Source organism: Elaeis guineensis, chromosome 16 (assembly GCF_000442705.2).
Source record: "Elaeis guineensis isolate ETL-2024a chromosome 16, EG11, whole genome shotgun sequence".
Lineage (NCBI taxonomy): Eukaryota > Viridiplantae > Streptophyta > Magnoliopsida > Arecales > Arecaceae > Elaeis > Elaeis guineensis.
The window spans coordinates 27,165,394-27,237,482 of record NC_026008.2 but is presented as its reverse complement, the minus strand read 5'-3'; the positions used below and the strand labels follow the sequence as shown (position 1 = coordinate 27,237,482).

General features: G+C 36.2%; 1 protein-coding gene across 5 annotated transcripts; it reads left to right on the top strand.

Annotated features, from left to right (window-relative positions):
• The first annotated feature begins 27,260 nt into the window (after nt 1–27,260).
• LOC105059292 (serine/arginine-rich splicing factor SR34A) lies at nt 27,261–60,819 on the top strand. Of its 5 annotated transcripts, XM_073249853.1 has the most exons (15): nt 27,285–27,438; nt 32,418–32,459; nt 32,524–32,749; nt 32,903–33,013; nt 37,937–38,002; nt 38,078–38,152; nt 38,234–38,345; nt 38,505–38,551; nt 38,629–38,686; nt 40,914–40,963; nt 41,046–41,102; nt 55,984–56,069; nt 56,153–56,239; nt 56,346–56,382; nt 60,552–60,819. In XM_073249853.1, exons 3-14 carry the CDS (start codon nt 32,717–32,719, stop codon nt 56,371–56,373), a joined length of 810 nt encoding a protein of 269 aa, XP_073105954.1. In that variant the 5' UTR covers nt 27,285–27,438; nt 32,418–32,459; nt 32,524–32,716; the 3' UTR covers nt 56,374–56,382; nt 60,552–60,819. The 5 variants fall into 5 exon arrangements, with proteins under 5 accessions (XP_010940841.1, XP_073105955.1, XP_073105953.1 ...); XM_073249854.1 differs by lacking the exon at nt 32,418–32,459 and having other exon boundaries at nt 27,267–27,438; nt 60,452–60,819; XM_073249852.1 differs by lacking the exon at nt 32,418–32,459 and having other exon boundaries at nt 27,268–27,438.
• Nucleotides 60,820–72,089: the final 11,270 nt, after the last annotated feature.

Genomic DNA, 72,089 nt, shown 5'->3' with positions numbered 1-72,089 from the left:
ATTCAGGTAGTCCAGTGCCTAAGTGCAGTGAGTTGCTTGCAAGTCACCATGGCGGTCTCAGGTCGGAGGGACATTTATACCCATATCCCATCGGAGCAAATCTTGACAGCAGAAATAGCTCTGAAGTTGGTCACGTTCAGTGCAAATGTACCATTACATCTCACCTGTATGCCATACCAATGTCTCCACACTCTTTGGTTATGAGGACAACCAACCCATATGGCACACAACGACCTATGCTCGATAAACGTTGTCGTCCTTGGTAACAACGTATCATTTGGTCGCGAACATGTTTAAGGACTAAGCGACAAATCCTCCTTTGTCGAGTCTAAATAGTCCTAAGGACTTCACCACAACACAGAAGTTCAATAGAAGATGAAACATTTATGATGAAAAAATATCAAAATAATTTTTATTTATTTATAATTCATGTACTAATACAAAAAGAGCACAACCGTCAACAGGCTGACGATTAGCTTTGGGACACTATTCCCAACAATCTCCCACTTGGCCTAAAGCCTATCGGTGCAGTATCTAATACCCATCTTCGACTTGTAGTCGTTGAACTCCTTCACCGCAATGGCTTTAGTGAATGGGTCGGCCAGGTTCTCCTTCCCGTTGATCTTCTGAAGGTCGACGTCACCTCGATCCACAATCTCCCGGATGAGATGGTAGCGGTGCAGAATATGCTTCGTCCGCTGGTGTGCCTTTGGTTCCTTCGCTTGAGCAATGGCTCCAGAGCTGTCGCAGTAGAGCAGAACTGGACCAACAAGGGAGGGTGCTACTCCGAGCTCGGTGATGAATTTTCTCAGTCACATCGCTTCTTTGGCAGCATCTGATGCAGCAATATACTCAGCCTCGCATACTGAATCAGCCACAGTGTGCTACTTGAAACTCTTCCAGCAGACAGTCCCACCATTAAGGGTAAAAATAAATCCTGACACACTCTTGCTATCATCGCGATCAGACTAGAAACTAGAGTCTGTAAACCCTATAAGTCTCAAGTCCGATTCACCATATATAAGCCACTGGTCCTTAGTATTTCTTAAATACTTCTGGATGGTTTTAACAACCTTCCAGTCATTCTCTCCTGGATCAGATTGGTATCTACTCACTACCCCTAGTGAGTATGCCACATCTGGTCGTGTACATGTCATGGCGTACATGATAGATCTCACTGTCGAAGCATATGGAATCCTACCCATACGCTCTCTCTCTTGAGGTGTTGTTGGACAATCCCTCTTCGAGAGAGAAATTCCATGGCCAATCGGTAGATAGCCTTTCTTGAAATTTTTCATGCTGAACATTTTCAGCATAGTATCAATGTACGTGGACTGGGATAAGCCAAGCAACTTTTTGGATCTATCCCTATAGATCCTCATCCCTAGGATGTAGGAAGCTTCTCCCAGATCCTTCATGGAGAACTGTGACGATAGCCAAATCTTTATTCCCTGTAATGCAGGGACATCATTTCCGATTAAGAGAATGTCATCCACATACAATGCAAGAAATACTACTACTGGACCATTAGCTCACTTATAAATGCAGGGCTCTTCTCCATTTTTAACGAAGCCATACATTTTGATCGTCCTATCAAAACGTATGTTCCAACTCCGAGATGCCCGCTTAAGTCCATAAATGGACCTCTGTAGCTTGCACACCTTAGACTCATCTGTGGATGTGAATCCTTCAGGTTGTATCATATACACCTCTTCGTCCAGCTCTCTGTTTAGGAAAGCTGTCTTCACATTCATCTGCCAGATTTCATAGTCCAGATGGGCAGCTATCGCAAGCATAATCCGAATGGATTTGAGAATTACCACAGGAGAAAATATCTCGTCATAGTCTATACCATAACGTTGACGATATCCCTTGACAACCAGACAGGCTTTATAGGTCTCCACCTTTCCGTCTGCGTCCCTCTTCCTTTTGAAGATCCACTTACACCCTATGGATTTTGCTCCTTCGGGTGGGTCAACCAATGTCCACACATCATTGACCTTCATGGACTCCATTTCGAATTTCATGGCCTCTAGCCATCTCTCAGAGTCAGGTCTCTGCATTGCATCCATGTAGGTGATCGGATCCTCATTATTTTCATCAAGTTCGACAGGATCACCATCCCGGATCAAGAAACCATAGTATCTGTCCGGTTGATGTGGTACTCTACCAGACCGCCTTAGGGGTGCATAATCAATGGGCTCCGGATCTGATCTAATCAAATCCGGTTCAGGTTCAGTAACATGTGTCAGTTTTTTCACCTATCAAACTTCGTCAATTTCGACCTTAGAGGCAACAGTTTTTTCACTAAGGAACTCCTTTTCTAAAAAAATTGCCTTAAGGCTGACAAACACCTTGTGCTCATCAGCAAGGTAGAAATAATACTCTTTGGTCTCTTTTGGGTATCCTATAAAATTATACTTGTTAGACCTAGGTCCAAGTTTGTCTGTAATTAAACGTTTAACATAAGCCGAACACCCCCAAACCCTAAGGTGCGAGAGTACTGGCTTACGTCCTATCCATATCTCATATGGCGTTTTAGCTACAAACTTACTCGAAACTCTATTTAGAAGGTAACAAGTCGATTCGAGCGCATATCCCCAGAGGAAGATCGGCAGACCAGCAAACTCCATCATGGATCGATCTATGTCTAATAGGGTCCGATTCCTCCTTTCAGACACACCATTATGCTGTGGTGTTCCAGGAGGAGTCCACTGAGAGAGAATCTCATTCTCCCTTAGATACGTCAGAAACTCATTGAAAAGGTATTCACCTCCTCGATCAGATTGAAGAGTTTTAATACACTTTCCAGTTTATTTTTCTACCTCATTTCGGAATAGTTTGAACATTTTAAATGATTCCGACTTATGCTTCATTAAATAGACATACCCATACCTAGATAGGTCGTCTGTGAAGGTTATGAAGTAGAAAAATCTACCTTTTGCACTTGAGCTCATGGGTCCACATACATCAGAATGTACCAGACCTAAGAGTTCACTGGCTCGCTCACCTTTTCTAGTAAAAGATGACTTGGTCATCTTCCCAAGAAGACAGGACTCACAGGTTGGAAGTGATTCACAATCACTAACTTCAAAAATTCCTTCTTGAGCCAACCTGTTTATCCTGTTCTTATTGATATGACCTAGCCTACAGTGCCAAAGGTAGACTTCTGACATATTATCTATTCTAGAGCGTTTACCAAAGTTTAGAACCACATTAACAGACTGTGATAGTAAGTAAATTTTATTATTTAATTATCCAACAAATATTGTAACACCATTCAAAATGATATTGTAAATATTTTTTTTTATTAAAAAATCATAACCGTACATGGCTAAAAGGCCTACAGAAATAATATTTAATAAAAAACTTGGACAATAGTGACATTCACTCAGAATTACATTACGAGAATTGATTACAAGACTCATGATTCCTAAAGCTAGAACTAGAACTTTGCTTCCATCTCCAACGTTCAGGAACCTCTCGCCTTCATCAAATCTCCTACTGACCTGCAGACCCTGCATCGAATTACAAATATGATAAGGGCTTCTGGTATCCAATACCCAGGCAGTAGTATCACAAATCGAAAAGTTGCAAGGAGTTATCATATAATTACCTTGCTTCTTCTTTGGCCTGTTCGGGTCCAGGGAGGCAATGTATTGAGGACAGTTCCTCTTCTAATGCCCATGCTTCTTGCAAAAGAAGCACTCCACCTGGCTCTGGTCGTGCTTGCGCTTCTTGGTCTGACCCTGTGCTACTGTCCCAGCATGAGATTGCACCTTCTTGTTTTTCTTCTTCTTGTTCTTCTTCCCCTTCCCAAAGGGTTGACGACGAGAAGAAGACCCTCCCACTACATTCACCGACTCCTTATGGAGTTGGTGATCCTTCTCAAAGTTCTGCAGTAACCCCAACAATCTATGGTAGTTTACTGCAGGCTTTGTCATTCGAAAATGAGTAAGGAATGGGAGGAAGGACTTGGGCAAGGAATTAAGGATCGCATCCTTACCGAGCTACTCGTGCAGAGGAAAGCTCAATTTGCTTAGGCGCTCAATCATCTTGATCATGTACAGTACATGATCAGTGACTGAGGCCCCATCCCTCATCCGAGCATTGAAAATGGTACAACTAGTTTTGTGCCTTTCAACATCGTCAGGCGTGCCAAAGGAGTCGTTCAACATTTGAAGCATCTCCTGTGGCTGGGCGTTCTCAAACCTTCGGCTGAACTCGTCATTCATTGCTGCCAGCATAATACATCGAACGGTAGTGCGGTCATTGAGCCACTTCAAGTAAGTATCTCGGATCGCCTTACTAGCGTTCGGAGCTGGCTCCTCAGGTGCTGGATCCGTTACTACATAAAGGATCCGCTCATGCTCAAGGACGATTTTCAATTTTCGATACCAGCTATCGAAATTGGGTCCCATGAGCTTGTCATTATCTAATAATGATCGGGGCGACAGGATAGTGGCCATAGCTGCATAAAGAAAAATGAGACCTCTATTAGTACATAAATTAATACTAAAGACTTAGACTTTAGTCAAAAGTTTTTTCCAATATTTTTACGAACAGGTAGCCTCATCCTCCAATTCGAGAAATTACTTTAATTCCTTAATGGGTACTAGAATCCACACAGACTACACACGAGCTCAACTTTGGTTGGTCAACCCATGTGCATCTATGGGTAGGTTCTTAACCAGTTGTTTCTCTAAACAACTTCTAGTAATTGATTTTGCCCCAGAACCTAATCAGTAGGCTTTGGCCTCCATTGAAAAGATCTGGTTAGGTCCAACTATTAACATGACTTAATTTAGTGAATCGGACCAATAAATGATCAGGCCCGACTTTAGCCGACCAACCTAACCACCATCAGAAAGACTCAATCAAATTATCATATTATGAATAATAATTCCATTAGCCAATGAGCACCAGGCCTTTGGGCCTCCAATGATCATTGAACTAATGGACTCATTATCACTCACTTAATGGGAGGCTATGACTTAGTTATCATTATAACTTAATCATTTTAGGGACCTAATAATTTTGAAGATTTTATTAAAGAATAGTAGAGAAGAAATCATCCAACCAATTTCAATCCTCCCACTGACTTCACCAAGTCAGATTAAAAAAAGATTTAATTAAAGCTGGCATTAGGAGCACCTAAATCAGTCACACTGATTTACCTAATGACATGGGTGAGCTCTAATCACCAAGTGATCTAATCAAAATCTAACTTACCAGATTAGCCAGGTAAGTGAGATTAGTGGTGGGGATTTGCCATTAACTCGTCAATGATCGAATCAATGCGAGTAGCTCCCGCTTAAGAACCACTGGTCAAAACTGCCGAACTTACCTTAGACACCAACCGGTTCATTAGTTTTAATTTTGATCAACTTAGTAAATAGGGATCCACCGCGTAGCCATGAATTAAGTCTATCTTGGTCTAGTTAAAGACATGGACCCATTCAACTACAACTATTGAAGTTGAGTCTAGAGTATCCTTGACCTCATCTAATTCAACTTTTGATTAGATTTGACCAATTACTCTATTTAGTCCATTTTTTAAGCTAACCTTAGGTCTAACCCAATTATGGATCTAATTCATCTAACCCATTGACCCACAAGTTTATGCAATTGTCTTAGGTCTTAATTCATAATTCTAGACCTACTAGACAACACTTAATTCTTTTAATTAAGTACTTGGGCTGATGGGTCAGAGTTTGGCATTTCGAAAATAATTTTCAAATTTTGAAAGATTTTATTTTTTGTTCACCAATTGTGTTGACTCATTTCACAAACGGGTCAGCACAATTCATAAACAGCAATCCTATTGCTCATTTCATAATAGAAAATAACTCACAATAAATCATAAATTTTTTTTTAGATCTAATCTAACACATTCATGATAAATTTTATAATTAAGTCCTTTCGCTGCTTCATCGGCATGGGATATAATTGCATCGACACCCCTACCGCCATAGGAGACCCCATCGAATGGGAAGAGAGGACCTTTAAACCCTACTTTTCTCCTATGACCGGACGGCCATGGCAACCAACCCAATTAGATTACTTGCTACTTGGATCAAGTATATCTAAATATACCAATTTCAAAATTTAAATTTTGAATTTTAAATTTCAAATTTTAAATTTTAAATTTTAAATTTCAAATTTGAGATTTCAGTCAAATTTTAAATTTCAAATTTTCAATCTTTGAATTTTAAATTTTGAATTTTAAATTTCAAATTTCAAATTTCAAATTTGAGATTTCAACCAAATTTTAAATTTCAAAATTTGAATTTCAAATTTGAAACTTCTAACAAATTTCAAATTTTTTTGAATTTTAAATTTTAAATTTTGAATTTTAAATTTAAACTTATAGATTACACCTTAATCTACGCATGCATATGTATATCATATTCTAGAACCATGCTCTGATACCATTTGTAGCGAAAATTTAGTGCAGGGGCAAAATGATAATTTTAAATTTTTTTCAAAATTATTATTTTACAGTGAAATTATTAATTAATCTCATTAATTAATACTAATTAACCCTACACTAGGATCTAAATATGATACAACAGCATGCATTTAAATTTGAAATTCAAATTTGAATCAGTAAATCTTTTACAGTACTGTGTTCAGAACACATCACCTTTTGCGGGTAGTCGATCATCGCAATATGATCACCGTCGGGGGCTCTGATCATCATGTCGCAGCCACACAAATGTCTGACCTCTGTGGATCATCCACACGAAGCTCCCGTCTGATCAGCTCCTCACAAATGCTAGTTCGTGATTTCATCCTTTTGATGGTAGATGTTGATCGAACTCCTTCGATCAATGTGTGCCGACTCTTCGGATGCTCTGGATTATTTGCACGGTTGCTTGAGAGGCTGATAGATCTCTCTCTAAAATTTGGTGGACTCACAACACTCGTGGCACACCAATCTCACTTCCCAAACCCTAGGTAGAACCCTAGGGTACACACTAGAAACCCTGCGCTCAATTTTCTTTCTTTTCTTTCTTTTTCTCTCGGAAGGTTTTGGACCTTCACCTTGTGCACAAACTTTCCTCACGCCTCAAAGTTTCTCTCCTAAAAATTTTTATGCATGTCCCACCTTTCTCCTCTTTTTAAAACAACGTCGAACGTGTCTTATCCGCGTGAGAGGATAAAGATAAGTGGTTGCACATTTGAATTCAAATCAAATTTGAATTCAGATGCAAAACCAACTCATCCCTATCCACTTGTGCATGAGAAGAGAAGAGGCGTGAGTTGATTTGTGCATGGAGAGTTTATACGAGAAATATTTTTTCGTGTAAAATATGGGGCGCACAAGATAAGACCATGGCGCATGGATTAGTTGGTTGCTCATTCAAATTCAAACTTTTTTTTGAATTTGAATGGCCAACCAACTTATTTTTATCCAGATATTTGGCACACAAGGGTGGGCATGGGATGGCTTCTGCATGGGGAAAATTCATGAGAAGTTGCTTCTCGTGAATTTAAAAATACACAGAAGAAGTGAGGTGGCGCAGGGAGAAAAGTGAAGGTGGTTTGAACCTAATTGAGCCAACCTAATCTAAATAGGTTAAGCACAATTAGAATAAATTAAATCTAACTTAATTAGGTTTAATTAGGCTCAATAAAATCCTAATCAAATCAGAAATTAACTAAATCTAACCCCTGATCAAATCAGGGACCAAACCACCTTAACAATTAGGTCAATATTTAACCTAATCGGGTCAATCCATACTGAATCCAATTCAATTGGACTTGATCCAAAAAATAATTACTCAATCAAATTGAGTTAATTAGTGATCAAATCACTAATTAAACTTCTCATAAATATTGAGTCCAAATCCGATGGGCAATCAGGCATCAGAGACCATCGATATGAAACCCTGATCAAAGAGTTCAAATTTCAAATTCAAAATTTAAAATTCAAAATTTTGATCCCGGTACCCAAAATGTGTGGAACTCATGATCAGAGAATCCTAATTCTCAATCATAGAGTCCCAGACACATAAGACTCATAATCAGCCATCTGATCAGAAAGGAACCACTAATGTGTGTGACCCCGCCGGTTCGAACCTAAGCCGGTAGCACAGGAACCAATTTCTGTACTAATCGAAGTGACCATCTAGCAATGGTACCCGACGATCGGATAGATCGAATAATCGCAATCGCAACATTCAGAACTTACGTGAATATGGTTACCATATAATTCATCCCTTTTGACCCCTGTGTTTAGGACGACTCAGGGTTAAATTGTCAACCCTGATGATATCATCCGAATCGTGCTCAACTCAATTAGTCCTGTGACTCCTCACTAGGACTACCCTGGCCAAGATTTTGCTAAATTGAAATACGACTGTACATAGCTCCTAAACTGGAGTAGTCAATCCCATCTTGACACACGCACCGACAAGTCAAGTACTTGACTACACCCAGCAGCTTTCCGTCATTGAATTAAAAATTCAGGTAGTCCAGTGCCTAAGTGCAGTGAGTTGCTTGCAAGTCACCGTGGCAGTCTCAGGTCGGAGGGACATTTATACCCATATCCCATCGAAGCAAATTTTGACAGCAGAAATAGCTCCGAAGTTGGTCACGTTCAGTGCAGATGTACCATTACATCTCACCTGTATGCCATACCAGTGTCTCCACACTCTTTGATTATGAGAACAACCAACCCATATGGCACACAATGACCTATGCTCGATAAACATTGTCGTCCTTGGTAACAACGTATCATTTGGTCGCGAACATGTTTAAGGACTAAGCGACAAATCCTCCTTTGTCGAGTCTAAATAGTCCTAAGGACTTCACTACAACACAGGAGTTCATTAGAAGATGAAACATTTGTGATGAAAAAATACCAAAATAATTTTTATTTATTTATAATTCATGTACTAATACAAAAGGAGCACAACCGTCAACAGGCTGACGATTGACTTTGGGACACTCTTCCCAACACTAATTAGAAAAATTTATTAAATCTAACCAAAAATTAAATTAGATTAAATCAAAATTTTTCTAGACTTAATATAATAGTTGTAGTTGGTCAAATCCATGTCTTTAATTAGATCAGATAACCTTTGATTATGGCTCAGTGATCAAGCCTGAGTCATTAGGCTAATCAAATTGAAATTAATTAATCAATTGGTATCTAAGATAAGTTTGGCAGTCTTGATCGATGGTCATTAATTGAAAGCTGCTCTTCTAGATTGAGTCTATGGTGAGTTTATGACATATCCCTTCCATCGATCTCACTTATCTGGCCAACGTGGTAAATTATATTTTGATTAGATCGCTAAGTGATTTGAGTTAACCCATATCATTAAGAAAATCAGTATGACTGATTTAGATGTCCTTTGATCGGCTTATATCTACTCTTCTTTGATTTGACTTGGTGAAGTCAGTGGGAGGATTATAATTAGCTAGTCAGTCTCTTCTCTTTTCTTAAATTATGTTAACCAAATTTTTTAAATTATTAGGATCATAAAATAAAATATTTATGGAGATCACTAGATCATAGCCTCCCATTAAGTTGGGTATGAAGAAAAAATTCATTCGATCGCATCGAATGCCAGAAAGATAGAATAGATTAGCAATTAAAATTTTCATAAAGTTTATGAGATTTCACCTTGATTCATAGTGAAAAAGGATCAAGATTGAAGAAGCTCCTTTATTTGCTTTGTGAGATCCAGATGTGTGGATTCTCTACTTCGCGTGCATGCCAAACTCTGTAAAAGAGAGGGATGAAGATCTTCTTCGGAGAGGAGAGAAAGAAAACTTTGAGATTTGATCTTCAAGCTCTTGGAACAATCCACATGCCACCATAAGAGAGGGAGGATGGCTTGGTAGAGAGAGATGCCCAAGGGAAGCCACCAAAGATGAGGGACGCCCAAGGGAAGAGTTCTCCACGCCTAGCTCACCACTTGATTCCTTAATTCTCTTCTCCACACCCCTTCTTAAATAGGTAAGAGATCTTAAATCAAATCAAACTTCTTTAGGTGCTAAGAATAGGCTCTCCATATTTGAATCAAGTCCAAACTCCCTAAAGCACAAACAATCCCAATCCAAATAGGAGAGGCACCAACTTGCGCCTCCCTTCATTCTGTCGCACACCCAAGGGGAGGATGCTGTTTCCAGCCCCTTTCCAACTACCTTGATTGGCCCACATGGTGAGAGAATAGCTAAAAAAAATGGTTAAATACATTAAATCAGATTTGGATCAATTTAAATTCAATTCGAATCCGATTCGAACTAATTTCGAAAAGATTGCTGATCCTAATCCAATTAGGATTGTTGTCTAAATCCAACTTGATAAATTAATCCAATCAAGTATTAATAAAATTAAATCTAATTAAATTAGATCTGATCTAAAGTAATTAGGACTCAAATCAAATCTCTCATAATTATTTGGATCATTGATTTGATTTAATTCATCTCTAAAATCAAATCCGCACCTTATGCGTAGTGCTAGCTGAACATAGTCAGTGGTTAATTCTATATGATCTATAACTTAATTCTTAATTAAGTTAATCTATATATTCAATCAAGTCACGTACTTTCAAATTGAATACATAAATATTTGTCAATTTTTTTACATTGTTTGACTTTTGTACGCGACTCCATAGGTTTGAACACTAGGTCGGTAGCATAGAAACTCCTTTCTATACTAATCATAGTGACATCTAGCAATGATATCCGATGTCTGGATAGATCAAATATTTATAAAGTAATATTCAAGAACTTCGACTTATGGTTACCATATAATTCATCCCTTTGATCCTAATGCTCAAGGTGATCTAGGGTTTAACTGTCAACTCTGAAACAGTCATCCATATCATATTTCAACCTTTCAAATCCATCACATGAATTATCCTAATCAAGATTTTACTCAATGAAAATACAGTGATGCATTAACTCACATAATTTGAAGGGGTCAATCCTAGCTTGATCCATACATAGACTTCGCAAGTACTTGACTGTATCCAGTAGCCTTCCGTTACTGCATTAGAAATGCAGATAGTCTGGTATCAAAGCATAATGAGTTGCTTTCAAGTCACTATGATGATTTCAGATCCGAGAGACACTTATGCCCATATGCTTCACGAGCTGCTCTTGATAGTAGAGTGCTCAGTAGGTGAGTCACTTATTCAGTAATGATGTGGTCCTATATCTCATCTGTATGCTATACTAATATCTCCACACTCTTTGGTTATGAGGAAAACCAACCTATATGACACATAACGACCTACACTCGATAAATATCATCATTCTATTAATGATGTATTATTTGATCACGAACATGTTTAAGAACTATTCGATAAATCCTTCTTTATCAATTATAATATATTTCTAAGGACTTCATTACAATACAAGAGTTCTAATAATGAAGATGTACAATTTGTGATGAAAAAGTCAAAATTATTTTTATTCATTGATCAATAATTCATATATAAAATTTAATTATTTACAATAAGTCAATTGACTTTAGGACATAATTCTCAATAACTCCCATTTGGACTAAAGCCAATCAGGATAGTATGTTATACCCATCTTCCATTTATGATCATCGAACTCTTTGATCTCGAGAGCTTTAGTAAAGAGATCGATCATATTTTCTTTTTCGTCAATCTTTTATAGCTCAACGTCACCTCGATCCATAATTTCACGGATAAAATGATAGCATTGTAGAATGTGTTTGGTTCTATGATGGGTCTTGGGCTCCTTTGCTTGTGCTATGGCTCCAGTACTATCATAATATAGTAAAATTAGACCATCAATAGAAAAAAACCACTTCAAAGTTAGTGATGAACTTTTTCAACCAAACAGCTTCCTTTGTAGCATCAGATGCGGCAAATTACTCCTCTATCCATGGTGAACACATAGCCCGACATGCTTTTACTGTCATCATAATTTGACTGAGAATTAAAATCAATATATCCCATAAGTTTCAAGTTAGTATCTTCATAGATATGCCATTGATCCTTAGTATTTCTCAAATACTTAAGGATTATCTTTACAATCTTCCAATAATTCTCTCGGATCAGATTGGTACCTACTCACTACTCCTAATGAATAGACTACATTCGATCTCATACATGTCATGATGAATATGATAGATCCCACTACCGAAGTATATAGATTCTACTCATATGCTTTCTCTCCTGAGGGGTTGTCGGACAATCTTTTTTGGAGAGAGAAGCCTATTAGTAGATAATTCTTTTTGAAATTTTTCTTGCTGAACCATTTCAACATGGTATTGATGTATATGGATTGAGACAACCCAAGTAACCATCTAGATCTATCTTTATAAATCTTTATCCCTAGGATGTAGGATGCTTCTCCCAAATCTTTTATAGAGAACTGCGATGATAGCCACAGCTTTACACTTTGCAAAGCTGGGATGTCATTTCCTATTAATAGTATGTTATCTACATACAGTACAAGAAAGATGACTATAGAATTATTAGCCCACTTATAGATGCAAGGCTCTTCTCCATTTTTAATGAAGCTATACATTTTGATCATCTTATCAAAATGCATGTTCCAACTCCTAGATGCTTGCTTCAGTTCATAGATGGACCTATTTAGCTTGTATACTTTAGATTCATCTAAAAATGTGAACCTTTTAGGTTGTATCATATACACCTCTTCTTCCAGCTCTCCATTAAGAAAGGTAGTTTTAACATCTATTTGTCAAATTTTGAAATCTAAGTGTGCCGCTATCGCAAGCATGATCCGGATGAACTTGAGCATTGCCACAATAAAAAATATCTCGTCACAGTCAATACCATAATGCTGATGATATTCTTTGGCAACTAGATGAGCTTTATAGGTCTTCACCTTCCCATCCGCTTCTCTTTTCTTCTTGAAAATTTATTTACACCCTATGGGTTTAATCCCTTCGGATAAATCAATTACTGTCCATACACAATTGATCTCCATGGACTCCAACTCGGATTTCATAGCACCAAGCTATTTTTGAGAGTCGGACCTTTGCATGGCATCTATATAGGTGATCGGATCCTTGTCATTCTCATCTAGTTCGATAGGATCACCATCCCAAATCAAAAAATTATAGTATCTATCCGTTTGATATGGTATTCTACCGAATCTCCTTAATAGCACCTCTACAGGCTCTGGATTTGATTCTAATCAAATTTGATTCTGTATGTGTCAGTATTTTTACCTCACAAACTTCACTAAGTTCAATTTTAGTGACATTAGTTCTTTTTCTAAGAATTTTTTTTTCTAAAAAGACTGCTCTGTTGCTGACGAACACCTTTTATTCTTCAGCGAGATAGAAGTAGTATCTTTTAATTTTCTTTAGGTACCCTACGAATAAGTATTTATCGAATCTAGATCCAAGCTTGTCTATTTTTAAATACTTGACATAAGCCAAACATTTCCAAACCCTAAGGTGTGAGAGCACCAACTTATGCCCTGACCATATATCATATGGTATTTTATTTACAAACTTGCTTGAGATTTTACTAAATACGTAGCAGGTTGTTTCAAGAGCATATCTCCAAAAGAAGATTGGTAGAGTCGGAAAGTCCATCATGGACCGAATCATGTCTAACAGTGTTCGATTCCTCCTTTCTGATACCCCATTGTATTGTGGTATCTCAGGAGGGATCTATTATAAGAGAATCTCATTCTCTTCTACATATGTCAGAAAATCACTGGTAAGGTATTCACCTCCTTAATCTGATCGAAGATTTTTAATACTCTTTTCAGTCTATTTTTCTACTTCACTACGAAAGCATTTGAATATTTCAAATGATTTGGATTTATGCTTCATAAGGTAGACATACCCATATCTGGGTAGGTCGTCAGTAAATATAATGAAGTAATAATATTCTCCTCTGGCACTTATGTTCATAGGTCCACATACATCAGTATGTACTAGACCTAGAACATTACTGGCTCGCTCCCCTTTTTCTTTAAAAGGTGACTTGATCATCTTACTAAGAAGACATGATTCACAGGTCGGTAATGATTCACAATCATTAATTTCAAAGACACCCTCCTTGATTAACCTGTCTATCCTATTCTTGTTCATATGACCCAGCCTACAATACCTAAGGTATAAATCGCTGACAATATCTATCCTAGGATGTTTGTTCAATATGTACATTACACCAACAGGCTGTGATAATAAGTATATACTATGTTTCAATTATCCTCATATGATTTTAGTATCATTCATAATGATATTACAAAAATTATTCTTTATTAAAAATTTAAAATCGAGTTCGACCAAAAGGCCTACAAAGATGATATTCATTATAAAAGAAGGACAATAATGATACTTATTTAATATGATACTACTAGACTCAAAAATAAGCTGTATAGTTTCTAAGACTAGAACTGGAACAAGACTTTCATCTTTAACGTTCAGGAACCGCTCATTTTCTCTAAACTTCCTACTAAGCTGTAGTCCCTGCAATAAATTATAAATATTAATTGAACTTCTGATATCCAATACTCAGATAGTAGTATCACAGACAGAAAAGTTATAAGGAGTTATCATATAAGTACCTTGTGAAGCAACAGATTGCTTGCTTCTCTTATTCTTTGGTCTGTTTGGATCAAGAGAAGTTATATATGCAGGACAGTTTCTCTTCCAATGATCTAACTTCTTACAGAAGAAGTATTCTGTCTGACTCTTATCGACTTTCGACTTCTTGCTCTGCTTTGACTTTGGATCGACGGTATAAACCTTTTGCACCTTCTTCTTCTTTCCTATCTTGAAGGAATGATGACCTGCAGATGATCCTCCCATGATATGCATCGACTCCTTCTGGAGCTGATGGTCCTTCTTGAATATCTGCATCAATCCTAGCAAACTATGGTAGTTTACTACAGACTTCGTCATTCTATAATGACTTAAAAATGATAGGTAGAATTTTGGTAGTGAGTTAATGATAGCATCTTTATCCAACTATTCATGTAATGAAAAGTCAAGTTTGTTCAGACATTCAATCTGCTCAATCATGTATAATATATGATCGATGATCGATACTCCTTGCGTATGGGTATCGAACACAATACAGGAGGTTTTATATCTTTCAACATCCTCAAAGGTGTCGAAGGACTCATTCAACAATTGAATCATGTCTTCAGATTGCACATCCTCGAATTTATGGCTAAGTTTATCGTTTATGACTGCCTTCATGATGTAATGTACTATCATACGGTCATTAAACCACTTCAAATAAGTATCTCTCATAGTACGAGGTATATTGGCAGTAGATTCTTCAGATGCAGGATCCGTAAGCACGTATTATTGGATTTATGCCCTAGAAGTCAATTGTTGACTGACACATTATGTAATTCTAGGGCCTAAACTTGTACTTGTTATCTTTTTATTATCAATAAAGAGCTTTTTCATTCCAATCATGTTTATATCCATCATTTGTCTTAAAAATTAATAAAGATAATTTTTTATATATTCTTACAGAGTTAAGAATTTGAGATATACATTAATTAGTGGATAATTTCTAAATACTTTCGATCAAAAGATCATCATGGAGGATAATGATAAATAAATTTGAGATTGATGCACGGTTCATCTCCTTTATGGATAGATGAGTCTCAAGTCTGTGGTGTAGAGACACTGGAGTGAAGATGCAGGTGGTTGATAGAAAATAACTTTTACTAAGCATGACCAACACGAGAACCATATGGATGTCTACTCACTCGTCAGTGATCTTCTCGATGCTGCAGTAGTGTGAGTGGTCTTTTGACCTATAGTGCCATTGGCTATTCGCAGTGAAGCTACTAGGTTTGACTGCATATTTTCTTGATCCTTAGCCATTTAGATCTTTGCTGTATATGTTGGCTTCAGTAGGTTCAGATTCACTGTTTGAAGTAGGATGCACCTAGATGGAATCTATCAATCTTGATAGAAAAGAAAAAGTCGTATGTGATTTGCGAGACTGAGTTCAGAAAGTCTTTGGCCAAAGCAAGTATGAATTCTGCAAAAGAATTTTCACGAAATTCACAAATGAACTCAAATCGAGCCAATCTAGCATATGACTGATGATGGGATCTGATGAGTTCTCCATGACCTCCGTTAAGTCGGGATCCATGATAGAAGGACTAAATTATATGATAACTGTATCTAGAGATTCATACTTTTATTTTATTAGATTATCACTACATACTGTTAGATGTCACTGATGGATTGCGAGACTCATCGGATATCATCTTGATGATCGATGGCCCTCGAAGGGTAGAATTGAAAATATTTTAATCCATCAAAAAGTGTTTCGATGATATTGTGATGGAGATCATAATATATCTCACTACCAGATAGAATAGAATCTATGGGGTCACACATTAAGGGATTTAATCTCGAATTTGTCAATTGAGCTTATGAAGTTTCAATTGAGTTAGTGTTTATTGAAATATTGTTAAGTTTATGAGCACCATGCTAGCACACGATTAAACTTAATTCTTCTCGAAACTTCGATTTGATCAAATCTATAGCCTTGAACCTAACCTAAATCTATTTGAATTTAATTGAGCTCTAAATTATGAGCCCAAGAGGATTTAATTAAGTCAATTAGTTGGTATAATTATCCTAATATTATCTCTTCTTTATCTCCTAATTATCTCTAAGTATGTATGTGGAATAGATGAAAGATTGGGTGGCGCCTTCCTTCTCTTTTGGCAAGAATTGGGCGCCAAATCCTAGAGGGGCCTGCCCCCTCTTATGTGGCATGGTGTGGAGGAGAGAGCGGTGGGGCCATGCCCCTTCTTATTTGGTTAGGAACCTTATTGTGGGGTGCCAAGAGTTGGCGCCCCAACTACCTGACATATATTCCTATGATGCCTCTTGTACATTCTTAAAGGGGCTGATTTTATACCATTTATATCTGATTTTAATTGAAATAAATCAGATTAAAAAGATAGAGGATTCTTATGAGATAAGGATCTACCATTTTAAGATAATTAGATTCCTAATATGTGTCAGAATAGTATCTATATAAAGAGAGGTCTCTAGGATTTTTAGTTAATAGAATTTTTGGTCAACAATATTCCTCTCTCCCTTCTCCACACCTCCTTTCCTCGCTTTCTTCCTTTCCACGCCCAAAAGTTGGGTGTCCCCTCTTCCGCACATCAAGAGATAGTGCTTGGTGACTTAGAGATTGAAGATCGGGGAGAAGAAGAAGAAGGCTGCTAATTATGGAGTTGATCTTGCAGTCCAGATCAAGGCATTGATCAAAATGTTCAAGGCTAAAGTTCTTCTTGGGAAGAAGAATCTTCTACGAGAAGAAATTAGTTTGAGATCAATCCCAGTGGATATCCATAGAGGCTGGATGTATGTATAGCTTGAGCATCTACGAATCCGTGATCATTAGAAGCGGTGAACATCTACCCGTGCCAAGGTAAAGAGATCTGATCTCATATTTATATCTAAATTTTAGATTATATATATATATTTTCTCCTGGACTTGGGTAGGATTAGATTTGATCTATTGCATATGAGGGTTAAAGGATTTAACCCATTTATTTTTCGCTGCGATTTTCAAAGTTTTGAAATCTACATATGCTGCCTACCCATTTTTCTAACACGTATAGGATCCTTTCATACTCTAGGACGATCTTTAGCTTTCGATATCAGCTATCAAAATTTAGTCTGATAAGCTTGTCGCTGTCCAACAGCGATCGAAAAGATAATGTGTTGACCATTATTGAAAAAAAAAATCAAAAGCCTATTAGTATATGAATCATTTTAATCCTAAAAATATGGACTTGAGTCTAAAGGTTCTCCCACTATTTTATGTGAATTGATAGCCTCTACTTCTAATTCGAAGAATTACATTAATCTCTTAGTAGGTACTAGAATCTACACAGACTGTATTTGGGCTCAAATGTGGCTCGATCAATCCTAGTGCATCCATAGGTAAGTTCTTAGCTAATTTTTTCATCAAATAATTTTTAGCAATTAGGTTTTGCCCTAGACATCTCTTCAGCAGGCGTGTGGCACCTCCACTGAAAATTTTGATTAGATCCAACCATTAATATGACTACACCAAGTGCATCCAACAAACGAATATCTAAGCCCGAGTGTGGCTTAACCAACCTAATCATTGATCTGAAGGGCACAGAAAGGTAGTCATATGATAAGTAATAATTTTAATATCTAATAGACACTAGGCGTGTGACACCTCCAATGCCTATTTAGAATATTTAACGCATTATCATGCACCTTAATGAAAGGCTATGAACTAGTTATCCCCATAACTATATCATTTTAAGGACCTAATAATTTAGAAGATTTAATTTAATAATTTAAAAATAAGAGAAGAGATTGATCTGTGAGTCATAAGTCCCCCTACTGACCATCAAGTCATGAAGAAGACTTGATGCAAGCTGGTCTAGAGATACCTAAATCAGTCACATTGATTTACCTCAATGGCATGGGTCAGCTCGAATCAATTAGTGATCTAATAAAAATATGATCTACTGAATTGGTCAGACAAGTGAGATTGGTGGGAGGATCTCCTCGGCTTGTCTTAGATACCATCGAAATAGCCAGATAAGCAGACTGTCAATTAAAAATCATCGATTGAATTGCCGTACAATATTGCCTAACTTACTTTAGGTACCAATTGGTGGATTAGTTTCAATTCAGTCAGTCAAAGGACTCAAGCTAAACTATTGAGCCACGATCACGGTCTAATAGATATGGTCAAAAATATAGACTTGATCAAGCTACAATTATTGAGATTGATTTAAAAAATTTTTGATCTAATCTAATTCAATTTTTGATTGGATTTAATTAATTTTTTATTTAGTCCATATTTATTTCTAACCCTAGGTCTAACCTAGTTAGATGATCTGATTCAAGCTAACCCATTGCCCATTGATTTGTGAAGTATTTTAAGATCTTCAATTCTCAAATCTAGATTCTTTTAAAAATTTAATTTCAAATTAAGTGTATGAAATATGTATTTCAGTTTATAGAACTATTCTACTATGATTTCAAGTGAAGCATATCATATGTTTCAAATCAAAATCTAATTTTTAAATTTATGTTTAATAATTAAACATGTATTAATTTTATGTATACATCATATGTATCATAAAAATTTCAGATTTCTTCATCATATGCAACATATAATTCAGATCATAAAATCTAATTTTCATACCTAAATTTATTTTAGTAAAATTATAATTAATCATAAATTATTTTAGATCTAATCTAAGTAGATTTATGATTAAAATAATTTTAATTTTTTTTTACTGTTCTTCATCATGAGACTTGATCACAATGGCACTCCTACACGTCATAAGAGCACTTTATCGAATAGAAAGAGAAGATCTTTAAACCTTACTTGCTCTTATGACCAGATGACTTGGTGATCTTCTCAATTCGAGTACTGGGCTACTAAGAAATGAAATCTTATTTCAAAAACTAATTACATAAACATGTAAATTATCATACAATCCATGCATGCATATGATCATACAAATATGATGTGCATCTAATCTTATTAGATCAATGCATAAGTATATTTCAGATCTGAACCTACTTTTATATAGTATATAAAATTATTAATTTAGATCTGAAATAATATAAAAATCTATTCTAAACATATGTATAATTGCATAAAAAAAATTTGATTAGAGATCAAACGTGCATAGATATTATGCTGAAATCATATCTGAAACTTTGTTAAACAAATTCAGATCTAAGTCTGATTCAAATATCAATTCTTTAATTAAATTATATCATAAAAAATTTATCAAAATAGAGTTAAATTCATGTATAATCAGGTATTAAATCAGTATAAAAATCTGCATAAAAAATTTTTGCTAAAGTAGATTTTCAGTAGATCAGATTCACGGGTTGATTTTGATTCGATACTCTAGTCAAAATCAGATAAAAATTATACAAAAAATATCAGATGAAATCAAAGTTTAATCATATTAAAATTTTTAATTCAAAACTAGATCAAAAAAAATTAAAAAAATCTCAAAATTAAACTATAAGATCATGACATATAGACCTAGTTCTAATATCAATTGAAGAAAAAATTCATCCGATCGCATCGGATACCAAGAAGGTAGAATAAATTAGCAATTAAAATTTTTATAATATTTATGAGATTTCACCTTGATTCATAGTTAAAAAGGATAAAGGTTGAAGAAGCTCCTCTATCAATATGCTTCGCGAGATCCGGATGTACGGATCTTCTACTTCGCGTGCACGCCAAACTCTGTAGAAGAGAGAGATGAAGATCTTTTTCAAAGATGAGAGAAAAAAAGCTTTGAGATCTGATCTTCAAGCTCTTGGAATAATCCTCCACCATAAGGGAGGGAGGATGGCTTGGTGGAGAGAGACGCCCAAGGAAAGCTACCAAAGATGAGGGATGCCTAAGGGAGGAGTTCTCCACACCTAATCCACCACTTGATTTTTTAATTCTCTTCTCCATACCTCTCCTTAAATAGACAAGGGGTCCTAGATCAAATCAAACTCTTTTAAGTACTAGAAATAAGCTCTCATATTTAAATCAAATTCAAACTTCCTAAAGCATAAGAAATCCCAATCTAAGTAGGAGAGGCGCCAACTTATGTCTCCCTTCATTGTGCTACACGTCTAAGGGGAGGGAGCTATTTTCAACCCCTTTCCAACCACCTTAGTTGGCCCACATGATGAGAGAATAGCTGAAAAAGATGGCTAAGTACACCAAACTAGATTTGATTTAGATTTGAATCAATTCGAATCCAATTCAAATCCGATTCGAACTAATTTCGAAAAAGCTACTGATCCTAATCTAATTAGAATTATTGTCTAGGTCCAACTTGATAAATTAACCCAATCAAGCCTTAATAAAATTAAGTCTAATTAAATTAGATCTAATCTAAAGTGATTAGGATTCAAATCGAATCTCTCATAATTGCTTGGATCATTGATTTGATTTAATTCATCTCTGAAATCAAATCCGCACCTCATGCGCAATGCTAGCTGAACATAGTTAGTATTTAATTCTGTATGATCTATAACTTAATTCTTAATTAAGTTAATATACATATTCAATCAAATCACATACTTTCAAATTAAATACATAAATATTTCATCAATTCTTTTTTTACATTGTTTGATTTTTGTGCGTGACTCCATAGGTTTGAACACTAAGCCGGTAGCATAGAAACTCCTTCCTATACTAATCAAAGTGACAATCTAGCAATGATATCCGATATTCGGATAGGTCAAATATTTATAAAGTAATATTTAAGAACCTCGATATATAATTACCGTATAATTTATTCTTTTGATCCTAATGCTCAAGGTGACCTAAGATTTAACTGTCAATCTTGAAACAGTCATCTACATCGTATTTCAACCTTTCAAATCCATCACATGGATTATCTTGATCAAGATTTTACTAAATTAAAATATAGTGATGCATTAATTCGTATAATTTGGAGGAATCAATCCCATCTTGATCCACACACAAACTTTGTAAGTATTTGATTGTACCCAATAATCTTTTGTCACTACATTACAAATACAGGTACTCTGATATCAAAGCATAGTGAGTTGCTTATAAGTCACTATGATGATCTCAGATCTGAGAGATACTTATACCCATATATTTTGTGAGCTGCTCTTGACAGTAGAGCACTTAGCCGATGAGTTACTTATTTAGTGACGATGTTCTCCTACATCTCACCTGTATGCCATATCAGTGTCTCCATACTTCTTGGTTATAAGGATAACCAACCTATATGGCACACAATGATCTACACTTGATAAACATTATCATCCTATTAATGACATATCATTTGGTTGTGAACATATTTAAGAACTATTCGATAAATCCTCTTTTATCGATCATAATATAGTTCTAAAGACTTCATCACAACATAAGAGTTCTAATAATGAAGATGTATATCTTGTGATAAAAAAATCAAAATTATTTTTATTCATTGATCAATAATTTATATATAAAATCTAATTATTTACAATAAGTTAATTGGCTTTAGGACTCAATTTTCAATAGGGTGATAATAGGTTCATTAGTCTAATAATCATTGAAGGTTCAAAGGCCTGATATTTATCTGCTAATTGGAATTATCATTCATAATATGATAACTCAATCATATCTCTCTGATGGGTGGTCAGGTTGGCTAATCAAAATCGGGCCTAATCATTCATTAGTTAGATACATAGAGTATGGTCATGCTAATGGTTGGACCTAATCAAGACTTGCAGAGAAGGCCAAAGTTTGCTAAAAAGTAATCTAAAATAAAATCAATTACTAAAAATTATTTATAAAAATAATTGGTTAAGAACCTACCCATAGATGCACATGGGTTGGCCGACTAAATTTAGGCCCGTGTGTAGTCTTTGTGAATTCTAGTATCCGCTAAGAAATTAAGATAATTTTTTAAATTGAAGATAAAGGCTAGCAATTCATATAAAATAGTGAAAAAATTTTTAGACTAAAGTTCAAGTCTTTAGACTTAATAATTCATATACTAATTAGATTTTTTGATTTTTCTTTTATATAGTTATGGCCACCACCTTGTCGCTTCATTCACTGTTGGACAGTGATCAGTTGACGGAACCTAATTTTGATAGCTGGTATCAAAAATTGAAGATAGTCCTAAAGTACGAGCAGATCTTGTACGTACTGACATAATCGACACTAGAGAAGCCTGCTTCGAACGTGTGCGGTGCGATACGAGATACTTATCAAAAATGGCTCAACGACTATACCATGGTGTATTACATTATGCGAATTGCGATGAATGATGAGTTCAGTCGAGAGCTCTCTCGAGTCGGAGTATTGAATAATGAGAGCGAAGGAAGAAGGCTCGACTAGATTCCTCATCTCAAGCGATTGAGTTGCCCCAATCCATTGTTCAATCGAAAGTCCCTGAGCCAAATCTAGTTGAGGAACAAGGTATAGAGTCTTTCCTTCCTTCACATCTCTCTCCATCCGAGAGAACACGAACTAGAGCCATTGCCTCTCCATCCGAGAGAATGGCAACAAGGGCCATTGCAATAGGGAGGAGAGTAGATTTTATATTCTTTGAGAAATACCATTTCTCAATTGGTCCATGGCTTGATAGAATGGGGTGGAAGAATTTTGCTGCTTAAATATCCCTATGTACCTTAAGTTGATTAGAGAATTTTATGCAAATTTGAGGAGAAGAGCGGCTGAGGTAACCACTACTATGAAGGGGGTTCAATTCGATGTTTTTGAGGAAAGCCTAGCAAGAGTCTTTGGTTTGCCCCTAGAAGGAGTTGTTTCCGAGAGAGTGTCTAACAAGAAGAAAGCATTGAAGATTATTGTTGGCAGAGAGGATATTATTGGAGATATAAAAGCCCCCACACATGCTGTAGAGATGTGAGTGTTGTATTACATTATTGGAGGGATCTTTATTTTGAAATTAAGGAGGCATGACTTTGTATCGGAGAAAGAGTTGTGTGTCATGTATCACATTATTCAAGGGATACCTCTGAACCTTCCTAGACTTATGATGCATTAGATTAGAGAGGCAACAGTCAAGAACAAGGTTTGTCTACCCTATGGGATGGCATTGATCCAAGTATTTGAGACAGTAGGAATTTCATTAGAAAATGATGGATTTAAGAATTTATCTCATTTTGATATTTATGATGAAAAGGCACCACTCATATCCACTTTCATGTTGAGACTGGGAGATGGGTGAGAAATGAGTCAGGTCAAAAAAGAAGGGAGCCCAGTATAGAGGAGACAAGAGAGCCATCTACACCCATTACCCCTAGAGCTCTATCTGATTATCCTTCATCGTCTAGAGCTACACCTGATCTTCCTTCACCAGCCACACCACGAGCTAAATCCTTTACTGCCTCTGGACCTCAGCCAGCAGTTATTGACTCTGCCACACTAGAGAGACTAGTTGATCTTATCTCGATTAGACTCAGTACTCAAATAGCAGGATTATCTGAGAAGGTCGAGAGCATTTAGGCTGAGATGAGACATATGGCAGATAGGCTCACTAACTTGGAGCAGTGAGAGTTGAGGACAGAGGCACCATCTGATGTTTCTGATGTGGCAGGAGAGATTACATGATTGAGGAGGAGTTTTGAGTCCAGGAGCACTGAGATATTTACTGCCATTAGAGGATTCGGACAGACTGGCACTGAGGTGCTTTGGCCTATCAGAGGACTTGGACAGCCCCAACAGCAGGGCATCATGTCTGTACTTAGAGCCATGCGTAGTTTGATTGAAAATTTTGAAAGACTTGCTCTGAGTGCAGTACCAGCAACAGCTGCAGTAGATATAGCCGTCAGAGCTTTCAGGGCTCATTCTATTCCTACTCAGTCCTCGCCTCAGTCCACGCCTCGACCTTCACCTACTTGGCCTTAGTTGTATGCTCCGCCATCAGTTCAGCCACAGGCACTAGTGTCTACTCAGCCACGACCTTCTGTCCAGCTCCAGTTTGCTGCACAGTCCATCCAGCTGTCTGCTAGTCAGAGCAGACCACCTTTCAGAGTATACATCAGAGCTGGAGTCGGATTTTCTACATCTTTGAGGGTTGGTCCATCAGGGAGGACCAGGAGCCAGAGAGCTAGACCTTCATCATCTCAAACTTCCTCATCCAAGACCCTAGAGATTTCTTCTGATGAGGATTAGTGGCTTAGGAGACATTTGTTTAGTCCTATGATGTATTAGGCTTTCTTTTGGACATATGGTTGTATTTATCTATTTTGAAGATTTATATGTGACTTCTCCTGGTATTAGTGTGTACCTACTTATTTTGATGTGTACCTACTTAGTGTGTATCTTGCTAATATTGATTGACTTAGCTCACATTGTATTTTGGTGTGCTATGATCTAGCACATTCATTTTGATGAATGCAATGTTATACTTATACTCTTCTTTATTCTTGCTATGTTATGAGATGTTCTACTTTGCTGTGTTATGGGATGTTATGGGATGAATACAATGCTATACATTGCCCTCTTGATTAATGACAAAAAGGGGGAGTAGAAAAGAACATATGAGATGAGCATATGAGCAAAAGGACGTAATAGAAAAGAATATATGAGTAAAGTTAACATGTATGAAAAGAATGTATGAATACATAATGTTAGCATGTATGAAAAGAATATATGAACACATAATGTATGAGTATTATTAGCATGAACACATAATATATGAGCGTATGAGCATTGTAAGCATTGTTTGCATGAACACATCATATATGAGCGTATGAGCATTGTTAGTATTGTTTGACATTGTTTGCTTTATCATGTACCCTATGAATGCATCTGTGTCTTATGAATGTAAATTTCAACCCTAACATATAAGTATAGCAATGAGCCTCAATGTATATCATGTGTATGTGTCGATATCTCATGTTCAACTGTATGAATAAAGAATTTTGCACATATAGCACAGTCAATGAATGAGCATTGAGCTTGAAGTAAATATGGGCACACACTAAGGGGGAGCAAAGCCAAAACTTATGGAAAAGCTTATATCTTTATTGACTCAAGTATATTTTTAAAAAATTATGTATATGTCTTGCCAATTGCTCATATACTTAAAAATTTTGTCATCATAAAAAAAGGAGAGATTGTTGACCCCAAAGATTAATTTTGATGAATAATAAAATGTTTGAGTATATATTTGAACTAATAAGCTCCTTAAGATCATGTTTCAAAAAAAATTATAGAGTATCAAAAGAAAAAGCTCAATAATGCATTTGAGAATAAAAAGAAGGAATTTGAAACTTTTGAAGAATATTGTACATCTCAAACAAGACTGGAGGAAGATATTTGAAGGTTGGAATTGAAGAAGAATTTAAATTGAAAAACATCATAAAAATTCAGTTGAGGGCTCCTCGAGTTGACTCAAGATGGTCCCGAGTCGACTCAACCAGAACAACATGTAAAAGCATTTTGGCACGTTTTCGAGTCGACTCAAGTATGACATGAGTCGACTTAAAAACGAGCTAAGGAGTCGAGTCGACTCAAATTCCTCGAGTTGGAACCATGGAGTATCAATAGAGAACCGATTTTTATGACAAAAGATTCACAAATTATTAAGTCGACTCAAAGCATAGCTGAGTTGACTCAAGGCTTAAGTTGAGTTGACTCAAGTTTTCACGGCTAGTTCTATAGAAAATTCAAAATGATCTAGAAATGCTTCCAACGGCTATTTTTCGGATCTTAATAGCTAGAAATGACCTTTTGAGGTTCCAAATAGTGGTTTAAAGCCTCCACCAACTTTTTGAAGTGACAAGATAAGAGAATCAAAGTGAGGAAGCAAAAATTAAGAGTAAAAATCCAAAAAGCATTGAAAAAAGAGCATTCACTTTTCAACCACATAAAACATCAAATCAAGAGATTTTATTTAGTAAAAAGACAAGCTTATCTGTTTAAAAACTTTTACAAAAAAAGAGCCAAGAGCTTTATCGACTTTATTGCTCGTTAAAGGAGCTTTTTATTTTTATTTGTCTTTCTACTTTTGTTTTTGTTGTAATTAGCTTCAATAGAATTTTGAAGCTAAAAGATAGACCTATCCAAGCCTAAAAATTGGAGTGTAAGCCAAGGATTGGCTTGTTTGTTGGTTGTGGTCGATAATCCGATGTAAAACCAACTAGATTTTGGATAGTGAGTTTAGAAAACTATCTGGCTGTAATCTTGAAAATATTATAGTAAAATTTTCAAATGAGTATTGGAGAGTGGACGAAGATGTAAGGGGCACCGAACCACTATATATCGGTTGTATTTGTGATTATGTTCTTCTCTCTTACTCTCTTTGTATTTATATTTATGCATATCCTATTTTTGCACTCATCATCACTTCACTAGTTTTTCAAAACAACACATTATTTGCTTAAATTTTGAAAAATCCAATTCAACCCCCTCCCCCCGTTGTTCTATTGGGCAACAAATATTAGTATTATTATAATAGTAATAATATATTTGAGGTATTAAATAAAAATATTATTCTATAATAATAATTAATAGATTTATAGGATGAATAAATATGTTTTTATGAAATGTATTGATAATATTTTTATATGTTTAATAAATATATTTTTGTGCAATGTATCAGTGATAGCTTTGCATCCTATGGTCTGATCTTAGGTTAAAATATATCATGATGATGACAATCTTTAATCCTTAGATATAGTATATCAAATGTGATGATCTTACCATCCGAATCGGATTATCCTGAAGTAAGGTTCAACATTAATCTAAGATCAACATTAAGAACCATTTGGGTCACCAAACGCCACCAAAGGCTAAAGCTATCATCCGACCTAGGGCACGGAGAGTAGCATGCTCTTCTGCTTGTCCCTCGCACTCTCTTACCTCCTTGCTCGATCTCGGTGGACGGCGGCAGCTGGCAAGGCTTGCAAGGGTCGGAGTCGACCACTCCGCTGATCGACGGCTGATTGAGGCGAGCTATTCTATCTCCCTTCCTTCTCACTCTCCTTTCTCCTTCTCCCTCCCTCACCGTTTCCTTCCCCCCTTTAGTTCTTGTTGCTGTTAACTCTGAGGAATACGGTCGTTCCAAGCTTCCGAAACACAGCGGGACTTTGATTCCTCACCCCCTCTTCCATGACTGTGAGAGAGCTTTGAATGCTCTCGCGGAACTTATACTTGTTAATCCGAAACAGGGCCGGTTCTATTCAAATGCCAGGATATCGGAGATTTTTTTTATGCTTTCTATATTCTCAACTTGTGGTACTTTGTTCCCTTAGTTATGTTATGTTTTACATTCTGAAATTTTTGATCTATATTGGTTTGCCCTTAATAAAAGTTATTAATATTTTACTATGATTGCGACAGCACTTTGAGAGTTTAGGATTTCGTTTTTTTAATCTTCAAGAATCTCTTCTGGATTAGAAATCCATTGATATTATTCTTGATTTATGTTGGGTTGTATTATGCTGACGAAATAAGAAAATTTTGCTTTCTTGTCATATGTCTTCAATAGTGCTAACATACGGGTATTACTACTGTTGTCATGCTATTAACATGTTCTTGTTAAGAATAATCTTTAGTGGTTGTATGCTTGTGTTCTATAAGTTTAGGGTGCATTTGTTTCGTGACCAGAATTGGAATTGGAATTAGAATGAATTAGAATGGGAATTGGAATGAATTAGAATGGGAATCGGAATGGCCATATCCCTCGATGTATTTGTTTTGTGAGTGGAATTGAAATCATAATTGGAATGTAATTTGAATACAAGGGGAGAGTAGGGATTAGGTTTTAGGGGATTGAGGCATTCCTATTCTCCCCTAGAATCAGAATGGGACTTTTTCCAACCAAATGGTTAGAATGGGAGTCACTCATTCCAGTTCCCATTCCAGAGTTCAATTCCCCTCAACCAAACATGCACTTAGATCAAATGATACAAGTGCGGTAGGCTTTGAAGTCTTACATCTTAAGTAGAAGTCATGTGTTAACCGTTGCTGATGCATATTGAGTCATGTGATATGGTAGTTCATTGAGAAAGATACAATTTTCAATCAATAACTGACCCATGAAGATTTTAATTGTTGTATACATGATATAAAATTTCTGTTCCCAGGCCATCATCTAGTCACATGGGCTTTCGCCTAGGCTGTAGGTGGGTCCATTGCCTAGTGAGGCTTAAGCTATTTGAAGACTATGATATATGTAGATGTACCAATATGAACATGTTTGTGTCCAATTTTTTGAAAGATCCCAGGTCCGACATTCCTGGACACTTAGACATGTGACATCTCTATTAGTCGTCCAGATAACACCTTATTCAAGTTATTGGTCACTTCGTTCTGTTCCACTGATTTTAACTTAAGAGGTGAAGTGCTGAAGAAACAAACTTTGGCTAGCATGACAAGTGTTGGGTTTCATTTGCTGATTGATAAACCAACTTGCTTCATAGTTGACCTAGATGACAAATTCTTGTTGCAAAAAATACTCTTTCTAATGCCTCATGGCATGATAAAATGTGTAAAAATTTCAGGGCAACAGGTAAATATCATTTCTTGGCCTTGGTCAGTGTCTTGCTAAAACCAATCATTCCTTTTGGCTGTGGATTCCACCAATTGAAGATGAGTACCATCAGATTATACCACAAAGAGCTCCTTGAAATCAGCAAAGGGCAGAAGTAGTTCCTCAGTTATGGATTATATGACCTTTTAAAAATCATGATCAATAAAAGGGGTCCATTTGAAATTTAAATGCTTCAATCACTCCATGATAGGCTCGTGATGGACCTAACTCTGCTATTGACCCAGATGAACCTTTGAAAGAGAGAAGCGAAATCTTGGAAGCTTCAATCTGTCCAAGTGAAGATGACATTCACCACTCCTCAATGACCTTGATCTTGTTTGGGTTTGCCTTTAGTCCTTTAATGAATACCAATGAATACCATGTAAGCAAGAGCACTATTGATATATGAATGGTCTTAATATCTCTCCTCATGCAAAATCACATATAGATAATGTGGGAATGAGTTCATGGTGTGTGGGGAGGATTTGTCTGAATAATCTCTTTGCAACGCATGTTACAGTTTCTTGTTGCAACGATGATCTCACCAAAAAGTTTAGTGGTTAGTTTTAACTAAATGCTTTGAAGATGTAAAACAGCAAATATTAGTATGGATAAATCAGTTTCTAGTTGCAGGGGACTGTGCCAGTCTAACACACAAAGAAAAGGAGGACAGAACCAATGCTTCGCTCTGTGATCTTGGTCTTCACATCTTTTATTAGATTAGTTAATTAATTTTTAGGATTATGTCCTGTGTGGTTCTTGCTGCAGCTTTATTCGCTGCAAAGCAAGAAGGGCAAGTGTTAAATTGGATCTATAATCTGTGAGTTTGTCATTTGGAAAATGAGGGTCTAAATTTTTGTTGAATGGAGCAACAAATGTGCAATACTTTTTATCTGTATGTACATTTGCAAACAAGGGTCCACCTGAGATCGATGGCCAAGATATAACAAACAAATACCTTTTCATACCTGTTCAAGACGACACCATCATAGAACAGGTTGGCTGAAGCTAGGAGGTACTGTTGTATTGTCTGGTGATTGCTATACTTGTGAGATCAAAATTTAAATTTGTTTTAATATTTTATATATAGTATATATGGTTGGGGTGTGGCGGTGTGTGTGTGCTCGCGCGTGCGTGCGTGCACAGCATATGTGTAGCAGTTGCATCAACAGTTCATTGGAAGTGTTGGAAGAGAAGATGATGGTTAAACCAGAAAGAATTTTGAGGAAATCCTGGGAGAGTTGCAGGGTCTGAGAATTTGGCCTTCAATGGAATGAATCACAAACAAGGTTTCATAAATCTAGCTCAATCAAATGGTTTAGTACATCTTGGTTATAATAAGTTTGCATCTCTGGCAGTTGAGCTTGTCATGTTATGTTAGTAAAACAAATACCTTTAGACAGAACTCTCCTTCAGGTCATGGCAATTCCATTAATCTCCATGCTTTAAATTTCATTTCTTCTTTTTTGTTTTGTTCATCATTTTTTACATTCCTGGCTGTGATTGTTGAGACCATGAATATATTATGTTGGCTGTGCCAATGTGACTAGTTGCTTTTATGCATATCCGAGGCCACTAAGACTACTTTTATGTTTGCGTAGGTTATGGTTGGAAATTAGGCACCCTCCTGTATACGTACATGCTAGTCTATATGCATGTGTATTGCTCGTAAAGTCTAGAAAACAGTATAAATTCTATAAAAAGTATAATAATTAGTCAAGGAATGCCGTACCGGGCCGAACTGTCCGGTACGGGACGTGCCGAACCGTCCCGGCGGGGAACCGAGATGGTTCCGGCATGCAAAACGGCACATGCCGGTGCCGGGGAAGAAAGGAGAGAAAAAGAGGAAAAGAGAGGAAGAGAAAGAGAGAGGAAGAAAAAGAGGGAGGGGGGGTCCATTAGAGGGGCCGTCGGAGGGCCTCCGACGGGCCGTCGTGGCCGTCGGGTGGCGTAAACGCCTCCTGCGGCTTCGTGCATGGAACAAGGGCGATCTGCCCTTGTTTCCCATTTTTTTTTAAAAAAAATATTTTTCAAAATGAAGCCGGCATGGGGCCAGCTTCACTTACGCCTCCCGCGGCTCCGCGCGTGGAACAGGGGCGATCTGCCCCTGTTTTTCATTTTTTTTTTTAAAACATTTTTCAAAAGTGAAGCCGGCAAACCCCATGCCGGCTTCATTTTGAAAAATATTTTTTTCTTAAAAAAAAGGAAAACAGGGGTGGATCGCCCCTGTTCCATGCGTGGAGTTGCGGGAGGCGTTTACGCTGTCTGGCGGACCGTAAACGTCTGACGGCCACGGCGGCCCGTCGGAGGCCCTCCGGCGGCTCCTCCGGCGGATCCTCCTCCCTCTTTTTTTTCTTCCTCCTTCTCTCTCTCTATTTCTCTCTCTTTCTCTCTTTTTTTTCTTCGGTTTGGCTTTGTTTTCCTTCGTCGGTTCGCCTCGGTTCGGAACGGAACGGAACGGAGGTGTGCCGAACTGTACCGTCGGTCGGCCGATCCAGCCATCGGTACTGATTTCGCAGACCTTGTAATTAGTTATATAGAAATGAAAAATAATTATAGGTAAAGAAGAAATTTATGTACAATCAAATTAATCTGTAAGAAATTAATGGCTGATATTTAAGTGATTTATTTTATAGGAAGTAAATGGGATAAGCTCTCCACCCAAAATACAATAGATAAGTATCATTAAATAGATAATGGCTATTGAGAATTTTGGGAGCGGGGGGGTGGGGGGATGAAAGTTTGCTGTCTCGGTTCTGAACCTTGCACTGGTACCATTCTATTACCATGTCGATACGCTTGATACAGGGGCTGATTTGGCATACCGACACTTGGTACAGCCCCTCTACTATGTATTAGTTCAGTAGTGGTATGGTACGGTATGGTCAGTACTCACTATTATCGATTGGTATAGCAAACCGGGGGGGGGGGATAGAGGGAGAGGTGGGAGAGAAGGGGAGGGGATGGAGAGGAGTGGCTATGTTGAGTAGCATTGAGAGAGTCCACCTCAGAAAGTCTTTCTTCAAACTTGAGTGGGATTCTTATCCAATGTGATAAATTCATTTTTTTTAAATTGTAATCATGGACAAAATCCATATGTATGTATATATTTATATTTATCTGCATGTATGTATAAAAATATGGCTATGATTTCTTCTCTTCTAAATTCTTGGTTATCTTTCATCAAGTTTTGACTAGTTTGAAATTTTTAGAAGGGTCCAAGTAGCAATGAGATCTGCAAACATGATTTCAATTATTTTCCTACCTGGTAGATATTCAACAAAGTAGCATTTAGATATTTTCACTAGCATCTCTCTAAATTATTATGATTTCACCGTTCATAAACACGACTAGAGTTGAGGTAATCTAAGTTTTGTGCTTCACACATATTCCAGGCCTTGTTTCTGTCAATGCTGTTCTGAAGAAATCTATACAAGGTAAATCAGTAAATCTTTTGTAAATATTATGCATCTTGTAACACACACACTTCCTTTATGATAGATGAAAGATGCTGGAAATAGGAGCTTTGCAGCTGTCAGTAGGACTATAGAGGAGTGGGAGAAGTCAGTGGAGTAGTAGGTATTTGATAGAGATTCTGGCATGTAAAGAGGAGCTCTACTCTGCACCTCAATAAAGTGGAAATTTTTTCAACATATATTTCAATTATTTATAGCTATGGAGCCTTTTGGAGGATATGAGCAATGGAGCCTGTGGAGCACCATTCTTGGTTTGCGTCACAATTTTCACTTTTCTTCATTTTTAAATCATCGTATGGGATCCATATTGTTGTGAAATGGCAATTATTGGATTGGATTGAGGATGAAATGTAGTCTTGTTATGAGGTTATGCTTTTAATGTTCTATCTTTTCTCCTCGTACAGGTTCTACCATCTATTGTGTCAGTCATGAGTGGTCGTTTAAGTCGTACCATCTATGTTGGCAACCTTCCTCTAGATATACGAGAATCAGAAATTGAAGATTTATTTTACAAGGTTTGTATTGGTTATGCTTTGTCCAGTCTTAGTTTGCATATGGTAGTGTTCTTGTTTTTGTAATGGATCTCTCCATATTTCTTTTGTATAGTTTTTCAACCTTCCATAGGATGCATCTTTACATGTGTTAGAATAATGATGTCTTTGTTGATTGGCTATCACATAAATGTTGCTCGAGATTGTTATGCTCACATGCATCTCTATGTAACAGATAATAAAATTTTTAATGGCCAGTGAATCATTTCTCTGGTTGGCTATTAGAATATTCCTTTTTAATTTTCCATTGGTGCAATTTTACTTGCTGTGTTAACATAATGGTATCTTTGTTGATTGCTGTCATATAAATAATGCATGATGTTATTGCAACACATGTATTTTTGTGTCTTCTACTGATTTATCTACTTCCATCAGCTTATTTATATCAAGGTTATTTGATGAGCAGACAAGTGATAATAAAAAATAAATGTTACAAGCACATCATGCTGAATTTTTTTAAGGCTGATTGAATGTTACCCCTATTAGGACACAGAAATATTATAAAAAACTAAATAGAATATTTTATTGAAATTTATATGCTCTAGCTATTAATAGTTGTGAATGTGTAGAAGTGTATCTTAATCATTCTAAATGTGTCGGACATTTAAGGATTTTGCTTAATGGTATTTTTATACCATCAAGATTTGTTCTTTTTGTGGCGGCGAGTGTTTGTTTGGCAATTGAGTTTCTAGTTATTTTCTTGTGTCAACTTGACTCCACTCTTCTACTCATATATTTGCTGCCAAAATTGGTTTTATCTTGAGCTATATCAGTTATTAATTCCTTGAGACCACCCCTTCTCTTCTTGCTGCTTCTGTTCTAACTTTGGTTTTCCCGAAGTTGTAACTGTGGTGTATCTTATCCATTATCCAGATCCAGAATAACTGCTGGTAGCTCTCTTCTTTTTATCTATATTTCTAGCCTCTTCCTTCTCATCTGTGCCTTTGCTTGTTAACCTGTTTCTTTTTATTCCTCATGCTAATTTGAACCAAATACATAGCTAGTGTGCTAGGTACATCTTCCCATAATTAAATCTTGAGTACACAACCTATCAGTTTGATGATCCCACAGAGCATCAGCTACAGGCGCTTGAGATCTTTCTGGTTTTGAGCATCTACACTGTTCTGCTATTCCTTGTCTTCTGTTTCGATTCTCCTTCTGTGGATGGTGATCTTGTTTTCATTAGTCTCATTTTTATCTTTCTTTCTATTTCCAAGCTTTCTAGCACTTGAATTTGTACCACAAGGGTGCACTGCATCTAGCTTGTTACTCACAAACATGCTGATTCTCAATCATCTCCATGGATGCAATCCTGCTTCACTCTTTCTCCCTTCTAAGTATTGATAATCTAATCCTGCTCATCAACACAAAAGATCACCAAGGTGGGTTTATAGTACTCATGTATAATCACAGAGTAATAGACACATCTTGTGGTTCTTATTCTTGGAGGCTATTTCTGATTCTTTATGTTCCCTGGTTTACACATTTGAAAAATTCTTTCTTCTCCACTTGGAAGCTATCTCTTGAAAATATTTCTTAAATAAGAATATGATGGTTTGATGGACTGTCATAATGCTTGATTCATGGTTCATGGCTTCACCTAGTATAATGTGGATTATTAGACCTTTGCTCTGACTTTTTCTAAGATAACCACCATCCAGTTGTTCATTGTTGTTTGTGATATTGTAGAGTGGCCTTTTAATATGTGAAGAATGTGTTTTCTCATAGTAATCTTAATAAGGAGTTCTATTTGCATCCTTCATCTAGTCTTCCTATCCAACCAACATGTTTGTGCCTAGCAATTCTTGATCCTAAATGAGCTCCTTGGTCTTATTCTTAAGAACTTAGTCCAGCACTCTGCAGTCAGGTTTGTGTAGCCAAGCATGTTCATGCTTCACTTGTGCATTCTCCCCATCTTACCATCTAGATGGATAATATGATTATTATAGGGAATGGCCCATGTCATGTTAAACTTCTCCAGTGATATCGGCAAAATTGATTTGATATGCACTTTAGTTTTTTGTAGTAATTTCCTCAGCCTTAATCTGGCTCATAGTTTTTGATGCTATCTGGTTTCTCGTCATAAGTAGATGATTGGCATCATTTTCATGCTAACTTTATAGATTGTCAGATTGCTTTTCCATAAAGCTTCTTTTGGAGCTTTGGTTCAGCAAGGGCAAGTATCTGCTTTAGTTGACGCATTATAGTTGGCAATGCTTCTGTTTGTATTCTCTGTCATCTATATAATACAACCACAATGCACTCTCCCATTTGTCTTCTTTGGTTCTTCAGCTTTTAACATTTTTTTATGCATACTAATATGATGTTGTACGGTCTCCTTGCTGCTTATGTATCTTTTTCTGGCTTCATTCTCTCCTGAAACATTGTCAAGAGATTTGAGATTAAGTGTGTTGTCAGGGCTTATACACTCAAGGAAATTGTTTTCCTCCATTGCCTGGACCAGTGAATCTTTCTTGACACTCATATTCCTCTTCACCGTGACAGCCATAGTGCTTTCTAGATTGTCAGCAATTCAATATGTTGTATACCAGGCACAGTATGATTCTCTTCTGACTTTGTGGAAGCCTTGCTTGGGTCTTTTCTTACCACCGATATCCTCTCAAACTGTTATCAGATTCTCTTTCCTTGGTAAACTTTTAATATATGATCCACAGTGAGTTTGATGGGTACTGTACCACTGCATGTATGAAAATTGCATGTACTTTACTTTTCTCAGTTCTTTTATAGCTTTATTTACCACCAAGTATAAACAACTTGTACTTTTATATATCGGGCTGTTTTCTGAAATCAAGAATTGTACAAAGCTTTTTTCTTGTTTTGTTCATCTTTGTCTGAATAACAATTGCAAGCTAGATGGAATGGTGAGGACCGGAGGACTAGTAAGAAATGGTGGGTAACATAAAAATGAACATAGGGTCCATAAAAAAGTTATGAAACTGAAAATGGGCAACCCAACTCGCGAGAGTGCAGTTGAGAGCTTCTACATGCTAGTGCTGAGGTGTAATCCTTAGGTTAGAAACAGCCTACGCCAAGGTTGAAATCGAGTGTGTATCAGCCACACAATGGCTGGTATAATAGTATTCGACCATAAATTGGTAGGAGTCGATATTAGGCAAATCAGGTTGTGTTGTATTTTATCGCTCATAGTCTCATACCAAGGCACACCATGGTGTATCAACTCTGTACCACTTGGTGGACTTTTTCTTGCTCATTTGTGCCAAGGTGTATGGAGGCATTTTGCCATATCAAATACCATATCATGGATGATAGAATCGTCATGAATCGTACTGGCAGCCAACCGGGATGGTTCCGGCATTTGAAATGGGACACTAGCAAGGATGGAGGGAGGGAGAAGAAAAGAGAGAGGAGGAAAGGAGAGGAAAAGGCTGGGGAGGCTGTTGGAGCTTGGCCATCTTCTGGAGAGAGGAAAAGACAGAAAGAGGGGAGGGAAGGAGAGGGAGAGGACGGGGAGGCCAACGGTGGCCAGTGGAGGGCCACGGAGGCCCTTGGATGGCCAGATCTCCCTCCTTATCCTCCTTTGGATAAAAATAGAGGCCATTTGCCTATGTTTTGATCGGTTTTTATTTTTTTGCTGACTTGCAATAAAGTCTCGAAGGAGGGCAGGGAGGGAGATTCGGACATCGGGGGCCTTCGCGGCCCTCCGACAGCCACTGCTGCCCTCCCTGCTCTCTCTCTCCTTCCCTCCCTCTCCCCTCTTTTTCTCTCTCCAATTGTCCCTTCCCCCGCTTTGGTCATTCGAGTACCTTTGCGGCCTTTCGACGGCCACTGCTGGCCTCCCCACCCTCTCCCTCTCCTTCCATCCCTCTCCCTCACTCCATCCTTCTCTCTCTCTCTTCTCCTCTCTCTAGCTCTCCCTCTTTCCCACTCTCTTTGCTGTGTCGGTTTGGGCTTGGCATGGAACGACACAGGGGCGTACCCAACTGTGCCATGAGCCAATCGGTATGGGCTCTAGTAGTAGCACAGACTATACCATATTGGCCTGTCACTATTACACTACCGACCCTTAGGATTTAAATCTTCGGTTGACACCTCAGATCTGGGCCTTACAAATACTATAGCTAGCATTGTTTTGAAAGGCTTAGGGTTGAATTGCCTCGTCTCGGACTTGTATGTAGGCCAGCTACCTAGTGGGTGCCCAAGTGATTTTTTTAGTCCTTGGCTAGCTTGCTTTTGCGTCTTTCTAGTGTGGTTGGTTAAGGTATCAGGTGTATTAGGCTGAAATACCATAACCCTCACTATTTTCTATAGCCATCATTGGCAGTTTAACAAAAATAACTATGACTCTGCTTTGTGACAATAATTCATTGTATTGGGCAAGGTTTTAAATACCGCGGGATAGTACCGTCCTGATTTCTCCATGGAATGGGACACTGGTGGATGTCTTGTCCCATCTCGATCCATTTCCTAGCTTGTCCCATCTTGATGCTCTGGATGATGGGATGCCTTACTCTTCCACTTCTATTTAAAACCTTGCTGTTAGGATTTTCCTAATGATACTTGAGTCCCATGACCTAGAGCTCTACGTTGAAATATGAAAGTGTGTGGTGCATTCTATTATCTCATCAGGAGAGAAGCCAATACAGAATGATGCATGACTCAAACCTAATGGTATTACAACTCAAACCTAATTGCCTTATGAGGTGAAGACTTTTGGAGATGTGCTTTATTTCAATCATTTGAATGCATGCTTAATTAGATGTTCTGTTGTTCGTTTGATATGTGAAAGTGCTAGTACCCATAAAGACCTTTCTTCACCTTTTTGGAACATGTGACTTATTAATGATTGTACTATGTAGGAAAAACAGCTGTTTTTACCTTTGATATCTTGTTATTCTCTGATTGCAGTACGGTCGTATTGTGGAAATTGAATTAAAGAATCCACCTCGCCCTCCTGGTTATTGTTTTGTGGAGGTAAACTCTATTAGTGAACTTTCAGACCCTTCAGCATTTGTTTCTTTTTTTCATGTTTAACTTGTTATTCTACAGTTTGAAAGTTCTAGAGATGCTGATGATGCAGTCCGGGGTCGTGATGGCTATAATTTCTATAGCCACCGTTTGAGGGTAACTAAGACTATTTTTATGTCTTTGTGATGTGGCCGTAACACCCACCAGTGGTTTGATTCTCATTGGGCTCTCATGCAGGTTGAGCTAGCTCATGGTGGCAGAGGGCAATCATCTTCAGTTGGACGGGGCAGTGGATATGCAAGTGGGGGAGGCAGTAAATATGGAAGTTCTCGCCGTTCTGAATTTCGAGGTGCTTTTAAGAAATTGAACTTCACTATTTTAATGAGGTTATCATTTCCTGTTATTATAGCTGGACATGCTTTGGTAAATGTTCCATAACTGGTATTTGTTATGGGTCATGGAATTGTGTTTTAAACTCTCAAGTATCAACCTTTATTAACTTTTGCAGTTGTTGTTCGTGGGCTTCCTCCTTCAGCTTCATGGCAAGATTTAAAGGTGTGAGCACAGCCTACCAAAATAATTCACATTTTCCTTTCCGAGCTTGTGGTTTTTTAACCTTCTGGTTTTCTTAGGATCATATGAGAAAGGCTGGGGATGTATGTTTTGCTCAAGTTTTTCGGGATGGTGATGGTAGGTCTTTTACAGCTATCATGATTTGCTGTTTTGTTTAATCTTAAAACAAGGAATTGTGATCATTGGTTTGCAAGAAAGATCCCACTGACGCTTGATTATCACATTAGCATGATTAGTCTTGTGCCAGGATTCAAAGTCTATGTGCATGTGCAAATGTGTGTATCTGCATGCCTTGCACACCTGTATGCAATAGTATAACCGTGTGCTGGTGGGCGATTTTGTGCACACCTTGTGTTGTGCGGTTTCGATGTTCCTTTTCTTGTCTTCATGTGCTGCCAATAATCAAGATTCTAGATTCATCTTAAAACATCGTCCTTGATATATGTGTGTTATCAACTAGAAGCATCTGTCCTTAGTTGACGTAATTGGGAGTGTGTGTGGGACCAGGCATGTGTACATATTCAGGGAAGTAGACATTTTAAAAACTCTTGGGCCAGGTTTGATTCGCATGAATGGGAGGTGGGACTGGGTATTAGGTTCCCATTCTAGCCTACTTTCCATTTTTGGTGTCTCATTTGGCCATAGTCATGTTGATTCCAACGAGTATTGAATTCCCATGAATGGGGTAAAACAATGACCAAGGCAGGGCCTTAGTGTTGGATCAGTGCCTGGATAACATAAAAATTCTTATATAATAAATAAAAATATACTAAAAATATATGTAGTAATATAATCTATATAAGATAATCTAATAGCATTATATATTACATATCATAGTAATATTGTAGCATAGAATAATTTAAATTATATTACTACGATTTATTAGATTCTCATTTATTATAGTAATAAACATTATAAGTTATAATATATTATCAATAATTTTAATATGACACATAACTATGATATTGTATTTTAGATTACTATTGTATAATTGTAATTGTAATATTATGATAATTATTATTATATTGTTATAATATATTATTATAACTATTATATTATCATTTATAATACTAATATTATAAAAGATATTATATTTTTGATATTATTATATGTAACATTTTATATTAATTTTATAATAGATGAATTTAATAAATATTGTCATAGTATTATGTGATAAGTTGGACTAGACATGTTACACTGATTATTTGAAAAAGAAGTTAACGATACAAAATTAATAATGGATTATCCAATTTCAAGATCATGATCAAGAAAATGAATTTCCAACTTATTTGCCCTCTTATGTATTTTACCATTATTACAATTGATACGGTTCATGTTGTACCAACTTGATGCATAAGTTAGAAACCGTCGAAATACATGAATTACAGTTTATAGGCATTTTTTGTTGTTCAGATAATATATAAAGGTTTGGATCTTCAATTTGGATGTTTTGTGATTGTTTTTAGAATTGTTTAAAAGTTAATGTAAAGTACATAGTCTAACTCTTATGTAATATATTTCAATAATAATATGAAATATAATATTGTTGATCCTAGAATATCAATATGACATAATAATATTATTAATTTTAACAACCTGAAAATTATGGGTATCATATTAATAATCTTAATAATATAATGCAGAATAGAAGATTAATACATGTTTATAGGATTGACAATTTGACATTAATATTACTATATTAATAATATTGATAATATCAAATAATACTTTATAATATATTATGATAATTATATACTGGATATGGTAATAAATTATTTAGTATTATATAGCACGTATCACATTATATCATTTTTATGTTATATAAATATGATATTTTTTATCAGATATTAATATCAAATATAGATGATAAATATGATAAATAATCATATCAAAATATTAATAAACTGTTGATATATTATTACTATTAATATAGATAACAAAATGTTTATGTATTTATATAATATTAGTAGTATTTGTATTAATCATGGTATGCTGTATCAAAGTGGACGATATGGAGCATATCGTATTGTATCGCTTTGATATTGGTATATGGTACGGGGGATGTACCAATAATTAGTATGCAGAACTGGCCCTCTGTATCGGGCGTACCGACACAATGACAAAGTGGCACCGGTATGGGCCTGGTATCGAGATGGTGTGCCTTTATTTCGATGATGGCAATATAACGAATAGTTATATATATTAAACTTTCTGCTGCAGCTTTCATTAATTTCATGTTCTGCTTGAGACACTTTCCGTGCTTACTGTTTTGCATATGGTTCACCTGTTGAGTTCATGTTTCTAATTATATAGACATTCTTAGATATTTTGTTTGCTATTTTAGGCACCATGGGTTTGGTCGATTATACTAATTATGAGGACATGAAGTATGCTGTAAGCATCTATCTCTGATATTTTTGTTCTTATACATTGCAACTTCTTTTGTGATATCTAATGTATTTTTGTTGGTTATCAGATTCGAAAACTTGATGATTCTGAGTTCCGAAATCCCTTTTCGAGGTCCTATATTCGGGTAAGTTTTTTTACTACCATGGATGTGATTTATTAAGACTAAGGGGGTGCTTGTTTCGTGATCGAAATCGGAATCGGAATGGTTTGGAATCAGAATCGGAATGACCAAATCCCCCGAAATGTTTGGTTCGTGACCGGAATCGGAATTGGAATGAAAATTTGAATCCATAGAGGAGAGTAGGGATTGAGTTCTATGTAAATTGGGCCATTTCCATTCCACCTTGGAATCGGAATTGGAATGGAACTCCTTCCAACCAAACAGTTGGAACAGGAGTCACCCATTTCCATCTCGATTCTAGATTCCCACTCCCCCCAACTAAGCACTCCCTAAGTATCATTCATTGTTTTATAAAGCATAACTTAGTATTCCAGTCTGTAAAAACAAGACATTGGCTCCATGGTGTAATTATTGTTCTTTTGTATTTTAACAAATCAAGTAAAACATTGTGATGAGAGGAGGGTAATTGCAGAATTTAGGCAATACGTGATATATTTTAAAGCATTTTTCTTTATTGTGTTCATATGTAGTCTTCCTTGCTGCCCTTTCAACTTAATGTTGACCATCACCAATGGCAGAAAAAGATTTTTAGATTTTCCCATGGATGTGTATGGTAAGGTTGTCTCTCTTGTTTATATTTTTATAGCCCATCATTTTTTGCTTGTCGAATCTGTGGCCTCCTCAATGAACAACAGGCTCAAAAATACACTAATTGGGCTGTTCTAACCAAGGTTTTTGAATCCGGTACCGGTTTCTGACTGGTTTGGTACGGTATTAGTTCCATACCGTACTGACACCTGGTATGGTGTTGCATGTTGGTTCCATACCCACATGCTTTTTTTTTTTTTTTCAGTTTTTTTTCAATCCAATCAATTTTTTTTGAATGATTTTAGATTCAAATTAATGTTTATTTATATTATATAATATTTCTATCACTCTAAAATAAAATACAAGAAATCTAAAATAATGCATTAAATGTATTTAAAGTATAAAGTACAATATACTAACCTCAAGATCTACTGATCTAGTTTCTCATCGAGTGTCGATGACACTCATAGATATCTGGATCGTTCACATAATCAGTAGGAACATCAATCCATCACTCTAATCAAGTATCAGTATAGTTCTAAACGCTCATTCCATACGACATCTCTTTGATTTTCTAATGAATTGTGAAAAATTTGAGCGATTTGCAGCGTTTCCCTATTTTTCTGTTTGAAAGCAAAGAAATGAAGTGACTACCCCTTCAACATATAAAGAGGCATAAAGGCTACCATCCCCCCCCCGCCCCCCCCCAATCCCACCCCATGCGGTATGGGTCGGTTTGCTTGCGAACTGATCCGAACTAGTCTAAATCTACAGCAAACTGCACGGTTCGACACGGTGCTGCATTGAACCGAGCGGTTTCATGCAGTACAGGTTGGGTTTCGTCCATTTGCTGATTTATAGGCCCGAACTAGACTGATTCCACACCAGTTCGATTCGGTATGGGGTGTATCGGACAGTTCGGTCAGGTACGGAATTCTATGGTTCTAACTGATTCGCTTTTTAATTTGGGATTGTTGTGAATGGAAGTAAAAGGTGAAGATGTATATCGGTTAACTTGATCCAATTCTTCTGTTTAAATGTTGTGATCTATGAATACATAGTTCCAGAAAGATGGAATTATGTTCTGTAAAATCCCAGGTCACAACTTCTGTAATGGTCATTATCACAGTACTCATGTTCTTCATTTGAAGATTTGTTTCATGGCTATCATTGGATCTTGAAAGCTGCAAAATTGTTTACAGGAGTGTTAGGACTTTTGAATTTTTTGGGGGTTATAGGAAGAACCTTAGGGCTATATTAGGATGTTTGTATGATAAATTTTTAAACTGTACTATGTTAGTTATAAACTAACAATAACAAACCATTGTAAAACACAAATTGGGCTTTTTGAATAAACATGCAATGTAAAAGTTGATCATGCAGCTCAGTTTATGAGATTGATTCAACTTTTCCTTTTTTGTCTTATAAGTTATGTCTTATAATGAAGATAATATTTTGTATAGAATCTTCGCATCGTCCTTGGGAGACTCTTTGATTCATAGGTTTAGCCAAAGAGGTGGAGAGCAAAAAAGAGGGTAGGACACATGGTTTGTAATAGAAGAGAGTTGGGCAACAAGGAAACAACAGATATGGCTATTTGGTGATAAATCAAAAAGTGGGGTATGGAGTGTTCTAAGGAGAAAGAAGGGACATTAAAAGAGTGATTATCACAAGTTTACTTAAATTCAATCACATTATTAAAGACATTTTAGTCCACCCAATTGCTTTCAAATCACAAGCAGGTAGCTTCCCTTGCTTAGTTTTCTTTAGTGAACTAAGTTTTCTGCCTGGGTGTCACATTTGCTCCAAAATTTCCCCCACTTACTCAAACATCTACTTCCACTTCCGTTTCCATTTAGCATTTTTTCCTGCTATCATAATTTAGCAAAATGAACTTTAATTAGTTCACAATTTTATCATTTCTAGTTCTATCATTTTTTAAGTACTAGTTTAATTTTAGAAAATGGAAAGATTGAGTGAAAAGATCGGTATAATTTTATCATGTGCAATATTGTTTCATAAATTTTTTTCTGAATGCTTCCATGTCCTAGCTTTTCTTAAAAAATATGCATTTCCTTTAACCTCCGCTAACTCTTACTCTAGGCAGCTAATAGGCTCTTGTTCATGTACTCCAACATTAGTTACTACGTTGAGAAATGGGTGCTGAAAGTGATATTGTGGAATTGTGGACAGGTATGGAGAAACTAGAGAGAAGCACTTTTGCAAGGAAAATCAACGCAAGGAAAACCATAGGGAAATCAAAACCAATTCATTTTTGCAATTCTTTAATATATTTTTATCCTGTCTTCCCCAACCTTTCCAAGGGTGCTTCTGGCCATTCTGAAATATGGGAAGATGAAATTGGGAAATATTTTATTAGTGGAAAAATATACTTCGTGGTGATCATGTGATCCATTGGTGAGAAGGAAGATTTTCTTCAACTTGTTCAACTCAAATCTCAAAAAGAAAAAAATGAAAAAAGAGGAGAATTTTCGAAAGTAGGGCTCAAATCTCTTTCTTTCTTTTCATTTTTATTCGCTATCTAAAAACTGAGATACATAGTTCCTATTTATAATAGTGAGATCCGTTCTTACACAATTTGGATCGGATTCCTCATCTTATCTTCCAGAAAGATGTTTATCATTGAACAAGTTGGGTTGGATTCCTCTTCCTAGCTTAAATAGAACTAGATCTTTAAAAAAATATGATGAATACAAAAAATCATGAAAAAATTTTAAAATTTTACATGAGATCTTGATTTCTACATTAATTTTGTTTTCTATTGGTCCACCTAATTCTTCATGGATCGAAAGATAACTTTCAGTTAAAGTCTTATCCGAAAAGAAAAGTTTCAGTTTGATCAGCCTGTTTCGAGGTCCAAATGATGGAATTTTGGCTTGATCTTGCTCGTTTAGAGACTGACCCAAAGTTATAGATCTCGAAAAGATATCTAATTTCAAAAAATAGATATTTCAATCGGATATCGTATGACCAAGTTATGGTCTCCTAAGATTTGGCGTGCGATTCAGCTTCCTCATGTAGTGGATCTTGCTCCTATATTCTATCTAGCTCTGCTTGTAGTGGCCAACATGATCCACATCAAATCTTTATAGGGGAAAAAATAATCTACATCGAGTTTGGTGATTCTTGGATATTTGTAGTGGTCAAAGTGGTCCACATGAAGTCTGATGATCCATCTGAATTAAAGCTTTCCTTGTTTAGGAGATTTAGCTCATGCTAAATTATTTTGAAGATGGAAAAATGCTTGCTTGCTTTGCGGTTGAGCTACTTGGTTTTGCTTGAAAATGATTTCTAACCTTCTTTCTTGCTCGATGATAGATCTTGATCTTTCGATGTAGGAGACGACTTTGCTACAAGAGTTGTCGATGCTTGTGTTGAAGGTGTCGGCTTCCTTGAATTGTCGATGCTTGTGTTGAAGAGTTGGCTTCCTTGAGTTGGGCAATCTTCTCTTCTAGTTGTGTGAGATATTTTTTTCATCTTATCATCCATTGAGGTAGACATCGATGTACTTCAGGCACGAATAGCCTTTCTCTTGATTATTTGTGTTGCTCGCGTATTTGGACCTTCCATAAATGTAGAGGATAGAAGCTTTGATACCAACTTGATCCAATCAGGGAGAAGGAATATTTTCTTTAATTCGCTCAGCTTGAATATCAAACAGAAAAAGGTAGGAAAAGAAGAATTTTTGAAAGTAGAGCTCAAATCCCTTTCTTTCTTTTTATTTTTATTTTTTACCAAAAAACTGAGGTATATAGCCCTTATTTATATTAGTAAGGTTTGTCCTTATACATTTCGGGTCAGATTCTTCTTTATATCTTCTAGAAGAATGTCCATCATTGAATAAGTTGGGTTGGACTCCTTTTCCAGCTTAAATAGAATTAGATCTCTAAAAAAAACTAGCACTCAACCCCTGCGTTGCAGGGATTTAATTGATAATAATGATAACATTTTACATTAAAGGTTGCTCTCATCAATTAATCCCATGATGAGATCAAAAGGGTTTTTGAGGGGTTTTTTTTTCAAAGATGGCCTCTTAAACCAGTGAAAATTGCTGCATTTGGTAAATACCCCACATCCAACATCTCCATGCAGTACTCATCAGAATCCTCAAATTTTTTTCCTTTGCACAAGCCCTAAATGAGAACTGTATAGTTAAAAGCATTTGGCATCTCCGTGTATCGCTTTATTATTATTATATAGATATAAATTATTATATAGATTTAAAATAATCTTTAATTTTTTATCATATTACTTGTGCTTTTATTTTTTATTTAAAAAAATATAAAAAATAAATAAAATAAAATTTGATATGTGGCATTGCGGGAGAGTATCTTATAATCTTATGTATTAACACGGAATGTCACCCCTAATACTCATATCGCTTTATTATTATTATATAAATTCTTTATTTTTTATGATATTATTTGTATTTGTATTTTTTATTTAAAAAATAAAAAATAAATAAAATAAAATTTGACACGTAGTATTGTGAGAGATTATTCTATAATCTTACGTGTCAATATAGAATGTCATCTCTAATATCCATGTATCTTTTATCATACTATTTGTGCTTATATTTTTTATTTAAAAAAATATAAAAAATAAATAAAATAAAATTTGACATGTGGCATTACGGAAGATTATCCTATAATCTTACGTGTCAACACAGAATGTTACCACTAATATCCGTGTATCGCTTTACTATTATTATATAGATTTAAAATAATCTTTATTTTTTATCATACTATTTATGCTTTTATTTTTTATTTAAAAAAATAAAAAATAAATAAAATAAAATTTGACATGTGGCGTTGCAATAGATTATCCTATAATCTTATGTATCAATACGGAATGCCACCCTTAATATCTGTATATCACTTTACTATTATTATATAGATAAATTTTTTATTTTTATCATACTATTGGTGCTTTTATTTTTTATTTAAAAAATATAAAAAATAAGTAAAATAAAATTTGACATATGACGTTCTAGTAGATTATCATATAATTTTACGTGTCAACACGGAATGCCATTCCTAATATCTGTGTATCTTTTATCATATTATTTATGCTTTTATTTTTGATTTAAAAAAATATAAAAAATAAATAAAGTAAAACTTGATACATGGTGTTGCGGGAGATTATCTTATAATTTTACATGTCAGCATGGAATGCCATCCCTAATATCCGTATATTGCTTTACTATTATTATATAGAAGATTATTATATGGATTTAAAATATTCTTTATATTTTTTATCACACTATTTGTGTTTTTATTTCTTATTTAAAAGATATAAAAAATAAATAAAATAAAATTTAACATGTGGTGTTGCGAAAGATTATCCTATAATCTTACATGTCAATCCGGAATGCCACCTCTAATATCCGTATTTCGTTTTACTATTATTATATAGATATGATGAATATTAAAAATCATGAAAAAATATTAAAATTTTACAGAAGATAGATTTCGACTTCTACATCATCTTTGCAAAAGGAAAGTTTCAGTTTGACCAACTCATTTTGAGACCCAAAATGGAATATTGGTATGATTTAGCCCCTTTAGGAGTTGGCCTAAAGTTATAAATCTTAAAAAGATATCTAATTTCAAAAAATAGATAATCTCAATTAAGCATCGTATGACCAAATTATGGCCTTCTAAAATTTGGTGTATGGTTCGGCTTCTTAATGTGGTGGATCTTGCTCCTGAATTCTATCTATTTCTGTTTATAGTAACTAACATGATCCACATCGAATTCTTATAGTGACGAAAGTGATTCATATTGAGTCTGATGATCCTCCTGGATACTTGTAGTGGTCAAAGTGGTCCATATCAACTTTGTTGATCCACCTGGATCATTATGCCTCCAACTAATCCTGAAGGGTCCATTCTTTAGTACGTCAATATCCTGAAAAAGTCGGTCAACTTTTTTATTGATCAATTTATTCATGTTCTCATGCTTAGCTAAATGGGTACGTTACTTTCCCATGATAGTATTTATGCATGAAATGGGGGAAAGTCTACCCACCTAGGAGGTGGGGAAGTCATTTCCCATCAATTGAAAAAATAAATTTTTTATTTCATTTCTAATATACTCCTAACTCTATAATAATAATATATAATACTATCTTATGTATAATATAATATGATATTATTATCAAATAATATTTTATTATCGCAATATAATATATTATAATAATAATATAATGTTATAGTATATAATATAATATAATATAATTATTATAAGATATAATTATTGCACTAATGTATTATTTTTAATATCATAAAATGGAAGGAAAGTCTTACCCACCTGGAGGTGGGTAAATCATTTTTCCATCAGCTGAAAAAATAAGTTTTTTTATTTTATTTCTAAAATACCCCTAACCATATAATAATGATATAATGATATAATAATGATATAGTATATATTATAGTAATATATGATAATAGTATTATATTATACTATACTATTATTTGAATATAATATTATTGTTATTTTATTATAATTAATCTATTAGTATAAGATAATTTATCATTATAATATAATATATAATAATATTATTTAATATATTAATATATATTATATGATATAATGTGTTATATATTATGGTATATTAAATTATATATAATATAATATAAATTATAATATATATAATAGATATATTTATATAATAAAGGATATTATGAAAAATATGGTTAGATCTTAGTAACTTATCCGGGAAAGTACTAATGTAAAAGAACATAGGTAACAGGTTCCAGAGCGATTTTCCGATACATAGAAGATATAGGTAAATTATTTTCTTGTCTAAATGTTGCCTAGGAAACATTTATCTAAGAAATTAGAGATTCCCAGGTAAGTTATTTACCCTCCGAAGAACAGGCCCTAAGGATCTTCCTCTACATTCTTAATTGTCATAGGAGGCCTAAATAAGAGATTAAAGGTTCTGCTGGCTTGTTAGCATGGCTATCACAATTCTTGACAGGTTGCTTTACCATTCAGTTTTGACTGCAGCACAAAGCATCATCATTTTGTATGGTGGATTGGGCTGCCATCTATGCTTGTTGGCATGGATCAGCATGTATACTATGATTGCCTTATTGGCATGTGGCTGGGCTGAGTGTCTATGTTCTTTACACTGGTGTCAGTGCATGCCTACGACTGGCATGTGACTGCAAGCACCTTTGCTAATGCTATATCGACACAGCATTGACTTTTAACATAATTCTCTTTAAGGGAAGCTATTGACTTTCACTTCCATTTTATGCATTTATTCCATTTTCTTAGCAAACTAGTACTACTAATATTGTTGGATAGAGTATTGCTGCCTTTGTTTCTTTCTCTTCGTATTTCGCATGTTTGTTTTATGTCCTAAGCAGATTTCCACTAATAACATTGTCAGATGAGTGTATGGTGTCCCTTGCTTCTCATAATGCTTCTTGGATATGTTACTGAGGCTATATGAAGGGCATGAATAATGCTTAAAGCAACTTCTTAAAGAATCATCATGTTCATTGCTCCACCCAAGACCAATATATTGTTAACAAATAGTATGATATGTTTTCTCAAAACACACAAAAAAAAAAGCAAGTGGTATATTACTTTTTTACCAACTTGTGTTTGGAATCCGTCAACCTACTTAATTTCCTAGCGTTGAATCTAGGTTTATGCATATGAAACCATGACAAAATGAGAGTAGAAGTGGATCAAATTTTTTTAACAACCAAAATCACACTTTGCTGAAGCACTTGAATTAAATTACAGATGCTCCAGTGGTGAAGCACAAGCGACATAAGATTTTCCTTTAAAGTAGTACTCCATCCAGTTCTAATGGGATGTTGCTATTAGTATTTGTTGTAATATTCCACCTACTTCCTTGAGTAGTGTTTTTGACTCTATTCATATTCATTTTCAAATGATATCCTATACCATTCATCACCTCTGGGCTTTGATCCTTAACCATTTTGTGGTTAATGTCTTTCATTGGCAACCCTATTAAATCTCCCTAGAAAGCACTAAATGGCATCTGTCTTGGATTTAGTGGCTTGTAGCTAGATTTTACTAACTAGAATCTTCTGCCTAGATTGTTATACCTCCTCTAAAATTTTATTCCATCGTCTGGTCCCACATCCTATTACATCTAACATTTGATTCATCAATAAATTTTTAGTGCTACCATAGTTAGCCAAATAAACCTGAATTTGGTCACAATTGTTTTGTTTGTGATGTCATTTCATAAAAAACTTTGTCCCAACTCCTTATGGGCATGGTCACAAGTCTAGCATTTGGGGGCAACTTGGCATGATTGAAACGTTTGGGTTTGAAAAAAAAAAAAAAAATTCAGCAAAAAAGCTGGCTACAACTCAGGAAAAGTTCAGAATATTTTAAAATGTTTTAAAAATAAGAAATAAATAATTGTTCATAGTTCTATATCATGATTGATAAAATTGTCTGATCTCTCCAAATTACATTCTTACAGTAAATTCAAGAAATTTTTTAGGAATCCAAGAAAAATATTTTTAAAGGGTTAAAAAGTAACTGAGGAGTCAGAATTTCGTTCAAACTTGGGCCTTGGTGGTAGTAAAAGAGAAATGATGAGGGGGCTGAGAAGTTTGGGAAGTTAAGAACCAGAAAGTTGGGAGTGGGAAGTTGAGAACATGAAAGATAATGGAACATATTCACTGTCGGCAGATTTGGATCCTCATTTTGACCCTTCAATTTAAATAGGCCAAACCCTCGAGCCTGCACCGAGATTCTCGAGCACATGGGGCTGCATTTGTAGACATTAGGAGCAGCAGCCTTTTCAAAACTTCTTGTTTTGTTTGTGAATCTTGTGAATTCCATGATTCTCAAACCACCAAACAATGTGCAGAATTATTCAGTTGTAGTTTCAGCTGCAAATTCCTTGCGAACTTTTCAAAAATATGTCAAATTCCGTTACTTGGTTGCAGGTAGATTTATATTATTTTATAATACTTTTTGTTGTTATGGATATATGCATTCTTGGGTCTTGTTGCTCCCTAAGTTTTCTTGAAATCTCTACTTGCCCTTTCACCCAATCTTAATATGGGCAACTGGTCTAATTTTATTCCTTCCAACCATGCAAACCACATTGGTTAATGGTTGGAGGTGTTAAATACAGACATTTAAGTGGAAACTATGCCAAAAATTTGCTCTAATGCAAAAGTTAGGTAGGATCATAGAAGAACATGCAAAAACATATATTGAACACGAGGGAACCTAAAGAGAAACAACTAGAAGGCCAAGCAAATTGGTTTTTCTTATCTTTGCCTTTTAATATAACTCAACTCAACTAAGCCAAATCCCAAACTCAAGGTTTGCCGTGTCAATACCAGGGCCCGGATTGGTTGCCCAATGGCATGGTTTGGTACGCTCTCGTGCTATTCCATGCTGAGTCAGTGTTGGCACAACAGAGAGTGCGGGGGAGAGGGAGAATGGGAGAGAGGAAAATAAAGAGAGAGAGGGGAGGGAGGGATAGGGAAGAAGGGAAGGAGAGAGAGTGCTGTGGAACATGGCCCGACATGGTAGAGAGGGTGGGGGAGAGGGAGAATGGGATAGAGGAAAAGAGAGAGGGTGGTAGACGTCCCGGAGAGGCCAAGGTTGCAGATGGTGAGAGAGCTGCACAGGGGGGTGGAATAGGGAGACCACCTCTTGTTTCTTTGTTTCTGTTGAAACAAGGGGACCCTTTTTTAATTTGAAAAATTTCAAATTAAGTCAGCAAACCTTGTTTCAAAATTAAAAGGGGGGCCTCTGCCGGTTTCACTTAAAATTTTAAAAATTAAAAAGGGCCCTCCTATAGGACCATCCTTATTTCGAACAAAATAAGGGAACCGAAGGTGGACCTCCTCCTCCGCCCCTCTACGCGGCTCCTTGGCCACCTACGGCCCTTTGTCAGCCTCCACTAGATGTCTGCTGCCCTCCTCTCTCTTCCTCCCTCTTCATCTCCCTCCCCTCTGTCTCTCTCTTTTCCTCTCTTTCCTTCTTCTCCTCCTCGTTCACCGGTTTCTCGATTTCATTGCTTGAACCATCTTCATTCGTTGCCAGTATGGCCTGGTACACCTCGAGCCAGGCGGTTCGAAATGTTTCTACCTTTCTTGCCCAAACTTGTTGCGGTTGGCTACATGAATATTTTCTTCCATTTTGCTTTGTTTAGGGCTACACTTTTTTTGAAAAAAAGATGTATTAATATCAAGTCTTTTCTTACTACATGCCATGTGATTTTCAGTCTACCTTTACTCTTCTTTTTTCTACATATATGAAATCACTTCGTATTGGTGTATCCCTCAGTTTATGTTGTACATGTTCAAACCATCTGAGTTGTCCTCAATTGGTGCTACCTCTATCATTTTATGAATGACTTTACTTCTTATTCTATCTTTTCTTGTATTACCATATCCATCTCAACATTCTCATTTCAACCATAGTTACCTTATGGGCATATTTTCTAATTATCCAATATTCTATACCATTAAGTATAGCTAGTTATATTGGCTGTTCCATAAAATTTTTCCTTCAACTTAGCATGTATCCAAGCATCACATAATATCTCAATTGTACTTCTCAATATTTTTCCAACCTGCTTTATTCCTATGGATCTACAATCCCCCTTCCTTATTGATCATAAATACAAAAAATGATCACTTTTATGAACTTAATGATCCTCAATTTTTACTCCACCTTCATCTCTATTATTGATTTTACCAAAACTACATTCCATGTATTCCAGTTCGATCCTACATAACTTAAAATTGTTAGATTCTAATGCTCTCATCCATAGTTCCATCTTACGATGAAATCTCACCTTGGTTTCATCCACTCAGACTATATCATCCACAAATGACATGCTCTAACGAATATCATTTTGAATATGCCTAGTAAGTTCATCCATAACTAATGCAAAAAGGTAAAGACTTAGAGTAGATATTTAGTGTAAACATATTGTAATTGATAACTCATTAGTATATTAGTTATAGTTCTCACACTAGTAATTGCTCCATTGTACATGCCCTTAAATTAATATACCTAATGAGAACTCTCTTTTCTAACACCCATCATAAGACTTCTCTAAGGACTTTATCATATGCTTTCTCTAAGTCAATAAAGACCATGGGAAGATCTAGTCTCTTTTCTTTGTATTGCTATATTAACATGAAAGGAGAAAAATTGCTTCCACGGTTGACTTTCCTTGTATAAAATCAATTTAGTTGTTTGATATTTTTGTGTCACACCTTGATTTGTGTTCAATCATCCTCTACAAAGTTTCATAATATGGTTGACAAGTTTAATACAACAGTAGTTAGAACAATTTTAAATGTCACTTTTATTCTTATAATACAATACTGTAGTATTTTTTCCATATGCATTAGGCATTTTCTTGGTCTTTAAAATGTTACTAAACAAATTAGTCAACTAAGTTATTTGCATGTCACTTAAACACTTTCAAACCTCTTAAGAAAAGGTTTCCATCATGTCCAATTGCTTTTCCTATTTTCATGCTTTTTTATAGCCTTCTTTATCTCAGATTCTCTAATTCTATGTATATTCTTAAGCATTGCTATCCTCAATGGAACTAGCAAGGCATTCTAAATCGTTTCTATCACTTTAATTAAATAATCAAAATAACTTTGCCATCTTTCTTTGATCTCATCTTCTACCAAATTTTTTTTTTGATTTTCATCTTTGATGTATGTAACATGAGTCAAGTCTCTAGTTTTCCTTTCCATTGGTCTTGCAATCTTGTTAAATAGCTTTCTTTCTATCCTTAGTTTCTAGTTTGTGATATAACTCTTCGTGCATCTTGACTCTAACCTCTTGTACCATCTTCTTAACTTTCTTCTTGGTTATGTTATAGTTTTCATACACTTCTCTATTACTACATTTAGTTAGTCTTCTATAGTACTCTTTTTTTTAGCCTTAATGACCGACTGAATTTTCTTATTCCACCATAAAGTTTTCTTACCATACTGCCTTTTTCCCTTTGATTCTCCAATATCTTCGTAGTCACTTTCTTAATTTTGTCAGCCATCTCCTTCTATATGGTATTGTTTTCCTTATCTAGATCCTATTTTCCTTTCTTAACATTCTATCCTTAAAAATCATTCATTTCTCTCCTTGCAAATTCTAACACCTTGTCCTCAAGTTACTATTTTCCTTGGTCCTTCTCTTCCATTTCCTAATACACACATCTAAAACCGCCAATCTATGCTGGGTGGTTAAACTCACCCGGTATAACCCCCTACAATCTTTACTGAAAACTCATTCAGCCTTTCTGATAAGGAAGAAATCTATTTGATTATTATAATTCCCAGTTTTAAATGTTATCAAGTAAGATTAATTCTCTTTAGAGTATGTTTAGCTAATACCAGACGGCAAGGTACGTCATGCCATACCGAATAAGGGCAGTACAGGGCGTACTGTACTATACTGGTTCGGTACCATTTGTGGGGTGTACAGACACTCGGTGTGCCGAACCGGCCTCTGTATCAGGCACGCTGACATCGTGATAGGGTGGCACCGGTTTGGGGTCTATTATCAAGATGACATAACCTGCTAGGCAGAGTACAAAACATAGTTGGAGTTTTTTCTTTTTTAATATTTTCTTAAATATATTTGGGCAAAGCTTTTTGCTATCTTCTGCATAATTTGTCATTGACATTAATTTGTGTTAAGGGTATTTGCTGAGCCAAAGGAATCTTAAGAAATGAATTGGTCTGGATTTGTCTTTCTTGATAAATCCTGTATGAGGTGGAAACCGATTTCTTGGTGGAATTGGAGAGTTTGATTGGCTGCCATAAATTCATAATGGGGCCGATACAGCATAGTCGATGAGAATATCATCTCTGTCCAAATGCCACAGAATTATCCTTCCCATTTCATGCTTCCGTTCCATTTCCAAGTAAATTGCTACTAAAGGGATACTAGCAAATGAAGTGCTGCTGTCTTTCTTCATTCTCATAGTCCTTCCTGGACTTATTTTCAAGGCAACTTCCACAGAATGTCCAGTTATCTACATGTTTTATCATGGTTCCATGTGACAATGACATGTTGTTTCTGGATTGTTGGATAAACTTCTCAACCTGCTTGTATTGGAAATCATTCAGCGTACTTGTAAAATTGGATAGATCTAGCTTCTTTTTTATAGAACCACCTAGAAATGCTTTAGAGGCCCAAGTGGCTTTGAAGTGAATTTCATGAATCACTGCCTAAAATTTTAAATTGCTGATATGGCCATGCATTTGCCTCATGAAATGGTCCATCTATTAGTTGTTTTTTATATTTTTTGCTATGACCATTAATGCATACTTTAGAATTTATTATATTATGTTAGTGTTCTTTCCATGGTTCGCCGTACCGTCCCATTCTGGGTGATATGAGACATACCATACTGTACCGACATTCCAAACTGTCCAATACAGATACAGCCATATCGTATTGTACCGCATACCGACACTATAGTGAGATTTCACCGGTATGGGGTCCAGTACCTAGATGGCAAACCTTGGTTCTTTCCCTGGTTATACATCTCCACTGGGATTTCCTTTTACCATGAATCAGTTTACCATGGTTCTGATTTCTCATGCATGTAAAGATTAATGGCCTTTTAGAAGCAACCTCATTAACTCAACTCCCTAGCAAACCAGTTGTACTATATATACCAGTGATTGGGGTCTTTTGTGGGTTTATTTCAGTTCTATCTCATAATTTTTGACAATAGATACCAATGGTATTTTTTGTCTCAACTGCTACTACAATTGATGATAGACTCATGTCTCGAGTGCTTGTTAAAGTTCAAGCAACATTTGCTTTGGTACTCTTGAACTGGGGAAGGCTGGGCTTAACATGAATTCATCATTTATAGTTTTTACCACACATTTTGTCCTGTTCACCAGTAGTTCAATATATAATCTGTATTTCTTTCGTATTTTCTTTCACAAATTCTTTGGATCAGATTGCTTTTACCTAGAAGAAAATGGTTGTCTAAGTGCATATTTGGTGTTGCTTCTGCTTTTTAAAAAGTTTTTATCACAAAAGGAGAAATTAGATGCTAGCATCTCTGGCTTCTCCTACAAACACTACTTTAATTTTTCTTCTCACAGAACTTTTCAATTCTGGGAAGCATTTTTTTTGCTTTAAAAGCTACAAAAGAACCTTTTTAAGCAGCACCAAAACATGCCTTCAATTAGACCATGAGACTTGAAATCAAATTTGCCCTTTGTGATGTTATTTTTAATTTTAAAACTTTATTTATTTTTAGGTAAGAAGCTATGAGAGAAGCATGTCGAGGAGTCGAAGCCGAAGTAGGAGCCCTAGTAGAAGCAGAAGCCCTAGGCGGAGTCAGAGGTGAATTCCTAATTTTGCATATGTGCAGTGATTAGATCCTCATTTTTTTAAGAAAAAAATTGGTTTCATTCTTTTCTCTACAGCAAGTCAATGGAAAGACCTGTCTCTAGATCACCATCAAAATCTGTTTCTCCAAGATCCAGATCTGCTTCTCCTGCCAGATTTTCAAGGTAGTTTCTGATACATATGATAGGTTCTAGAAGTTCTGAAATTGTATCTTCTGTTATTTATTATCGGTCTATCTTGTCATTCCCTTTTTTTAATTTGAATATACAGGTCAAGGTCTAGATCAAGGTCGGGCTAATTGTGCAAGGTAATGTCTTCATTTTGCATGTGCTATGGTTTTATCTACTCTAGCATTATTACAGAATTTTAGCTGGGAGAGGATATTTTTGGATTGCTTCCAGTTATTGTAGTTTGAAAGCAAAACCAACACAATAGTCCTGTCATACAATGAAGAGTCACATTACACAGACATTAATAGGATTAGAAAGACTACTAGTTATCATTAGACAGTATGTTAAATTAAATACTATTATTTTACATAAGCAAAGGTGTGAAATAATGTAAATAATCTCATAATTGATTTCTTACTATTTTGGATTTTTGCCCCTTCTTTTGGGAAGAAAAATAGAAAAAAATTATTTTAAGCTTCTGAAGCTAGATTTGTTCTTGTTTCCAAATTACTACTTGGGGCCCGTTTGGGAAATCCAGCTTGGATTAGGCTGGATCTCCTATATGATCATGGATTACACAATCTACTTAGGGTTGTTCAGATGACTGGGCCCAAAATCCTATAGGAATCATGGATCGGGGCCTTTACAATCATCTAAATGAGGTGAGACTAGGCCTGTCTTTATAAGTACTCAGAGAACTATTACAGTGAGCCAGTCCGAATCCCATAGGGAGAAAAAAAAGACCTCAACACTGCAATGGTTTTCTAGGTATGTATTAAGGTAGGCTCGGCCAGGCCTCATTTAGGTGATTGTATTGGCTCAAACCTATGAATCCTATGGGATTGTGAGCCCCGTCATCCAAACAGGCCCTTAAGGCCCATATTGACCAGATCCCATTTTATCCCAAATCCCATGGGAAGGAAAAAGACCTCCATAGGTCCTCTCTCTCTCCCTCTCTCTCTCTCTTTTTTAAAAAAATAAATCTTCCAGTCCAATAGGCCCATAAATGGGATTTAGGCCAAAACTAGGATTGGCTTTTAGAAGAAAACAAGCTGAGTAGGCTAACAAGTCTGATTCCTAAAGAAAATCCATCCCAATCTTATTGGATTTCCCAAATTGGCCCTTAGTATTGGAAGTTTCCTTTCATCATCTTACTCTTCATTCATTCATTCAATTATGCATAGATTTATTTGTCTTTGCATAATGGATTTTTATTTGTTTGTCTTTTTGTTCTCTTTAATGCAAGCAAAAAAAAAAAAAATCTTAACAAGTAAAATTGATATTCAAGATTAGTAAAGGTCATGATGCTTCATAAGACATAACCATAAGCATCATTTTCTAGCAGATTGGATCACTAAATCCATAAATTTAACATATCAATTCACACCTTGAATATTTGACCTTGTAGAGGTCCTTAACTTTTTGTTTGAAAATTTAAACACAAATTTACTCTATAGGTATAACTCATGGCCTAAACCTGGTTGTGACCCTGTGAGCCCTTTCCGTTGTGTTTATCAGGGATGTGGTTTACATAGGAAGTTCCTATGGATTGTGAGTTTACAGGAACCTGTGAGACCATCCACTGAGCCATGGATCACATCCAGTAACGCCCATGTATTGTTGTTGTGCTTTATGATCCTAACTTGTGTGTGAGTTGAGGTGTGCATGAACCACAGGTGCCATTGGATGCCATCTAACAGTCTCGTGGGTTCTTGTGGTCTTTATCGAGGAAAAATATGGCACAGTACACTAACAGTACTGATGGTATGTATAAAAACTGTCAGCTTTCAAAAAATTGAAAAATCATTGGTACTGACGGGAAGAGTCAGTTGTGGTACCACTGACATCCATCAGTTTGGACCAATATAGATTGGTACAATCGGTGCATAGTGGTACAGCTGTTTTAGCCTCTTAGGACCTGTACTAGTGCCGGTTTTGTGATGGAATCGAACAGTACTGGTTGATCTGTCCTCTTTTAGCGATTTTAGAAACGGACCCTTGAGGTAAATTTATCCCCATTTTTGAACCCATGGTGTATGGTTTTTATTTTTCCTAGTTGACCCTAGCCATGTATTAACTCAGTCTAAACAGGTCAAACCTTAAATAACCGTATCCAATGTAATTCTGCCCGATCCAATTCTAGCTCAAAACTCATGACTTTGAAATCCCTAACCCCTCCATCACCCAACCGAGTGCTGCTGTTTAAGGTTTGTTGGGTATTATTTGTAGGCTGAAGGCTTAATTGCACTTTGACCATGTCCTTATGGGTGGCATCAGTAGTAACGACCTGTATCGACACCCTCTTATTGCACTCTTCACATGGTACATGTGTCAGTATTACTTTTCCTTCTACCATATAATGGATTAGGTACTTCTTGAACCTCTCTGATCTAACCAGTCTTGAATGCATTGATTTTGGGATTGGGTCATGCTTGGCTCTGCCTGGCCCAAGTTATTGACATGAAAGAAAACTGGATTGTGTTGGGGTCATGCTTTACCCTGTCTGGACCTGGCCAGGTTGTAGGCCTCAATGTAATTTTCTGTCCTTTTTTTCGCTTTAGGTGTGGGGGCCTAAAATAGATTATAATTGGAGTATCTGGCAGAAATTATGGACACTATAAGGGAAAGGAAAATTTGAGGCTACACCTGTGATGTGCAACTTGGTTTTTGTTATTGGTGAAGGGCAACTGAAAGTAGAGGTGGCTTTTCTTGATTAGCAATAAGGTTGGCACGGGAGCAAAGTAAGATCCCAAAGATTAAGTGATAAACAGTGTGTTACTGAACAATTGGTTCTTTCAAGTTGGTCTGCATGAATGCTCAAAATATGTGATTCTTGTATAACAATGTTTTTTGGACTTTTGTAGATGTCAAATTAGTTGTTTCTTAGAGCTTGTTTACTATCTATTGAAGTTACTAAGGTTCAAACTGCACTGAGATGCTAAGTTCTCTCGTAGCCTAGGCTCAAGGTGCAAAGTGAGGTGCATGACTTAGGGAAGTAAGGCACCAAATGAGAGGAAAAGCAAAAAGTAAAGAACAAGAAAATAATGAACCTATCATGTGAACATATTTTGATTATAAAATTAAAATAAAAAATGCACACAGATGCACCAAGCACAGAAACATCCAAGTAATTTCAGCCACACCCTCACAAAATCACACATTCACACATTATTACATGCCAGATAGATGCACAGGACATGCAAACGCGCCCTAGTCAACGAAAAGTAATGTGCAGAAGCAATTGCACTGATACAGGAAACACATTCAATACATACTTTTTGAAGCAATTATCTATTATAGGCAGCAACTTATTTTTATAATTTGTTTTAGTTATGTATTTCTATTTCCCCCCAACTTTGGACAATTGTATGTATACAATTTTTTGGCTGTAAATACCATAATTGGATCTGAAACCGCTGAAGCTGCCAAAATTTGGACTTGTTTGGCCTGCTAAAATGCAAAAAGAAACCAATGCTTTGGAGCCTTGAACCCTTTGCCTGTACAGGATTACATGGAAACAATTTTGCAAGGTGTTTGGAATCTTGGCATTGCAGCAATCATTCACATTTGACACCCTATGAGCACATGTTTTGCATTCATCTGAGTTACAGGGGAATTGGTTTCCAGATTCAAGCCTAACAAAGATAAATTAATATCAAATGTTACCATGGCACTCCTCTATTGGATTGCTAACCTTATCCGAGATCATCTCTCTGCAATTTGATGTTAAGACTCGAATGACTAATTTTCTTTCTTCAAACATCTGCTCGTATGATGGATTGTGCATCTCCTAATTGGAATGTGCCGAGATGGGTCAATCGTATGTGAAATGCCTAGGAATCCTCTTGATGCTCTTTGCAAGTCCACGTTGGAAGCGTGATATATGACAGGTGTGCATCATCCTCTATTTGGTAATGCACCACATTAATTTGAAGGCAATAACTAGTAAGTAATTTTGGTTGGAGAAAGCAATTGATATTCGATAGATTGAATTAACATTCGGTAGGACAGTTTCAAGAGATTCTCTTTGCTCTAGTCTTCTACCGATGGACATATATTTCTCAAATCAATCAGTTCATACCTTTTTCTTTCCATAGAAGCTTTTACTGTTTTTGCAAATTCTAATATTTAAGTGCCCTAGATCTGGTCAAACTGGTTAACACCACAAAAGATCTCGTGGTTTGTGGTTTTCCTGGTTTTTTGCAGGAAATTGTTGAGGTGCAATCAGGCAGTTTGCAGTTCTTGGGATTCATGTTTTGTTTATTCTACTTAAAAGTTACTGATTGTTGTTATTGCTTCATGGCAGGCATCATATTGTATGGTGGTGGCACTTGCTGTTTTCAGATTATCAGTGTTGAAATGGATCTACTTTCTAGACTGTCTTTCGCAGCATTGAATTTAGCTTTCAATAACTGTGAACTTGAATATTAGGTTATCACAGTTGTTTTCCTTTTAACTAATATGCTGTGAATGTCTGCAACTAAGTGATTAGAATATCCAAATGAGCTAGTAATCTGAAGTGTTAAGAACTGTATTATGGGATGATTGATCGGTTAGTATGTTTTTACTAGTCAGATTACTGTTCAGGATGGAATGGTCTATTCAACTATAACCTGAGCTCTGTCAGGCAGTCATGCGTCTTCATTTGACTTGATGAAACCCAAGGGTATTGATTAACTTGGGTTTAGCTAATTATATGGAAGTAGCTCTACTAACATGAGTACCAAAAATCATTAATGAGTATAATATGGAGTGCAAAATATGGCAGCCATCTTTAGAGCATGGCCATCAAGCCCGATGGTTGTGCCACCTAGGGACCCAAGATCTGAATTGCCACCAAGTCTTAAGACAGACTCAGGTTCCTCTGCAGTGTGCTGCGTGGCACTGCAGAGTCCTATGCACTGCTTGATAGCTGGCATCAGGGGATGGATGGCCATCAAACAACATGATATGTAAGGGTGCTTTTTTTCATGGTCATGCATCTCTTGATGCCTGGCATTGGTGCAAACCATGGACCGCAGAGGAAACCATGCTCCTGCAAACATTTGCTGGTGATGTTTTGCAAATCAGTCCTTTTCCTAACTGGTTGATGAAGGTGTGGGATGGGTAAGCTATGAGTTATATTTAGATCGTGCTTATTGTTGATTTAATTGTATCTTGGGTGGTCATCTGGACCATGCATTCTTCAATTGGTATGATATGATGACTTCTGCAATGAGAAACTGATGGGTGTTAAAGTAGTTGCTTGACTTGGGTTGTCAACAGGTGCCGTACATGCGAAAATCTCTCCTTTTACTTATAAATCCCTTGTAAGATTCTTGTTTTTTTTTTTTTTTATAAATACTCACTGGATATAAGATAACCGGGTGGTGTAAAATTTAGATAGATTAATTCGGCTTTGGGACTTTGGAGCTAGGATTTGTAGTAGTCGATCTACATTTATGGCATGGTGAAAATAAACGTGGCCTTTAGGATAGCTCTTTAATTAACATTTCCTGCTTATATTTCACTATTTGCATGTCTTGCACATTTCATGCTAGGTGGGCAGAATGTTGCTATATTCCCCTCCATATTCGTCATCATTTGACCAAATATTGTGGTTTGGCTTGCTCTAAATTTTGAGGTTGCAGAAACTTGAGGCTTTATCTAGGAGAGAAATTTTTTGCACATCTCCTTTAGTGAAAAAAAAATATACCGCTTCATCGGATTGGGTTATGCAGCGTAATTAATAAAGGAGTAGATATATAATGTAGTTCAATATTTTTTTTTTAATTTTATTAGATAAAAAATATATATTTTTTAATTTAATTTTGTTTCTATGATATTCTGTTGCATTCTATGATATCTTATGGTATTTTGATGCATTCTATAAATAATTATCGGAATGTTATAAAAACTAACACGATGTCATAATAATAATATTATGATATTTTGTTGTATTTTTTAACATCATGTTGTATTTTATAAATAATTTTTGAGATATCATAATAATATTATGATATTTTGTTGCATCTCATGACATCCTATTCCATCCTATAAATAATGTCATAACAATATTTTATCATAATATTATAATATCTTATTATATTTTATAAATAATTATTGAAATATTATAAAAATTAATAGAATGTCATAATAATATTATGATATTTTGTTACATCTTATAAATAATTATTGAGATATTATAAAAAGTAATAGGATATCATAATAATATTATGATATTCTGTTGTATGATGTAAATAATTATTGGAATGTTAAAAAAATCAATAAGACGTCGTAATAATATTATGACATTCAGTTGTATTCTATAAATAACTATCAGGATATCATAAAAATTAACAGGATATCATATAATAATATTATAATATTTTATTGTATTCTACAAATAATTATCAGAATATCATAAAAATTAACAGAACATCTTAATAATATTATGATATTCTATTATATTATATAAATAATTTTTGAGATATTATAAAAATTAATTATGACATCCTATTGCATCTTATAAATAATTATTAAAGTGTTATAAAAATTAATATTATTATAACGTGTTATTGCATTTTACGAAAAAATAATAGGACCCGTAACATTATCTGGGATGTTATCGCATTCAATAGAAAATGACATTTTGATAAAAAAAAAATAAAAAAAATAAGAGATATATTAAATATTTATTTTTTTATTAATTATATTTTATGGTGCAATATTATGAAGCAGTGTATTTTTTTTTTCACCACATGCGGTGCACAAAGAATTACTTTTGTCCAGATTCATTTCTGCTCCTACGGTTTGTTGGTCTGGTTGTATATGGCTGGTCTTGAGACATTGGTTATGCTGATGTCTCCTCCATCTCGTTGGCATCATCCTCTGGTGGATGGCCGGGCTGGCGATGGTGAGCTTTGGGGCTTGCTTTCATTCTTGATGCCGGTGATCTCGCTGCGGCAATGAATGGGCCTTTCGGCAAAGGATGATTTAACCACGCGGTGGTGATCTGGGCCATAAGAATGGTCTTCAGGATTTGAGGTGGCTGTGGTCGGTGCTGCCATGGCCATCACAGTAGCCAACATGTGCATCCTTGCTTCTATTCTCACCCCCTTTGTTTTTGAAAGCAACAAATTCATGCTTCCAAAAGATCTAGAGATGTTACAGACAATTTCAAAACCCAAAAGGATTTCATTATACATGTTGTTGGGTGTTGTTTATTTTTCCTTCTGGGTTTTCGAGAAACGAAACGGCAAACAGAAGCATTACTATACTCGCCCTTAGTTTTCAGGGTATTCTGTCCAGGAATTTCCTTATCTCTGGGCATATTTCAAACTAGAAGTTTTATTTATTTAATTTTTTTCTTGCTGAAATTTTGTTTCAGTGATTGCTGGCATTGGCATGGTGAACTTTCATTCTTTATTAGCATACTTCATTTATTATTTTATATTAAAGTCTGCTATAAAAAAGAAAAAAATTGCAATGTATGTTGATTTTGCATCATTGACATTGTAATGACTTTATAGTGACATCAAAATTTCAGAGCAAACATCGGAGATTGTATCATGATATAATAAATCACAAATTACAATGAAAAGTTTTAGTGGCTGCTGTTCGCACGAAAACCTAAGCTCTTTAAAGGTCTGCAAGTTTCTGTTTATGTGTTTTACATATATTTATTCTTTAACCATTACTTGCATAAGTAAATTTACTTTAACGGGAAAAGCTATTATAGAGATAATAGCTTCTAGTTGAGTTGATCATCTAATCTCGGAATTAGTAATGAAATTATAGAGAAAGAACACAAGAATCTAGAAAGAGATCGCAAAAGGGTAATACCTCAGACAAATAGACCACCAAAACTCGAAAAAAAAATAAAATCATATGGCTAAACCAAAAATTATATTTGAACAATCATGAAAGTCATCACTTTCTACGATTAACCAGTGAGATAGAACATAATTCGAATGATTGTTAGAGTTCCAGCACTAGATGGAAATAAGATAACACTTGACTCTGTAGGTTTCCTAACAAGTTCGACTTTTCCTGGAGGCATTCTTATCCACATCGGTTCAAAAGAAATCTTTACTAGTATTTGTATAGAATTTTCGCATTACGCTACTTCCGACACATCTGGTGTTGAATTAGCTATCCATATCTTAAATCACCCAAATGGAGGTTGAAATAAGGAAGATATGGCTGATTTATTGAACATCCATCATTGTTTGACAAAGTTTTAGATATTTCCAGAAATATCATTATATGACAATACCGATTCGGAGCTGTTGTTGCCGTAATCTAGCATGGCTAGAGACATTTGGATGGTACTATTCGATCCATGGTCGTGGAATATGATTTGCATTAAAATTGTGGATCTACATAAAAAAAAATAAAAAAGTTTATTGGATTGATTTTAATCGGATTCTCCGATGTCTAAATCAGATTGTACTTTAAAATAATAGTAAAGAAAATACTAGACGATCAATGGTATTATCCTATGTTTGATTGAGCTGGAGATGGTCGGCTTGGATTGAATTTGGTCAACGTATCATTAATCTAGAAATAGTCAACTTCGATCAGATTTCGTCGGCATCCAGTCAAGCTAGAGATGATCGGATCTAGTCAGTGTCTAGACGATTTAGAGATGATCGATCTAATCGGCACTGATTGATCTGGAGAATGATTTGGATCTGATCGGCATCTGGTTGATTTGAAGATGATTAGATTTGATCAGTATATGGTCGATTTGAAGATGGCCAAATTTGATTGGCATTTAGTTGATCTGAAGATGGTCTGATTTGGTTATGATGATGGCGTAGCGGATGTTGGTGGTATGGTTGATGTAGTTGATGTCGGTACTGCTAGTGATAAAGCAATCTAAGCTGAAGTCGAGGATGATGATGTCGAGGATAGCGACATTAAGGGTGATGAGATCGGGCATGATCATGGGTTGCGATGACGGCTTGAATGTCGGTGGAGTCAGAGTTAAGGGCCTTGATGTCGACTTCCAGATCATAGTTCTTCGTCACCTTTGATGGCCTCAATTTCGTCTGAGAAATCAGAAAGGAACTAAATTAGGACCAGACAGTGTTTGGCCTTGTCACCCATGGGGTGGAGGATGATAAGGACATCAATGGTCCATCCCAGCGCCCTCTTGCTGCTTTTCGATCTTACAATCTCGTCCCATCTCTTCCCCCGGTGGACTCTTTCTTTAATGGACTGTTCCCCCCTCCATATAAGGTGTGTGTTGTCATTTAAATATATTTGAGCAATGAAGAGTTGGAAAGTCATGAGCAAGGGCATGGGCATGGATATTTAGAGAAGAACATGGGCTGGTGGGCATTGGAGAAAAACAAGAAGTCAGCCATTGCATGGGCATGGCCACTGGAGAATGAGAAGGATCAGCCATCATACCATATCTTGAACCTTTTTCTTTTTTTTTTTTTGGATATTTTTGGCTAAATTTTCTTATTTCTTCTTCTAGAAACACTTGTTAGTCAAGTTAAAAATCCTTTTGAACCTAGAAAAGTAATTTTTGTTACAATCATATTTTTTAAGCTTAGTTGTATTTTAGGAATTAAGAAACTTTATGGGCTTTAGGAGCCCTCCAATATAAATACTCATGTATTCTCCTAGTTAGAAATTCTTTGTGCACCGCAACAGTGTAGAAAATCCAATGTAGAGTGCACCATCTTGTTTGATTGGTCATGTAGCCACTGCTTTTTAATGCGTATTTAATACCAGTAGGTCGGCTTTTTCATTTAAAAATTTTGTATGACAAAAATATCCTTCTTAAAAATTATGATACTCTTTCTTAAAAATTATGATGTCCCTTCACAAAAATTATGACATCCCCTGCAGAAAATGCTAAACTGAAGAAGGGTGTCATAATTTTTGTGAAGGGATGTCATAATTTTTAAGAAAGAATATCATAATACTGTTTCTGTATATATTCATTATCTTTTTTCCTCGTACAGTATTATGACATTCTTTCTTAAAAATTGTGATACCTCTTCATAAAAATTATGACACCTCGCTTCAGTTTCGTATTTTCTATAGGGGTGTCACAATTTTTGTGAAGAGATGTCATAATTTTTAAGAAGGGATGTTATAATTAAAAAAAAATATTTTGGTTATACAAAATGTTTAAACTCTCACGTTAAATGCATATTGGGCAGTGGTGATATTTTCTACACCGCATGCGGTGCACAAAGAATTTCTCTTCTCCTAATTTTTTACTATAGAATAAATGAAGTTCCTTCCAAGAGGTTGCAGTTCTTTCTATAGTGCAAACTCATTGTTTAAGCATCCATTATGCGATGTAGCTGTTTGAGAGGAGATATAGTGTGAGGCTAGAATTATTTAACTGAAATCCTACGAAGACTAGTAGTACCGATGATTTACTAGTAAACAAGGTGCAAGGCATTCAAATTATCCCACATCTTTGTTTCTCTTCTTGTTTAGCCTTCTAGTTATATAATTCACTGCTTCTATTAATAGTTTGACATAATTTAGCTTCTAGTTCTATTCTATTTTGCTTTTTCTTTTCTATCTTAATCTCATGTGGGCTAAGGGGTTCCCTTGTACTCATTGCATTAATTATAAGAGAAGGATTATGTCGATATGGATTTCCTCTTTAGCTTCTGATTTTTATCTCTCACACTTCTTCTTCCTTCGGTTCATCTTCTTTGCAGCAGTTACGATTCATCCTTGAGACCATGCCCTTTAGATATGTTTGGCAACACATGCAAATATGCATGAACACAAACTGCCAGTCAACTTAAGATAAGTTGATTGGTCATGGTATTTCTGTCGGTTTGGAAAGTTAGCCTATGGATGATCCAAATGGAGGTAGTCCTCTCTTACCGTATAGCCTTATAATGCTGGTGGTGAGCCATAGTGTCTTAGTTGAAGGAGTTTCTTATAAACTTGATTTTGATCAGTATGTGACAAATATTTCTCTTTCAATTTCACTCATTATTTCCCCGGTGGTAATAGGTTTTATGTTAAGTGTTGGTGTGGCCTTGTAAATTTTTCCACCTTATATGAGCTTGACCATTCAGTTTGTTTTTGACAAACTCCACACATATATGTACAACTACATTATACCAATAAAAGTTATCCTCAATAGGGATCAAAAGCCAATCAATGAAGTCTTACCCCCCAAAAAAAAAAAAAAAAGCCAAGCAATGAAGGCTTCTGGATTCAGTTGTCTATCAAAAACTTCTTCGATTCTGACTTTGCTAGAGACATCTTCATCATTAGCTCTGAATTGGTAAGCTTGATTAGCTTATTGGTAAGTCGATAATGCTCGAGGTATGACAGATGTTTCAGCCATATGCTGAACTTATATCATTTTTGATCTGGGTTGCTTGATTGAAGTTGTTATTCACTGGATTGACTGTTCAATATTCCACACCCACTGTTCCTTAGTATCCATCCTTGAGTTTGAAGTGCTAAGCTATTTGCACATGTTGGCTATCATTGACACTCATTTAATACATTTAGTGCATACATAGGCTAGCATCGAAAAAGTACAGTTCTTTTTTTTCTTTTTAAAAAAAGAACTAGAACCTTGTTAAATGTTGGGTGTCAGATGGGCATAAGGGCATCGGATTTTAACTAACAGTGATAAGGATTCCTCAATTTAGATCTAATGGTTAATGGCCTTTGTTAATATTTGCCTGCTTCTGATGGTGGACCAATTAACATTAGAAACAGTCGGAGAGTCCAAGGATTGTCATCATATCTCTAACAGTTGGTCATGTGCTATTGTGTTTGAGTTGCTTTTATGTGCTCAGCTGCAACTTGTTGGAAGAAGCAGATGGCCTTTGCGAGCCAGATGCACGCCTAAAGATTTCAAGATAAAGCATATCATAATGCAATCATTGTTCAGCAGCAAAAGCATAGTTGCACTAGGATTAAGAGTTACAAACTCTTAAAAATCAAATAGGAATTTGCAAGCAACTCCTTTTTTTTATTTTTTCCAAGAAAACTTGAGTAGCTAGGAATGCAAAAGCAAATAGAAAGAAACTCTTCTCCACCATTTCCTATAATATATACAATATGGAATCTACCCATTTGTCACAAAAACTTATAGGTGTCCAGAGATTTTAAAAAAACACCATCCTCCCGAGGCTTCTATAAAGATTTAGACCTCTCCGACACTATAAGAGTAGGCTCAGACTTGTTATTATTTGTTGTCATCATAAAATTGATGTGACAGGATATTGAAATGAAAAATTCAACTTGTTCTCAAGCTGGAATCATGGCAAGAGCGCTGTATCTTTGGAGCAAGTGGAAGTGTCTATGAAGCAGGGATGTGGCTGTCAAGAAATTCCACCCATTAAAAAATGTAGAACTACTCAATGATAAGGGATAAACCAACAAGGCACATACATTAACTGAAAAGCATTGCAACATTGTGATGCTATGTGGTTCTGTTCGCATTTTGATGCATGTTTTCTCTTTTTGTGCATGAATGCATGGAAAGAGGAACTTACCAATATCTTTTAAACAATGATGAAAGGGAAAGGTAATTGGATTGGAAAAGGAGGGTGAGATCTATAAAAGATGTCACGGATACCTTATCTTACATTTTTCATTACTGAACTCCTCAGTGATACATCAAGGCAAATCAAGCAAGAACACATTGTTTGACTTAGACTTCATGGCATGCGTCTCTGATTTTGGTACTGCAGAACTCCTGAAATTTGATTCATTTAATAGGTCAATTCTTGCAACAACTTGTGGAAACCTTGGTCTACTCTAACATAGCTTGGTGTCAATACCTTTGTTACTTATTGTCTCTATCATTGGCACATTACTATTTATTTTAGTTATTTTGGAAAAAAGAAAGAAAAAAAGGAAAGCGGAGAAGAAGATGCAGAATGGTTATGTCCATATGATCAGTTAAACTTCCATTCGCTTGCCTAGGTGGTATTCGTCCTGCCATTTAGGTAAAGGACGAGAGAGTTCGATTCCAGTGGGAGTTAGATTAAGATAGGATGGGTATAGGATGGAAGATAAGGATTAATCTCCTCTTAATAGAAGCAAATTCTTCGTCAAGTTTCGAGCAGTTTTTTCCCCCCCCTTTTTTTTTCTTGTTTTTCTCCCATTGACAAATTTTATTTTTGGGACTCTGTGCATTAGAGAGCCACATTTCAATCAAATCATATCTATTACTCTACTTGATTATAGCACCTTCTGTAGGGTGGGAATTTTTTAATTTCCAGATCTTTGTTTGAAATTGATTTCTACAAGCCAATGGCAAGGATTACCATAGGACTTCCTCAACAATTTTTTTGAAGCCAAGCAGTTCAAGAAATCATCATAGTCAATTACAAGAAGGAAAAATTATGAATTTTCGGTTTGCTGAGAGCTTGTTTACACACTAAGATTTGCTAAAAATTGTGAAATTTAGAGCTTTGGATTGTTGTATTAAAACTGATGATCGGTAGAAATCTAGGAGAACTCATGTTTATCCTCATCAGGTTGCTAATGTATAATTGTAAAAGATGCATTGGACCTAAGATTTCGTACCATACCAAAGTCTCAAACAAATTCTTTATCGAGTTTTGAGCAGTTTTTTTTTTTTTTTTTTCCTTTTTCTTTTTTTTTTCCTCTGTTGACAAACTTTATTTTTGACACTTTGTGAATTAGAGAGCCATATCTCAATCAAATCACATCTATTACTCTACTTGATTATAGCACCTTCTATTATGTGTGAATTTTTTAATTTCAAGATCTTTGTTAGAAATTGACTTTTATAAGCAATGGCAAGCGATTATGAACTCAGTTTTTCTTTTTTCAGTTAAACAGTCTGATGAGTAGGTACCTGAGAGCGATTGGGTGTATTTTGTGAAAGTTCATTTAGGCTCTCTAGCATTCGGTCGAACGGATGGTGGGGCTATTGTGTGGTGTTGTGTTGGGCTGCGATGGCAGATAAGGGTAAGGCAGTAAAGCGGCAATAGTCGATCCAAAATCACGCTAGGGGAGTTCGAGCAGCTTCAATGATTTTTCACCAAGCTACTCGAGTTTTCGGAGGAGATGATGAAGAAATCTTGAAACTAGTGGAAGAATGTCTCTGTGCTTGCTCGCAATCTTGGCCGAAGGGCACCGATGGAATGGGTTGCGAAGGAATTCAAAGATAGGGGAAAGCATCAATATGATCCAGAACCTTTTGCTTTGGCCGAGGATCATCAGATTCCGAGACTACAGCGGGATCATCAATGGGGGCCCATGGTTCGTCACTGGCCAACTCTTGTGGTGGACCCATAGGTCCCTGATTTTGTCCCTAAAAGCAATATGGTGTGGAGGGCAGTGGTTTGGGTTCGCCTCCTCGGGCTGCCGATGGAATATTGACAGATGGAGACACTAATGGGGATTGCCTTAGGGGCCAAAAACCTAGTTGCCCTAGATGATTTCACTGATCGGCAATGAAAAATTGGATTTGTAGGAATTCGGCTGGAGATCGATTCGTTGGAGCCCTTGAGGCTTGGGGTTTCGATTCGGGGTCATGTGGGGTTGTTTTGGCAGCCGTTCATCTACAAAAAAACTTGCCGGTCTTTTGCTACAAATGTTGCCCTAGGTCATGGTGATGGCAACTGCAAATATACATTGAAGGAGAAGAAGGATATGAGCTATGGATCACAACCTGAAAACTTTCTTAAGAGCCCTATGTTGGGGGAGAACATGGTGGCAGGGGACGATCTGCAGGTAAAAGTAGTCCCGCTGGGCCTTGGACTATGGGTGGCTACTCCACATATTTGACAACCTTGCCCATCTAGGGTTTCGATGAACTCGAGGAAGGTGACTGATTCCAACCTGGAGTCCTCGGGTCTGAGTTCATCTCTCTCATGACCGAGTTCATCTCCCTCATGCCCATCTAGCTCCTCGAGGTCACTATCAAACTCCGATGGTTGGTAGAAACTGATCAAGTTTGCTTGTCGATGCTTATCAGAGAAGGCTTGGGGTGCCTCGAATGTGGACCGAGTCGAAAGAGGTGAGCCAAGGACCAGGTTCCAAGTGTTGACCGAGTTGGGTCTGACCTAGGAGAACATGGTGGTGGGTCACGAGTTAAGCCCAAGCCCAAGCCCACGCAATCACTGCACATCGAACGGGGGGCAGGTCTTCTTTGAAGCAAGCAAGGAGCCCGGCCTGACCACTGCAGTTGGCTGCTGTCTAGACCATTGAATGCGGGCCTGCCTGAGTTAGCTGAGATGGGCTAGCTGACTGGGCCAAAGAAGGTGGGATAGGAGAGCTTTGAGAGGGCCATGGGTTTGTGACTACACTGACGTCGAAGATAGTGGGGTCACCAGCAGAGGGGGTGGTGTAACCCCTCTACACCAGATGGAGACGGTGTCATCGGAAGCGTTGGGAAGTTATCTAATGGCTTGAGTGGAGGTCTGCCAAGGTCGAACATGGAAGTGGAGATTTTTTCGGTGACTGAGGGGAGGAGATCGAGGGGTTGCGCTTGGGGGTGGTGCTCGAAAATAGGCCCGTCACTTGAGGGTAGCTGACCGTCCTCATCTAATATGGCCACAGAAGATGGAGGGAGGTTTATGGGCAGAATAAGGAGGCTACAGGGCTAAGTGTAGGATGGGCCATGATGAGGTTGTGGGCCAGATCAAACGAGCCTTGCAATCTATTGAAAATCAGGAGTTTACTGATGTGGGAGCATCATTGGGTTCTAAGGGGGCTCCACTTCTCTCGAAACAGGTTCCCAATGAAGGTGCTACTATGCAACGTGAGAGGGCCAAGGAAACTAACCTTCCACTCTACTTTCAGGAGAATAATGCAACAATACAACCCGAAGTATGTGTCCTTATGGAGATGAGATTGTCTTGGCCTAGTTTCG

Bases quoted from the DNA above. Each gene is read 5' to 3' on its own strand.
- LOC105059292 (XM_073249854.1), top strand. From the start codon at position 32,717: ATGAGCAATGGAGCCTGTGGAGCACCATTCTTG. The intron at 38,346-38,504 runs GTGCTTTTAAGA...TAACTTTTGCAG, and splicing joins TCGCCGTTCTGAATTTCGAG to TTGTTGTTCGTGGGCTTCCT. The intron at 56,070-56,152 runs GTGAATTCCTAA...TTTTCTCTACAG, and splicing joins AGCCCTAGGCGGAGTCAGAG to CAAGTCAATGGAAAGACCTG.